This window comes from Triticum urartu, chromosome 1A (assembly GCF_056163025.1).
Source record: "Triticum urartu cultivar PI428250 chromosome 1A, HENAU_Tu73, whole genome shotgun sequence".
Lineage (NCBI taxonomy): Eukaryota > Viridiplantae > Streptophyta > Magnoliopsida > Poales > Poaceae > Triticum > Triticum urartu.
Genome location: NC_141873.1, coordinates 330,670,059 through 330,741,052, shown reverse-complemented (window position 1 = coordinate 330,741,052; position 70,994 = coordinate 330,670,059). Strand labels below are relative to the sequence as shown.

The 70,994-nt window shown below is 46.8% G+C and overlaps 5 protein-coding genes across 5 annotated transcripts; 2 read left to right on the top strand and 3 right to left on the bottom strand.

The window, feature by feature from the left end:
* The first annotated feature begins 36,549 nt into the window (after positions 1-36,549).
* Positions 36,550-41,299, top strand: MAP1A (methionine aminopeptidase 1A). The gene is made up of 17 exons (XM_048674817.2): positions 36,550-36,699; positions 36,775-36,853; positions 37,210-37,260; positions 37,743-37,898; positions 38,280-38,355; positions 38,534-38,581; positions 38,675-38,719; positions 38,817-38,916; positions 39,131-39,182; positions 39,418-39,459; positions 39,588-39,649; positions 39,749-39,847; positions 40,039-40,112; positions 40,216-40,285; positions 40,419-40,484; positions 40,591-40,679; positions 40,944-41,299. Exons 2-17 carry the CDS (start codon positions 36,786-36,788, stop codon positions 41,037-41,039), a joined length of 1,194 nt encoding a protein of 397 aa, XP_048530774.1. The 5' UTR covers positions 36,550-36,699; positions 36,775-36,785; the 3' UTR covers positions 41,040-41,299.
* A 492-nt stretch (positions 41,300-41,791) lies between these two features.
* Positions 41,792-51,229, bottom strand: TTN1 (ARM repeat superfamily protein). Its single transcript, XM_048674808.2, has 17 exons — positions 50,865-51,229; positions 49,800-50,347; positions 49,469-49,571; positions 49,171-49,347; positions 47,736-47,912; positions 46,977-47,093; positions 46,729-46,833; positions 46,219-46,389; positions 45,917-46,132; positions 45,379-45,577; positions 45,085-45,290; positions 44,564-44,788; positions 43,895-44,446; positions 43,225-43,494; positions 42,934-42,978; positions 42,356-42,538; positions 41,792-42,275 (listed from the first exon to the last, which is right to left on the bottom strand). The coding sequence occupies exons 1-17, from the start codon at positions 51,081-51,083 to the stop codon at positions 41,982-41,984; spliced, it is 3,807 nt and encodes a 1,268-aa protein (XP_048530765.1). The 5' UTR covers positions 51,084-51,229; the 3' UTR covers positions 41,792-41,981.
* Positions 51,230-51,246: 17 nt separating this feature from the next.
* LOC125509792 (jagunal-like protein) lies at positions 51,247-54,230 on the top strand. Its single transcript, XM_048674825.2, has 6 exons — positions 51,247-51,458; positions 51,572-51,627; positions 51,714-51,837; positions 52,713-52,819; positions 53,775-53,841; positions 53,931-54,230. The coding sequence occupies exons 1-6, from the start codon at positions 51,386-51,388 to the stop codon at positions 54,008-54,010; spliced, it is 507 nt and encodes a 168-aa protein (XP_048530782.1). The 5' UTR covers positions 51,247-51,385; the 3' UTR covers positions 54,011-54,230.
* Positions 54,231-56,530: 2,300 nt separating this feature from the next.
* On the bottom strand, positions 56,531-57,453 carry LOC125509763 (21 kDa protein-like). Its single transcript, XM_048674798.2, has one exon. It carries the CDS (start codon positions 57,367-57,369, stop codon positions 56,725-56,727), a length of 645 nt encoding a protein of 214 aa, XP_048530755.2. The 5' UTR covers positions 57,370-57,453; the 3' UTR covers positions 56,531-56,724.
* A 1,034-nt stretch (positions 57,454-58,487) lies between these two features.
* Positions 58,488-58,853, bottom strand: LOC147991094 (ethylene-responsive transcription factor RAP2-12-like). Its single transcript, XM_087538525.1, has one exon. The coding sequence runs from the start codon at positions 58,851-58,853 to the stop codon at positions 58,488-58,490; it is 366 nt and encodes a 121-aa protein (XP_087394651.1).
* Positions 58,854-70,994: the final 12,141 nt, after the last annotated feature.

The following is a 70,994-nucleotide window of genomic DNA, read 5'->3' as shown; positions in this document are numbered from 1 at the left end:
AAAAAATAGCTTTTTTCAACATCAGCAATGCAACTGGGCCGACAGTTGTACACAATATCCGGGTCAACTTGTTATTCTCCACCCCGCTGGGCTGCAAACTTTCCTAGGAGGTATGCATTAGGCTTAACAAGAAAATGGACTTTAAGAAATAATAAATGGGATGTAATTATAATAACTGGACAGTTACTATGCACCAAACACGTAATTAGTTTGAAAAATATATTTTTTTTGGAATTTGAAAATTTTAATTTCATTACTTGTTGCGCGTGCAATATTTCGTTGGATTTTAACGTAATACAACTTTATTTTGAAATTATATTTAACCTGACTAGAAATTTCGGATACAAATATTTCGGATCGCATCAAAATGTGGGAATTTTTTTTAATTCTGTTTTGAGCGGTTGTTTGAAATTATTAATCGTTGTCCTAGCTAGAAGTTGGGTTGTACTTTTAACAAGTTGTAAATGGGCTGTAGTAAATTCCATTAGAATTAAAAAATGGGTTGTAGATTCTTACAAATCGCAAATGGGCTATATGTTCTCTGCCAAATCCGAGCTGTGGGCCTACTAAGTTAACGCGTACCAAGGGCTTTGTCAACTTAGTCAATATAAACGATTCTAGCTGCAGTGATCGTACGATGTCCATCCAACGGCCGTAGTGCTTCTTCAACCTCTGGTCTTCTTGCTCCAGCCGCCCAAAGCAGCGCCAGTCGTGTCGCGTGCTCCTGCCTCCCATGGCCGGCTGTGATGCCGCGGAGGCCTCACCGCCCCGTACTACTCCCACCGCTGGCCAGGCCATCCCTCTACTCACCCACACCCCCTGTTATTCTGCGGCAACGGCAGCCTCACACCGCAGCCAAACCAGTGAACCCTCGTACTCCTCTCCGCGCGGGCTTCCGCTGCTGCGTCTTCCCCGGCTCCGCGTCGTCCCCTTCCTAGGCCTCGCCGTCGTCCAGACCACCGCCCTGGTGCTCTCGGCACGGCGTGGTCAACGTGGTCAATGACCGACTTCCATCAGAAGAGTACTGTACGTGGAGAGGCTGGCAGCTGGGTCCACGGCAGCCGCAAGGAAGTGCCACCTTATTACGTGCAAAATAATTATTCCTCCACCTGACAGCGGGGACTCACCGGACAGGCCACCGTATTTCGCAAAAAAAATGATTCGCCCCCTGACTGCTGGGACCCACGAGCTACATCTTCGCACGCAAGGAAGTGCGTCCGAAAAAAAAAATGATTCGCCCGCCTGACTGCTGGGACCCACCAGGCCCCCGACTGCTGGGACCCACCAGCTACATCTTCGCATGCAAGGAAGTGCGTCCGGGCAAAAAAACGATTCGCCCCCTGACTACTGGGACCGACCAGCTACATCTTCGCAGGCAAGGAAGTGCCTGACAGTCGGGACCCACCTGGTCGAAGCGTATGTAGCGTTGTCATTCTGGTCGTGAACGTGTACGTACATACTGGTCGATGTAGAGGCGCGCATGTGTCGTAGTAGAGGCGCGCACGTAGCATGTACACGTACGTACAGCGGCCAGGGTGCAAGAAAGAAAATACGGCCACGTATGTGTACATACGGGCGGGGTCTCGAACGCCTACTCGCGCATACGTACGGTGAGGGCTCGTGTACATGGCTGGGTCGGAACGGAGAAACAGCATCGTCGTCGTGTTCATGGGGAGGCAACAGAATGCGTCGTGTTCATGGGGAGGCAATGGAATGAGTCGTGTTCATCGGGAGGGCTTGGACGGAACAGGCGATGGAAACGAGGCCTGGCATACCGCAGAACGGAGGAAACGGCCTTGTGTTTGACTGGCCACGTTCGAAACGGGATCCTGTTCATCGGGAGGGGTCTGGTGTACTGCAAAACGGAGGAAACGGACCTCCTACGATCGAAACAAGGGTCATGTTGATCGGGAGGGGTGTGGCGTACCGCAAAACAGAGGAAACGGACTTGTGTTGGAGCGCTACGGTCGAAACGGGGGTCCTGTTCATCGGGAGGGGTGTGGCATATCGCAAAACGGGACTCCACGGGATACTGTTCATCTCCACCGTCGACCCCCTCCAGCCTCCACGAGCTACTGTTCATCCACCGTCGACCTCCTCCAGCCTCCACCTGCGACTGTTCATCCACGGGCTCCTGTTCATCCAGCCTCCACCGCGCGCTACTCCACCGGCTACTGTTCAACCACCCCTCCACCGTCTACTGTTCATCCAGCCCTCCACACCACGGGGTCCTGTTCAACCACCCCTCCACGGGCACCCCTCCACCATCTACTGTTCATCCAGCCCTCCACACCACGGGGTCATGTTCAACCACCCCTCCACCGTCTACTGTTCATCTAGCCCTCCACACCACGGGGTCCTGTTCATCCACCCCTCCACGGGCACCCCTCCACCGTCTACTGTTCATCCAGCCCTCCACCACACCACGGGGGCATGTTCATCCAAAGGCAACGCCACCGCTCACTGTTCATCCAACCCCCCCCCCCCCCCGCAACGCTCACTGTTCATCCCATCGATCGGCTTCAGTTAGCAGCAATAGCGAAGGAATCGCTTGATCGGGTTCAGTTAACAGCCATCGATCGATCGCTCAGGTTCAGTAACGCATAGCCTGCAGTGCAATCACTCGGGTTCAGTTAGAGCCCAACGCCTCGCTCGGGTTCAGTTAGAGCCAACGCCTCGCACACACGCGCGTACGTGTACGACAGAAACGCGCATCGCTCGGCCCCCGACCTCCCACCGTAACCGGGAACTCCCCGAAATTTTCCTCCCCCTCGCTTCTACCATGGTTTTTTTCCGTCATGGACGGCCCAAAGAATGTCATGCAGCTGCGTCTCCGGCCCGCCCAGGACGAAAAGCCCATTTTCTATCATGATTTTTTGTCATAGAAGTAGGAGCCCACCACATCTATGATGATACCGGGTTTTGTCACAATTATCGTCATAGAAGTGTCATATGTATGACAGAAAAAATTTCGTTCGGCCCAAAGTGTCACAGATGTGTCTTTTTTTGTAGTGTTTCATACATTTATAGCTCTAGTGCATCCGTTGCATGACAACCCCTATTTGTATTGGTTGCGAGGATTTATTTGTTTTGTGCAGGTACGAGGGACTCGCACGTAGCCTCCTACTGGATTGATACCTTGGTTCTCAAAAACTGAGGGAAATACTTACGCTACTTTGTTGCATCATCCCTTCCTCTTCGGGGAAAACCAACACAGTGCTAAAAGAGGTAGCATCATCGGACACGGTCCCTTATTCAGAACTGGCATGATGTGGACTGTAGCCGACGCACCTTCTCTCGCAAGCCATGGGCGTACTATACACCGACAGTGCTCCAAGATATTTTGAGCTGCATCTCACACGGTTGGTGATAATAAACTGTGTGCAATCTACTTGATTTATCGTCTTGATCATTTGAATTATGTAATGGGGTCACAGCTACAAAGGATGGTGTTTGAATTGTTAGAACTTATATCTGCAGTGAACATGCAACTATAGGTGTGTCGTCAAAAAAATTAGAATGATTCAGGGTTCGTTTGTACATTTTTATACATTAACTGGGTTTTCCAGGCATTTTATGCACATAATTCAAATTTGATCTACATGCATGTGCTCCAGTGATTATAAACTTATTGAAACATCAAATATGTGTCCTTGGTTGCATGCTTAGGTCCCATGTAAGAAATGGGAATGAATTTTAAACACCCTGCCACCGTCACTCGGCCGCAAACATTGACATGTCTGGTTTTTAAATTCTAGTAAATTCAAAACTCGTCTGAAATTCATGAAACTTGGCATGCTATCATGTAGCGGCATCAACATGCCGTGGTACAAATTTTGTCCCATTTTGGGGCAGGTTTGGGTATAAGCTTCTCACAAATCAGAGCTTCTCACAACAAGCGTGATGGTTTCGGTAGGGAACGTGCCACCTTTGGGGACGAAACGATATCTGTTGCCTCTTATTGCTTTCAAAAAATTTTGAGTGTCAACATAGAACAACAGGAGTGTTGTGCGAATTTTTGTGATTTTTCGGGGTTCGTTTGGACATTTTTATGCATTAACTGAGTTTTCAATGCATTTATGTGAACAATTCAAATTTGAACTACATGCACATGCTCTAGTGCATATAAACTGGTTGAAAAATTAAATATGTGTCCTTGTGTGCATGCTTAGGTCCCATGCAAGAAATCAGAATGAATTTGAAACACCAGGGCACCGTTGATTGCCGGCAAAACATTGAGATGCCTGGTTTTAAATTCTAGCAAATACAAAACTCGTCTGAAATTCATGAAACTTGGCATGCTATCATGTAGCGGCATCAACATGCCATGGTACAAATTTTGTCCCATTTGGGGCAGGTTTGGGTATATGCTTCTCACAAACCGGAGCTTCTCACAACAAGCATGATAGTTTTCGATAGGGAATGTCCCACCTTTGGGGACGAAACGATATCCATTACCTCTTATTGCTTTCAATTTTTTTCTCGTGTCAACATAGAACAACAGGAGTGTTGTGTGAATTTTTGTGATTTTTCAGGGTTCGTTTGGACATTTTTATGCATTAACTGAGTTTTCAATGCATTTTATGTGCATAATTCAAATTTGAACTACATGTGCATGCTTCAGTGCATATAAATTGGTTGAAAAATCAAATATGTGTCCTTGGGTGCATGCTTAGGTTCCATGCAAGAAATGGGCATAAATTTCAAACACCGGGGCACCGTTGATTGCCGGTAAAACATTGAGATGCCTGGTTTTTAAATTCTATTAAATTAAAAATTCTATTAACCATTCATGTGACGCCACATGTCTTGGTTTTAATGGTTGTAGGAGGTGTCGTGCGGACAGCTGCTTGACCTTGACTGAATGGGAGGCGTGCGAGCGTCGTCCGGTGCGTAGGCTGACCGAGAGGCGTGCAAGCTATCCTCGAGTGCGTAGGCTCACCGGGAAGCATGCGAGCTGTACGCTGTGAGGCTCACTGGGAAGCGACCCCTTTGATTTCCATGGCCGCCCGCCTTGCTCGCGCCCTCTCCATTAATGGCGCTCAAGCCGCAGTTTAATTTGCTTTTTAAATATAAAACACTCATCACAAACGTTTTAGTTAGAACATCCGTATGCAAACCGACAGCTTCCCCAGGAAGCCAAGAGAAAATGTGCCGAGCAGGATTTCTGCAGCTCTTGATCACAAATGATTTAGATAGAACACCCATATGCAAAGTGAGAGCAGCGCAGGATTTGTGCATCCCTTCAACGCAAACGGTTGTTCTGGATGACCCGTGTGCAACCACGTACAAACAATTTGGTAAGATTTGCATCTGTCATATTGGGTATGTTGCCATTTGTCAAACTGGAAAGATTTACATTTGTTGATATAGTAACATTGCCATTTGTCAATCCTTGTAACACTGTGATTTGTCAAAATATGCAGCTAGAAATCATTAGCACTATGTAATTTTTGCAACTAAAATTCAGTAATTAAGCATAGATTTCGTTCATACATTAAGCAGACGTTCTTAATTTATACAAACAGTTCAACTCAATAGCTGAACCGACCAAACTTCTCCCCAATTGTTGCCAACCACGTACTGAAATAGCTAGTTCAACTATATGTACTGGCTAACTTTAAGTACGTTGTATAGTTCGACCACACATTCTATAGTCAGATGAACTGAACAAAATAGCCCCTAAATACTACTACTAACACAGAGGGGCTTTGTGCTACTTCCAGTAGCCTCTCCTCTGCCAAGCACGCTCAGTAAGAGGCAGAGGAGGAGGAGGAGCCTACCGACGAGCTGGACAAATGCAATATGGTGCCTGCCGCACGTTCAGCGACGCTCGCCAGCTCAACCACCCACTGTCGCTCCAGACGATCCCTCTTGAAGCGGCCAAACTGCTCGTAGATCTCCTGATTCCTCGCCTCTGTGTCGGCATGTGTTGCGGCCATAGCTGTGGTAAGGCTCTTTGCGTGCTCGATGAGGCGCTCCTCCTCTTCCCGCAGGAACTCGATGTAGCGCGCAAGGTCGCTGACGCAAGTGCGGGCCTCCACCTCCACCCCCCTCCTTCGGGCGGTGGTGGCGGAGCGGGTGATGATCCCGGCGGTCGATGGTGGGCTGGCGGCCACGGAGGCCGATGATGGGGTGGCGGCCACAACCACCACCTCCCGCCTTCGGGCCGCGGTGGCAGAGCGGCTGATAGCCACGGTGGTCAGCAGTGGGGTGGCGGCCACGACGGCCACCTCCTGCCTTCGGGCCGTGGCAGCGGAGCGGGAGATGGCCCTGGCTTTCGACGGTGGTGTGGCAGCAACGGCGGCCGACAACAGCTGCCGACGGGCAGAGGCGGCGGAGCGTGCGGTGGGTGTTCCGCGCACACCCAACAGGAACGCCATGTGCACTACACTATGTCGGGGACTGTGCCGCTGCCGCGGTGTAGCCTCCCAGCTAGAGCTGTCCTCTGATGATGGCGGAGTGGCTGAGCAACGATGACAGACCAGTGCCTGCTACCTCTTGAGCACTTGTGTTGGTTTTCCCTTGAAGAGGAAAGGGTGATGCAGCAGATTAGCGTAAGTATTTCCCTCAGTTTTTGAGAACCAAGGTATCAATCCAGTAGGAGGCTACACACAAGTCCCTCGCACCTACACAAAACAAATAAATCCTTGCAACCAACGCGATAAGGGGTTGTCAATCCCTACACGGTCACTTACGAGAGTGAGATCTGATAGATATGATAAGATAATATTTTTGGTATTTTTATGATAAAGATGAAAGTAAAATAAAAGGCAATGAAAATAACTAAGTATTGGAAGATTAATATGATGAAGATAGACCCGGGGGCCATAGGTTTCACTAGTGGCTTCTCTCAAGAGCATACGTATTTTACGGTGGGTGAACAAATTACTGTTGAGCAATTGACAGAATTGAGCATAGTTATGAGAATATCTAGGTATGATCATGTATATAGGCATCACGTCCAAGACAAGTAGACTGACTCCTGCCTGCATCCACTACTATTACTCCACACATCGACCGCTATCCAGCATGCATCTAGAGTATTAAGTTCATAAGAACAGAGTAACGCCTTAAGCAAGATGACATGATGTAGAGGGATAAATTCATGCAATATGATAAAAAAACCATCTTGTTATCCTCGATGGCAACAATACGATACGTGCCTTGCTGCCCCTACTGTCACTGGGAAAGGACGCCGCAAGATTGAACCCAAAGCTAAGCACTTCTCCCATTGCAAGAAAGATCAATCTAGTAGGCCAAACCAAACTGATAATTCGAAGAGACTTGCAAAGATAACCAATCATACATAAAAGAATTCAAAGAAGATTCAAATATTGTTCATACATAAACTTGATCATAAACCCACAATTCATCGGTCTCAACAAACACACCGCAAAAGAAGATTACATCGAATAGATCTCCACAAGAGAGGGGGAGAACTTTGTATTGAGATCCAAAAAGAGAGAAGAAGCCATCTAGCTAATAACTATGGACCCATAGGTCTGAGGTAAACTACTCACACTTCATCGGAGAGGCTATGGTGTTGATGTAGAAGCCCTCCGTGATCGATGCCCCCTCCGGCGGAGCTCTGGAACAGGCCCCAAGATGGGATCTCATGGATACAGAAAGTTACGGCGGTGGAATTAGGGTTTTGGCTTCGTATTTGATCGTTTGGGGTACGTAGGTATATATAGGAGGAAGAAGTACGTCGGTGGAGCAACAGGGGTCCCACGAGGGTGGAGCGCGCGCCGGGGGGGGGGGGGGTAGGCGCGCCCCCTACCTCGTGGCTTCCCTGTTGGTTGCTTGACGTAGGGCTCAAGTCTCCTGGATCATGTTCGGTGAGAAAATCACGTTCCCGAAGGTTTCATTCCGTTTGGGCTCCGTTTGATATTTCTTTTCTTCGGAACCCTAAAATAGGCAAAAAAAACAACAATTCTAGGCTGGGCCTCCGGTTAGTAGGTTAGTCCCAAAAATAATATAAAAGTGGATAATAAAGCCCAAATGTCCAAAACAGTAGATAATATAGCATGGAGCAATCAAAAATTATAGATACGTTGGAGACGTATCAATGCCATTGGCAATTGTGGAAGAAGCAGACGAGATAAGCTACAGGGAGGGAGGGGAGAATGCGATGCAGGACTCGCCAGCCGTGAGGGTTTTTATAGCAGGCCGGTAAGCATTGGGATTTTGGGGGATTTCACCGAGTCGGGCGGGAAGCTTGCGCGGGAACCTGCGAGGTTGCGTGGGAACGGGCTCACCGACGATTCATTGGCGCCACCGTTTGGCCAAAAGAATGCCCCCGCGTGCTGCGCAAGCTTGCGCTGTAAGCCGTCTGCGGCAGCGGGGTGACAAGACGTGCGTGAGGAGGATGAGAGGACACATACACATACAGTTAATAAAAAACGTTTGCGATTTAATTACCTACTATACCCCCATTCTGGTTTATAAGTAGGATTTATTAACTAATAAAATACGAATGCATGTCGCCATAGATTATATCGTTGGAGTCGTATTTGAACATAGTTTCCAGCTATACAATTTTTGTAACATGCGTTAACACTTTTTTGGTTAAATTTAAGGTTATACACCAGCAAGCGTTTTCCCGCAACACACATGGCTTATTCCATCACAAACAACTCTGATGGATCAACTGTCTGCCACGTATCGCACACACAACTCTAATTTGATTCGTGCTTGATGTCTCCGACATCGCTCGCACAGTTCGTCTTATTTGCCACGTATCACTATGCCGTCCTCTGCCCGCGTCCCTCGGCAAGCTCTGCTCGCCGTTAGGCGCCGTAGCACGTTGTGCTCGCTGTTAGGCGCCGCGGCGCGCTCAGTCGCGTCCGTTGGCGCACTCCGCTCGCGTCCATCGGCGCGCTCGGCTTGTGGAAAGCTTTTCCTTGAGGCGACCGCGGAGCACTCGGCTCGCGTCCCTCCGCGCGCGCTCTGCCAGCGGTTGGGCATGCGCACGATCACGTCGGGGGGCCCATATGCATGCGGTTGCGCCGAGCGCGTTGCCACGTGATGCAGTTACGTGCGGCACGATGGAGTTACACGCTGCAAATTAGAATTGCCATCAGGGCCTGCCGATATTTCTGGCCGTCCGGCTTCCCCTTTAATTCCCGCGGCCATTATAACCTTAGTCTCTTCAACCTTTCGATCGCGCCCCACAACATAACAAGCACACCCACGACGACACATAGAGAGGGGATGTCCGGCGGCGCTCCAATGGAGTTCGGCGAGCGTAGAGTGGAGACCCACGTGAGGGAGACGGATCTCTCGGTGGTGTACACCATCGACCCGGCCGTGGTGTACGACTACATCAACAGCATTGAGCAGTTGCTTGCTGGAGACAAGTACAAGGTGGCCGGCATCGACCTCCAGTACACCGCCAGTCGTCCCGTCATAGATCAGAAGGTTGTCGTTGCCTAGTTGTGCGTGCGCCATCATGTCCTCATCTACCACTACTGCATGGCCACAGGGCCTTGCGACCGTTTCAACAGGTTTGTCAACAGCACCGACTACAAGTTCACCATGGTGGATACCAAAGACAATGTAAAAGCACTCAGTGTTACGGGCTTGGCCTGCAAGAACCTTGTCGAAATCCATGACCACTACAGGGTCTGGGGTAGCACGAAGCAGGACTCCCTGGTCGAACTCGCCTCGGCCATCATCGACCCCTACTACGAAAAGATGAAGCAGGATGCCCAGAGAACAAGTCCCGTATCCTGCCACAAGGCCTGGATGCGACAACTGGATGAACCTCACCTCAGGTTCACGGCCAAGAGCGTGTACACACGATATGAGATGCACAGGCGGATCGTTGACATGAGGAAGTGCCTCGTTACCCAAATCGACGAGCCCGGATCGAGCCACAAGAAGAGCAAGCATCACAAGAAGTAGATGATGATCAGATGATCATTTATGCTAGTTAATCATGCATGTAATATATAGTTTACTTTATTGGTGTGTGTGTAAATGGCATGTGTGTAGTAGCCACCTATGTAATTATGCATGTAACAGTTTACTTTGGTGTGTGCAAATGCCATGGCTGTAGTAGCCACCTATGTAAGTGGATTTTTAATTTGGTTATGCAAGCATGTCCTTATAAGTGTGTGTGTATATATGTTGTTGTTCTATATGCAATCCCATCGCACAACACACACGTCTTATTAGCAGCAACCATCTGTGTTCTTATCGGTCTCCAGACACATTTCTGATTACAGACCTGTTTGCCGCGTATCACACACATCTTGTTAAGTTGAACCATTTCTGTTCTCATGTCTCAACGCAAATAGTTCATCCGAGTGAACCGCATGCCGTATATCGCACACACCTTTGATCTGACTGACCGTTTCTTTTGTGTTGCCTAATCATAAACAGTTCATTCGAGTGAACCGTATGTTGTGTATCGCACACGCCTCCATCTGGCTGCCCATTTCTTTTGTTCCTCCTCATCGCAAACAGTTCATTGAACTGAAGCGTATGCCCTTCATCGCACACGCAACTAAAACCTGAACCATGTTGATGCATCCATCATCGCAAATGTTTTACACATTTATGACGGTTTCCATACAGCACTGTTTGTGATTATGGCATCGCACACGGTTTCTCGAAGGGTCTCTGATCGTAGTGTCGCGATAGCAGCATCCTGCAGTAGTGACCCCCCCCACTCACACACACATTGCAAAGGACGTTGCCCATTAGAGACGGGCACCCAACAAAGGCAGACTCCACCGACTAGCAAGCCCAAATAGTGTACAACAATTGGATGGACCGACAGGCTAAACATCCAACCGCAACATTCGTGTTGCTTACCCGGCAAAGTTGCCCAGAGATGCAAGGTAGCCAAGTCCTGCGATAGCATGTTTCTAGCCAGGCAACCCCCAGTCAAAATAAATCATGATGATGCTAGATTTTCTGATTGTTTTGCTCAACTCTCTTGTGTGCTTGTCATGTCGGTTGGGTGTCAGGTTGTGGCATGGCCTCTCGCCATCGTGCCCCCTTGTTAAACGATGTGTTGTGGAATTGTCGCTCGGCCTCTTGGTGCTGCGGTCGAAAATATTTTGGAATGTCCGCCTGGCATATCGATGTTGTGTTTTGGCTGATTGTCGTGTGCATTGCACGTGCTCACTCATCGCACTCTTTTCCTACACGGGAATCATCTCGTTTGTTCACTTGGTTTCCTTATACTCATGTGGTTCCGGGTGGGAGCAGCCAATTGGGAGGGCTCGGGATTTCTATCAAACAAAACACAAGGCAGGTGAACCCAAAGCAAAACGAGAGGGAGGACAGTGTGTGCGGTGCCCAACATGCAACATAAAACAACAAACTTATGGAAAAACATAGCCGTCTTAAGGAAATAAGTGAAACACCCATGAAGAAGTCAACTCTGAACTCCATGGTCCTCGGGTATCCCCTCATGGGGGAGCCTCAGTGGCCTAGGTCTATTAAATAGAGCATGCAACACGCTGACCCAGGCGACCAAGCATACACAAACAAAGCCGGCCAGGCAAGGCCCTGCCAATCCTGGCTGGATGTTGTTGGTCATTCACACACATCATTCTTTGTTGCTGTCCAGACTTTGAATAGGGCAAGCCAAGGCCACCCGGGCAAGAAGTACACAATAAAGCCGGCCAGGCACGGTCGTGACAATCCTGGTTGTATGTTGGCCATCCACACACATCATTCTCGTTCACTGCCCGGACTTCAAATAGGGCAAGTCAAGGCCACCCGAACTGGAAGGGCACTGATGTTGTGGAACAAACGAATAAGGAGTAGGACTGGAGTGACGGCTCGTATGGGCGCCTTCATGAATTTGCTCGACCGCGTGTAGTTAATTGCTCGACCACTTATAGATTCATTGTTATTCATAAACAACTCGCTGTCGGTGCTCACGAAGGTTGGTAAACACTAACCCTAATACACTTGCATATACAAACACACTCTACGACATACAAGCTCAAACGATAAAGAAGCATATAAGCTCGAACGAGAAAGGTTTATCCCATGGCAGCTTCTAAACTAATGCTTTATACAAACCAAAAGACGCACATCTATAAGCACGGTGCGACAAACAATAAAGAATAAACACAGAAATGGAAAGCGAAAATGACCATGTAAGATTATTATTGCTTACAACTTAGAATACTTATTATTTTTTACGAGCGGCTCAGCGGTGAAATAACCTGCGTCAGATGGAAATGACAAATGTGAACAAAACCTCGGTAGAGCTAACCCACTACAACAATAGCTGTTGAACCAAGCAAAAAAATGACTCACCTTTCAAATACAATGACCCTTGTAAACATAGAACAAAGGCCGCACCCACAGGCGGAGCACCGGTTGGTGAACGAGGTGGCTACGGATGCACCCACCGATCACGCTTCATCAGCCCCGTGGCGGTAGGCATGGTGACGAATGTCTGAGACCAACCAAACGGTGGTGACACGTCCAACAACCACCGATGGGTGGCACTTGGAAACCGAATGGCCCACGAGGCACTCACTCACGAGGATCCTCGGTTAGGAAGAAGCAATATCCGCAGGCAGCTCCATCCTACCAAGGCTAGCAAAGGCCCCTGTCAGATTCGGGGCTCCGCAGACCCTTGAGAGGTTCGAACACTGTGGTGCGTACGAAGGACTCTCTCTTCCCTGCCGGCCCAACGATTCCACAGCCTAGCTCGACAAACCTGAGGAACAAGGGACACATCAGTTTATCCTGGTTCGGGCCACCTTGCAGTGTAATACCCTACTCCATCTTTGAGGTGGATTGCCTCGAGGGGCTGAGGATGAACTAGTACAATGGATGAACAACCTCAAGAGGTGAGGTGTTCTTGAGCTCGATGAGCTAGTGGGTGTGAGGATGGTCTGAATGATCCATCCTTGTCTATGGTGGTGGCTAGGTCCTATTTATAGTGGCCTTGGTCCTCTTCCCAAATGTAGGCGGAAAGGGATCCCACAACGGCCAAATTCAAAGGGAGACAACTAGTACAAGTTATCCTGACAAAAGTAGTCTTCGCCTGCAAAGGCTCTGGTGGTGACGCTGCAGTGGGCTCCGCGATGACCTCTGTCCTCTCCTCCTGGCAGTCCTGGTCTTGTTACACCAATATGGAAACCTTTGCTTGATTCCTTGGGACTCCGCGCCTGCATTTTCCTCCTTGCACCAAAGGGAAAAACTGGTACACTGCGCCTGCTGGCGCCCGCCTAGCCTTGGTCATCATGGCTCACGTCATGTGAACCTCATGAGGTGCACCTTGCATTGATATCTCCGCTCCTCGGGAGCTGGCCTAGTGAGGCCGCCCCCAGGGAGGTCTTGGTGTCGTCCGCCTCGCGAGGGTCTTGGGTCATTGTTGCTGAAATTGGGTCGTACCGGGTCGTCGATGGAGCCACGCCGTGGGCCGCAGGCAGGCAGGTCTGGGTACCCCCGTTCCCAGGACGCCGACAGTAGCCCCCGGGCCCAAGGCGCGCTCGAACTTGGCTTCGAGGAGAAGCCAAAGGGCAAGTGCGGAGCGACACGGGCCCCAACCGCCTGTGGCCTCGGTCGACGTGTGGCGATTGATGGGACGTGGGCGCCTCCGCTTCCCCATGCTGCCTTGGCAACCGTTTGATTTGATGAGACTCTGCTGCATGCAAAGGAAAACCATCATTACATGCAATCATGGAGGCCGGCGGTTGGCCTCCTCCTGGCTATAAATGAGGGGAGGGGCAGAGCCCCCTTGCTCATCTCTGTCTTCTCACAGTCCGCTTCACATTCTTCTTTCTCACCTCTCCATCTTGATGCAGCTCCCATGGCGCCGACAAGGAAGTTCTCTGCTGCCGAGAAGGGGAAGGCCCCCAAGGAGGGACCTAACTCGCCACCTCCCAAGAGAAGGCGAGGCCGCCCGCGCAAGCATGCCGCGACCCCTGCGGTGGCTCCTCGAGGGCGCGGGCGCGCCTTGGCCGGCCGTGGCGGTGCTTCTTCTCGTGGCAGGTGCCGCCGGGGGCGAGGCAGCCCTTGCAAGGAGGGGAGAAATGCCATGGTCGTGCGTCCTCCCAGGCCGCACTTCCACTCGGCCGGCGTGCTCCCTGAGTTTGTCGTGTGGTCGGAGAAGCCGGCCGGCACCTGGCTCCAGCTTTCACGCTCCTTTGCCGGTGATCTACCGGCCATGGGTCTCGATGGCCTCTGGCTGCTGCAAGCCTCTGGCCTCATGGGTTGCGGTCGAGGTCTCCGCCATGGGCAGCGTGGCCCTGACCCGCGGCTGGCAGACGTTCGCCGGGACGCGCAGCCCGAGCAGGAGGTGCACCCTCCACTTCAAATATGACGGCGCCGTGACCCTCTTCGTGAGGGTGTTCGGGGAAGACGGTCGCCGCGCAGGGTGCTGCCCCGAAGACAGTAGCAGCGACGATGAACTCGGCCTTGACAACGGTCGTGACGATGCGAAGGGCGAGCTCGCCCTTGGCGACGGCCGCGGTTCGTCCAGCGGGGGCGGCTTCTTCTCCAACGAGAGAACCAGCAGTGGTGGCTATGACCAGCCTCCACGCCACCGGGCTCGCTTCGAGGACGGTGGTGGGTCATCTCGTCACCATGCTTTGGTGAAGCATGAGGAAGGCTCAGACTGAGCTGAGTCCGGGAGGCCCTTGGAATCAGGCCTCGTGAGTTGCTACGGTCGCTCGAGCTGCTTTTGTTTAATCTTTCCTTTCTTCCTATATTTGAAAAAGAAAGCAGATGGCCCTGCAGGGGCATGTCACGAACCATGGCATTTATGTTGCTATGCTATGTTTATTGTTTCGATGTTATGCTGTGGTGTTCATGCTTCAAATGGGTAGGGTAGGATAACCTTAGCTTGATATACTCGTGGTATTCTTATGTCTTGCGATGGCACGTCCTCCATCATCTCATGAGGTCCCCTTACCATTGACTTAGGGGTTGCTGGCCTCGGGAGGCATCGTGAAGCTGCAGAATTGTTAAAAAAATTTGTCGGGTGTCATGTTCTCCCTTGTGTGAGTCCTCAGGCGCGAGCTAGTCGAGGCTTGGTGCATCGCGTCACGGTGCCCGGGGGGCACGGACTTGAGGAGATGCGCCAACCACAGGCTAGGCCGAGACCGTATCGCGAGGATAGAAAAGGCCAAGGCCCTGGGGGACAGGGCTGTGGCGAAGTATGCTTGTGGTGCGGGGCGGGCCCGATGCGCACGCACATACCTGCCCAGCCCTCGCGCGCGAGATGCACGAGGAAAGGTGGCGGGCAACTGTCGCCCCTCCTGGGCCGAGACCGACGGCCAAGAGAAAAGACAAGAGAGAAACCAACTTGGCCATCCAAAATGCAAGAACTCCAAATTCCATTAAGAAGGATTGCAAACCAACTATAGAAAGCAAGCAAATGAACAGCCGCGTCCGGCACCTAGTCTAGTCTTCTCACCAGCGCGGAGCTAAGTGCTGCCACTAGGACGTGGGAGGGAGCCCCCGAGGCCCGAGGGCGGCTCTCCGGAGACTCCGGCGCGTGTACAGCCCCACTCATTATTACGTGAGAGTGTCACGAGCGGAGACCTTCACAGGCATTGGGCCTTTCTTCATGGGTAGAACTTCCAGAGGTACTGGATGTTCCAAGCGTTCTGGATGGAGATCCCGTCCTGCGTCTCCAGGCGCACGGCGCCAGGCCTGGAGACGCGGGCGACCCTAAACGGGCCCTCCCACATGGGTGAAATCTTATGCAGTCCTTCCCTAGAGAGCACCCATCGTAGGACGAGATCACACACCTCGAGCGTCATGGAGCGGACGCTGTGGCAGTGATACCACCGCAGCGCCTGCTGGTACCTTGCCGCTCGGAGCGAGGCTTGATGGCAGCATTCCTCCCCTAGCACAAGGTCCATCCCCCGCGTGGCATCCTGGCGTGCCTCGTGAAACGCCAAGACCCGCGGAGCGATGCCTGAACTCATGTGAGAGAACCGCTTCAGCTCCATAGACAAGGAAGAATGGAGTTTCGCCGGTCGGCTTGGTCGCGGTGGTGCGGACGGACCACAGCATGGACTGGAGCTCATAGAGCCAGCCCCTGCCGTAGGCCTCGAGCTTCTTCTTGAAGGTTCTTGTCTTGAGGCCTCTCAGGACCTTCCGTTGGCGCGCTCAGCTTGGCTGTTGCTCCTCGGGTGTGCCACTGAGGCGTAGCATATCTGTGTTCCAAGGTTAGCACAATATGGTTTGAAGAGATTGCTAGTGAACTGCAAGCCATTGTCAGTGATGATGCGATTAGGGACTCCGAACCGGCTCACGAGGCCCTTGGTGAACTTGACCATCGAGCCAGCCGGATGGTGCGGACTGCTTCCACCTCAGCGCATTTGGTAAACTTGTCGATAGCGATGTAGAGGTAGCAGTAGCCCCTGAGCACTCGAGGGAACGGACCCAAGATGTCCAGCCCCCAGACCGCAAACGGCCACGAGAGCGGGATGGTCTAGAGGCCCTGGGCAGGCTGGTGGATTTGCTTGGCATGGAACTAGCAGGCTTCACAGGATCTCACCAGCTCGGTCGCATTGCTGAGCACCATGGGCCAGTAGAACCCGTTGCGGAACGCCTTGCCCATGAGGGTGCGCGGTGATTGCTCGTCCTCGAGTAGGTAAATGATAAAAAAGATAATTTTTGATGTGGAATGCTACCTAGCATAATCTTGATCATATGTATAATCATGGCATGAATATTAAGACACGAGTGATTCAAAGCGATAATCTATCTTTTGACATAAAAACAATAATACTTCAAGCCTACTAATAAAGCAATCATGTCTTTTCAAAATAACATGGCCAAAGAAAGTTATCCCTACAAAATCATATAGTCTGGCTATGCTCCATCTTCACCACACAAAATATTGACATCATGCACAACCCCGATGACAAGCCAAGCAATTGTTTCATACTTTTGACGTTCTCAAACCTTTTCAACTTTCACGCAATACATGAGCGTGAGCCATGGACATAGCACTATAGGTGGAATAGAATATGATGGTGGAGAAGACAAAAAGGAGAAGATAGTCTCACATCAACTAGGCGTATCAACGGGCTATGGAGATGCCCATCAATAGATATCAATGTGAGTGAGTAGGGATTGCCATGCAACGGATGCATTAGAGCTATAAATGTATGAAAGCTCAACAAAAGAAACTAAGTGGGTGTGCATCCAACTTGCTTGCTCACGAAGACCTAGGGCACTTGAGGAGGCCCATTGTTGGAATATACAAGCCAAGTTCTATAATGAAAATTCCCACTAGTATATGAAAGTGATAACTCAAGAGACTCTCTATATGAAGAACATGGTGCTATTTTGAAGCACAAGTGTGGAAAAAAGGAATAGTAGCATTGCCCCTTTTTATTTATTTTCTCTTTTTTTTATTTGGCCTTTCTCTTTTTTTGGCCTTTCTTTTTTTATTATACTAGCATGACTCTAATATCACCATCTTTATATCGCAAAACTATTGCAAGGAATCAAACATATCATATTCAGCGATCTACAAGTTTATGTAGGATTTTATAACTAACCATGTGAATGACCAGTTCCTGTCATCTCTCTAAATAGATATAAGTGAAGCAAGAGAGTTTAATTCTTTCTACAAAAGATATGCCCACGCTCTAACAAATATAAGTGAAGCAAAAGAGCATTCTACAAATGGCGGTTGTCTAAGTGAAGAGAAACAGACAATCAAAACTTCAAATGATATAAGTGAAGCACATGAAGCATTCTATAAAGCCATACTCAAAGAATATAAGTGAAGTGCAAAGAGCATTCTATAAATCAACCAAGGACGATCTCATACCAGCATGGTGCAAAAAAGAAACATGAAAACTAAAGCAAAGACGCTCCAAGATTGCACATATCACATGAACGAAACGAATCCGAAAACATACCGATACTTGTTGAAGAAAGAGGGGATGCCTTCCCAGCATCCCCAAGATTAGATGCTTGAGTCTCCTTGAATATTTACTTGGGGTGCCTCGGGAATCCCCAAGCTTGAGCTCTTTCCTCTCTTCCTTATTCTCACATCGAAACCTTCTCCATCATCGAACACTTCATCCACACAAAACTTCAACAGAAAACTCGGTAAGATCCGTTAGTATAATAAAGCAAATCACTACTCTAAGTACTGTTGCAAACCAATTCATATTTTGTTTTTGCATTTTGTCTACTGTAGTATAACTTTTCCATGGCTTAATCCACTAATATAAGTTGATAGTTTCATCAAAACAAGCAAACTATGCATCAAAAACAGAATCTATCTAAAACAGAACAGTCTGTAGCAATCTGAACATTCACCATACTTCTGATACTTGAAAAATTCTGCCAAAATTAGGAAAAATAAAAATTTGTATAGGAAGACAGTGCAAAAAGATAGAACCATTTGACGTTCCAGCTAAAAATGTAAAATCGCACACTACAGCCAAAGTTTCTGTCCTGCACCGTACAAACCATCAAGCAAATGTAAACATCCTAAAGGCAAATCTTGGCACATTATTTTTATTATACAAAGGAATTGTACAAGGGGATAATTATTTTTACTGAAAAGTTTCTGTAATCAAGATTCACAAAGTTTCCGTGAGCATGAATAAAGTTCAAGGCTAGCTCCGACTTCAACAATGCTTGTCTCTATCACTTTCGCTTTCCTTTTTGAAAAAGTTTTGGGTTCCCCTCTTTATTTTTGTTGTTTTAAAACTATATAAAAGCACTCAACAGAAACAAATGACTCTCTAAAACTTCCAGATTGTCTCCCTGGCAGCGCTTTCTTTAAAGCCATTAAGCTAGGCATGTAGTGCTCAAGTAGCGAATCCACCCGGATCCCAAGGTATATCAAAGCCAATTTTAATTAACAATGATTTGGCATTTAGTAGTGAGCACAGAGTAACATGTATCATGCTACAACGAAGTCTAACTCTCTTCCTATGCATCGGCATGTCATAAAAGAACAATTCATGCACACATAGTAAAGGCCAATGCATAGTATAAACAGTTTCTTGCAATTTTATCATATTGGAAACATAGAGAGGTGGAGATATGGTTCCTCTCTCATAATAATTGCAAGTAGGAGCATCAAGCACATGCATATTATATTCATCAAAATCATCATATGCAACGGTAAAAGGCAACCCATCAATATAATCCTTAATAAAAGCAAACTTCTCCGATATAGTGTAATTGGGAAAATTCAAAAAGATAATAGGACTATCATGCGTGGGTGCAATAGAAACAATTTCATGTTTAACATAAGGAACTATAGCAAGTTCATCTCCATAAGCATAAATCATATTGGCATCTTGGCCACAAGCATAGCAAGCATCATCAAAAAGGGATATTTCAAGATAATCAACGGGATCATAACAGTCATCATAGCAATCATCCTTCGGTGAGTGCGAAGGGAAATTAAACAATGTATGAGTTGGAGGGTTACTCTCATTAGAAGGTGGGCACGAGTAGCTAATCCGCTCTTCCTCCTTTTGTTCTTCGCTCTCCTCATCATCTTTTTCATCCAATGAGCTCACAGTTTCATCAATTTCTTCTTCCATAGACTCCTGCAAAATATTAGTCTCTTCTTGGACAGCGGAGTAGTACTCAATATATGGTTCAACATAGGCATTAGAAGCATAATTATCATAGCAATATTTAAATATGGAAAAAAATTCAGATTTGTAAAGAGTAGCATCATACTTTTCAATCAAAGAAGCAATTTCGTAAGCACCCTTAAAAGCAACAAATTCTTCAATTTGTTGAACATCATAGTAACTATAAACACCCTTAGCATAAGAGGATACGATTCCCTTATCACTAAACAAACATTGGTAGGGAAGGTGTTTCTTAGGGTCTTCAGAACAACAAGTATAATCATATATTTCACATAAATTCCCAGCATGGCATTGCAAACGATGAATTTGATCCAGTAAAGTTTTCCCTTTTTCAGATATTCGGTGTCGCACATAACAAGCATGCTCATCTAAAGATTTGCCCTCAACTAAGCTAGTTGGGGTTTCAGCACGAGCACATAGGGATCGAAGATGATCCAAGTAATAAGCTTCAGCAGTGTGATAGATTTTGAGTGGTTCTTCAACCATTGGTTTAGTAGGTACAACTAATTTTTTTGGTATTTTGCGTTTCCTACCCATAACTAAAGATAGAAAACAACTAAGAACAGCAAATAAAAATTACTTAGTGATAAAGCAAACAAGCACACACGAGAATATTCACCCCACGCTATTGCTCCCCGGCAACGGCGCCAGAAAAAGGTCTTGATAACCCACAAGTATAGGGGATCGCAACAGTTTTCGATAAGTAAGAGTGTCGAACCCAACGAGGAGCTGAAGGTAGAACAAATATTCCCTCAAGTTCTATCGACCACCGATACAACTCTACGCACGCTTGACGTTCGCTTTACCTAGAACAAGTATGAAACTAGAAGTACTTTGTAGGTGTTGTTGGATAGGTTTGCAAGATAATAAAGATTACGTAAATGAAAAGTAGGGGCTGTTTAGATAAAAGAAACAATAAAGTAAATATAGCGAGTGTGGAAAAGTGGTGGTAGGAGTTGTGAAATTGCCCCTTAAGCAATTGACTACTTTACTAGACCGATAGCAAGTATTATGTGGGAGAGGCCACTGCTAGCATGTCATCCCTGACTTGGAATTCTATGCACTTATGATTGGAACTATTAGCAAGCATCCGCAACTACTAATGTTCATTAAGGTAAAACCCAACCATAGCATTAAGATATATTGGTCCCCCTTCAATCCCGTATGCATCAATTTCTATGCTAGGTTGAAGCTTCTGTCACTCTTGCCCTCCAATACATAGTCCTATCAACATACAAACTAACCCTATGGTGTGATCCACGCGAGCAATCATATGATGGGCACCAAAGGACAGCAACATAACCACAAGCAAATTAAATCAATCATAGCAATTCATCAACCACCGATAGGACAACAAAAATCTACTCAGACATCATAGGATGGCAACACATCATTGGATAATAATATGAAGCATAAAGCACCATGTTCAAGTAGAGGGTACAGCGGGTTGCGGGAGAGTGGACCACTGTAGATAGAGGGGGGGAAGGTGATGGAGATGTTGGTGAAGATGGCGGAGGTGTTGGTGTAGATCGCGGTGATGATGATGGCCCCCGGTGGCACCGGAGTGCCACCGGAAGCGAGGGGGAGAGAGCCCCCCTCCTTCTTCTTCTTCCTTGACCTCCTCCCTAGATGGGAGAAGGGTTTCCCCTCTGGTCCATGGCCTCCATGGCATGGGAGGGGCGAGAGCCCCTCCGAGATTGGATCTGTCTCTCTGTCTCTCTCTGTTTCTACGTTCTGTTCTGGCTCCGTTTCACCGTTTCGTATATATATGGAGATTCGTAACTCCGATTGGCCTGAAACCTTCGCCGTGATTTTTTTTCCGAATATTAGCTTTCTTGCGGCAAAAGAAGAGCGTCAACCGCCTTATGGTGGGCTCACGAGGGTAGGGGGCGCGCCCTAGGGGGGCGCCGCCCTGCCTCGTGACCACCTCGGGCACTGGTTTGCGTTGATTTTCCTTCCGAGTTTTCCATATTTTCCAAAAATAAGCTCTGTCCGTTTTTATCCCGTTTGAACTCCGTTTGATATGGATATTCTGCGAAACCAAAAACATGCAACAGACAGGAACTGGCACTGGGCACTGGATCAATATGTTAGTCCCAAAAATAGTATAAAAAGTTACCAAAAAGTATATGAAAGTTGAATAATATTGGCATGGAACAATCAAAAATTATAGATACGACGGAGACGTATCAGCGATGAGTGATGCCCACAGTCTCCGCCATGTATGTCGGCTAACAGCTCGCACCCCTGTTCCTTGGAGATGCATCGCAAGGAAACATCGTTTGGTCGTTTTCGGTAAAGCTCACCATCCTAAATGCAGTTGACTGTGGCCTGCTGAGCCACGTGCTCAGTGTCTTGTTCCTTCTATGGCAGGGTCCCCTGAAGCAGGTACGCCTTGAATTCTTCGGTCCAGCACCCCTCCTGAGGCTCGAGCGCTAGGAGCAAGCGTCCTCCTGAGGTCGGGCCGCAGGCGAGGGCTCCAGAGGTTGGTGCTGGCGGGAGCTCCTCCTGAGGCAGTGTTGGATCCGCAACCAGAGGGGCTGCTGAAGGCTTGAAGAGCTGCTCCTCGAAGACACCAGGCTCCTAAGGCTGGCTCTTGGATGCTCTCTTGGCGATGTCGTGGGCTTCCTTGTTCGTGTCGCGGGGCACGTGCTGCAACTCCAGGCCCAAGAATTGTTTCTTCATCTTGCGTACCTCCGCCAGGTATGCCTCCATGTGTTCATCCTTCGGCTCGTACACTTTGTTGGAGAAGTTGATGAGGAGCTGGGAGTCGCCCTTGATGGTGAGGCGCTTTACGCCCAAAGCGGCTGCAGCCTTGAGGCCGGCGATCAAGCCTTCGTACTCTGCGATGTTGTTGGAGACCTTTTCGCCGTGTTGGAAGCAGAGCTGCACGATGTAGTAGAGCTTGTCCTGAGTAGGCGAAACGAGCACAGCTCCAGCCCCTGCACCCTGCCGTGCGAAGGCGCCATCGAAGTACATGACCCAGCCATCTGGTGCTTCGCTCCCTAGCGAGAGTGGTCGGTCCTCGCCTGCCCCTGACCCGGGGGCGTCAGTCCATTCTGCCATGAAGTCGGCGAGCGCAGCTCCCTTGATGACCCCGGTGGTGCTGAACTCCAGCTGAATTTCCTGCAGTTCGATGTTCCATTCGGTGACCCTACCTGCAGCATTGGGGCTCTAGAGCACCCTCTCTAGTGGGTAAGTCGAAATAACCTTGATGGGGTGGCCCTGGAACTAGTGACGCATCTGGCGCAAGGCAACGAGAAGTGCAAGCAAGAGCTTCTGCGACATGGGGTAGTGTGCTCGCGTGTCTCGCAGTACCGTGCTGACGAAGGGGCTGAGGATGAACTAGTACAGTGGATGAACAGCCTCAGGAGGTGAGGTGTTCTTGAGCTCGATGAGCTAGTGGATGTGAGGATGGTCTGAATGACCCGTCTGTTGGAAATATGCCCTAGAGGCAATAATAAATTAGTTATTATTATATTTCCTTGTTCATGATAATCGTTTATTATCCATGCTAGAATTGTATTGATAGGAAACTCAGATACATGTGTGGATACATAGACAACACCATGTCCCTAGTAAGCCTCTAGTTGACTAGCTCGTTGATCAATAGATGGTTTCGGTTTCCTGACCATGGACATTGGATGTCGTTGATGACGGGATCACATCATTAGGAGAATGATGTGATGGACAAGACCCAATCCTAAGCCTAGCACAAGATCGTGTAGTTCGTATGCTAAAGCTTTTCTAATGTCAAGTATCATTTCCTTAGACCATGAGATTGTGCAACTCCCGGATGCCGTAGGAATGCTTTGGGTGTACCAAACGTCACAACATAACTGGGTGGCTATAAAGGTGCACTGCGAGTATCTCCGAAAGTGTCTGTTGGGTTGGCACGAATCGAGACTGGGATTTGTCACTCCGTGTAACGGAGAGGTATCTCTGGGCCCACTCGGTAGGACATCATCATAATATGCGCAATGTGACCAAGGAGTTGATCACGGGATGATGTGTTACGGAACGAGTAAAGAGACTTGCCGGTAACGAGATTGAACGAGGTATCGGGATACCGATGATCGAATCTCGGGCAAGTATCGTACCGATAGACAAAGGGAATTGAATACGGGATTGATTGAATCCTCGACATCGTGGTTCATCCGATGAGATCATCGTGGAACATGTGGGAGCCAACATGGGTATCTAGATCCCGCTGTTGGTTATTGACCGGAGAGTCGTCTCGGTCATGTCTGCGTGTCTCCCGAACCCGTAGGGTCTACACACTTAAGGTTCGGTGACGCTAGGATTGTAGAGATATTAGTATGCGGTAACCCGAAAGTTGTTCGGAGTCCCGGATGAGATCCCAGATGTCACGAGGAGTTCCGGAATGGTCCGGAGGTGAAGATTTATATATGGGAAGTCCAGTTTCGGCCATCGGGAAAGTTTCGGGGGTAATCGATATTGTACCGGGACCACCAGAAGGGTCCCGGGGGTCCACCGGGTGGGGCCACCTATCCCGGAGGGCCCCATGGGCTGAAGTGGGAGGGGAACCAGCCCCTGATGGGCTGGTGCGCCCCCCATGGGCCTCCCCCTGCGCCTAGGGTTGGAAACCCTAGGGGTGGGGGCGCCCCACCTGACTTGGGGGGCAAGTCCCCCCTTGGCCGCCGCCCCCCTTGGAGATGGGATCTCCTAGGGTCGGTGCCCCCCTAGGGGCCCTATACATAGTAGGGGGGAGGGAGGGCAGCCATACCCAAGTCCCTGGCGCCTCCCTCTCCCCCGTGACACCTCTCCCTCTCGTTGGTGCTTGGCGAAGCCCTGTCGAGATCCCGCTGCTTCCACCACCACGCCGTCATGCTGCTGGATCTCCATCAACCTCTCCTCTCCCCTTGCTGGATCAAGAAGGAGGAGACGTCTTCCCAACCGTACATGTGTTGAACGCGGAGGTGCCGTCCGTTCGGCGCTGGGTCATCGGTGATTTGGATCACGACGAGTACGACTCCATCAACCCCGTTCACTTGAACGCTTCCGCTAGCGATCTTCAAGGGTATGAAGATGCACTCCCTCTCTCTCGTTGCTAGTATCTCCTAGATTGATCTTGGTGACACGTAGGAAAATTTTGAATTATTGCTACGATCCCCAACACCGTCCCCATCTATGGTGGTGGCTAGGTCCTATTTATAGTGGCCTTGGTCCTCTTCCCAAATGTAGGCGGGAAGGGATCCCACAACGGCCAAATTCAAAGGGAGACAACTAGTACAAGTTATCCTGACAAAAGTAGTCTTCGCCTGCAGAGGCTCTGGTGGTGACGCTGCAGTGGGCTACATGATGACCTCCATCCTGTCATCCTCGCGGTCTTGGTCTCGTTGCATCAATATGGAAACCTTTGCTTGATTCCTCGGGACTCCGCGCCTGCACTTTCCTCCTTGGCATAAAAGGGGAAACTGGTACACTGCGCCTGCTGGTGCCCGCCTGGCCTTGGTCATCATGGCTCACGTCATGTGAACCTCATGAGGTGCACCTTGCATTGATATCTCTGCTCCTTGGGAGCCAGCCTAGTGAGGTCGCCCCCCCAAGGAGGTCTTGGTGTCATCCGCCTCGCAAGGCTTGGCCCCTCGCAAGGGGCTTGGGTCGTTGTTGCTGAAACTGGGCCATACCGGGCCGTCGATGGAGCCACGTCGTGGGCCACAGGTAGGTAGGTCTGGGTACCCCCGTTCCCAAAACGCCAACAGCCCCCCTTCGGCAGTCTCTCCAAAACACGGATTGCAAAGGCGACAACAGAACGCATTCTACACGCTGCAACAAGGAACTACAACCAAAAACCACAAAGAAGGATAATCAAGAACGTGACAAGCACAGACAAACTTATGAGACAAACCACGTCCAACAATAAAAAGTCCAAGAACAATTGCATCATAGCAACGACAAGAATATGGCAGCACCTGCAAAGGTGAGGGAAAAGAAAACAGACAATAAGCATGTAAAAAATATCGCGCACAAGAAAGAAAATAAAGGGCATATGAACCTATTGGGGAACGCAGTATTTCAAAAATTTCCTACGATCATGCAAGATCTATCTAGGAGATGCATAGCAATGAGAGGGGAGAGTGTGCCCACGTACCCTCGTAGACCGAAAGCGGGAGCGTTTAGTAACGCGGTTGATGTAGTCGAACATCTTCGCGATCCAACCGATCCAAGCACCGAACGTACGACACCTCCGCGTTAAGCACACGTTCAGCTCGATGACGTCCCTCGATCTCTTGATCCAGTTGAGGACAAGGGAGAGTTCCGTCAGCACGACGGCGTGATGATGGTGATGATGAAGTTACCGGCGCAGGGCTTCGCCTAAGCACTATGACGATATGACTGAGGTGTGTAACTGTGGGGGGGGGGCACCGCACACGGATAAGAGAAGACTTGGTGTGCCTTTGGGGTGCCCCCTCCCACGTATATATAGGGGGAGGAGAGGTGGCCAGACCTAGGGGGCGCGCCATGGGGGGAGTCCTACTTGGACTCCCGGTCAAAGTAGGATTCGGTCCCCCCTTTCCTATTCCAAGTAGGAGAAGAAGGGAAGGAGGAATAGGAGAGAACGAAGGAGGGGGGCGCCACCCTCTCCCCTTGTCCAATTCGAACTGGGCAAGGGGGGGCTCCACCTCTGGTCATCCCTCTCTCTTCTCCGCTAAGGCCCATGGTGGCCCATTAACCTCCGGGGGGGTCCGGTAACCCCTGGTACTCCGAAACTTATCCGAAATGACCCGCACCATTCTGGTGTCCCAATGTAGACTTACAATATATGAATCTTTATGTCTCAACCATTTCGAGACTCCTCGTCATGTCCGTTATCTCATCTCGGACTCCGAACAAACTTCGGTTCATCAAAACACGAAACTCATAATACAAATTGTCATCGAACGTTAAGCGTGTGGACCCTACGGGTTCGAGAACTATGTAGACATGACTGAGACATATCTCCTGTCAATAACCAATAGCGGAACCTGGATGCTCATATTGGCTCCTACCTATTCTACGAAGATCTTTATCGGTCAAACCGCATAACAACATACGTTGTTCCCTTTGTCATCGGTATGTTACTTGCCCGAGATTCGATTGTCGGTATCATCATACCTAGTTCAATCTCGTCACCGGCAAGTCTCTTTACTCATTCCATAATGCATCATCCCATGACTAACTCATTAGTCACATTGCTTGCAAGGCTCATAGTGATGTGCATTACCGAGAGGGCCTAGAGATACCTCTCCCATACATGGAGTGACAAATCCTAATCTCGATCTATGCCAACTCAACAAACACCATCGGAGACACCTGTAGAGCATCTTTATAATCACCCAGTTACGTTGTGACGTTTGATAGCACACAAGGTGTTCATCCAGTATTTGGGAGTTGCATAATCTCATAGTCTGAGGAACATGTATAAGTCATGAAGAAAGCAATAGCAGAAAAACTAAATGATCATTATGCTAAGCTAATGGATGGGTCTTGTCCATCACATCATTCTCTAATGATGTGATCCCGTTCATCAAATGACAACACATGTCTATGGTCAGGAAACATAACCATCTTTGATTAACGAGCTAGTCAAGTAGAGGCATAGGGACACTCTGTTTGTCTATGTATCCACACATGTACTAAGTTTCCGGTTAATACAATTCTAGCATGAATAATAAACATTTATCATGATATAAGGAAATATAAATAACAACTTTATTATTGCCTCTAGGCCATATTTCCTTCAGTCTCCCACTTGCACTAGAGTCGATAATCTAGATTACATAGTAATGATTCTAACACCCATGGAGTCTTGGTGCTGATCATGTTTTGCTCGTGAGAGAGGCTTAGTCAACGGGTCTGCAACATTCAGATCCGTATGTATCTTGCAAATCTCTATGTCTCCCTCCTTGACTTAACCGCGGATGGAATTGAAGCATCTCTTGATGTGCTTGGTTCTCTTGTGAAATCTGGATTCCTTTGCCAAGGCAATTGCACCAGTATTGTCACAAAAGATTTTTATTGGACCCGATGCACCAGGTATTACACCTAGATCGGATATGAACTCCTTCATCCAGACTCCTTCATTTGCTGCTTCCGAAGCAGCTATGTACTCCGCTTGACACGTAGATCCCACCACGACGCTCTGCTTGGAACTGCACCAACAGACAGCTCCACCATTCAATATAAATACGTATCCGATTTGCGCCTTAGAATCGTCCTGATCAGTGTCAAAGCTTGCATCGACGTAACCATTTACGACGAGCTCTTTGTTACCTCCATAAATGAGAAACATATCCTTAGTCCTTTTCAGGTATTTCAGAATGTTCTTGGCCGTTGTCCAGTGATCCACTCCTGGATTACTTTGGTACATCCCTACTAAACTAATAGCAAGGCACACGTCAAGTCTGGTACACAACATTGCATACATGATAGAACCTATGGCTGAGGCATAGGGAATGGCTTTCATTTTCTCTCTATCTTCTATAGTGGTCGGGCATTGAGTCTAACTCAACTTCACACCTTGTAACACAGGAAAGAACCCTTTCTTTGACTGATCCATTTTGAACTTCTTCAAAACTTTATCAAGGTATGTGCTTTGTGAAAGTCCAATTAAGCGTCTTGATCTATCTCTATAGATCTTGATGCCCAATATATAAGCAGCTTCACCGAGGTCTTTCATTAAAAAATTCTTATTCAAGTATCCTTTTATGCCATTCAAAAAATTAGTATCATTTCCGATCAACAATATGTCATCCACATATGATATCAGAAATGCTACGGAGCTCCCACTCACTTTCTTGTAAATACATGCTTCTCCAAAAGTCTGTATAAAACCATATGCTTTGATCACACTATCAAATCGTATATTCCAACTCTGAGAGGCTTGCACCAGTCCATAAATGGATCGCTGGAGCTTGCACACTTTGTTAGCACCTTTTGGATCGACAAAACCTTTTGGTTGCATCATATACAACTCTTCTTTAAGATATCCATTAATGAATGCATTTTTGACATCCATTTGCCAGATTTCATAATCATAAAATGCGGCAATTGCTAACATGATTCGGACAGACTTAAGCATCGCTACGGGTGAGAAGGTCTCATCGTAGTCAACTCCTTGAACTTGTTGAAAACCTTTCACAACAAGTCGAGCTTTGTAGACAGTAACATTACCGTCAGCATCAGTCTTCTTCTTGAAGATCCATTTATTCTCTATTGCTTGCCGATCATCGGGCAAGTCAGCCAAAGTCCATACTTTGTTCTCATACATGGATCCCATCTTAGATTTCATGGCCTCAAGCCATTTTGCGGAATCTGGGCTCATCATTGCTTCCTCATAGTTCGTAGGTTTGTCATGGTCAAGAAACATGACCTCTAGAATAGGATTACCGTACCACTCTAGTGCGAATCTTACTCTGGTTGACCTACGAGGTTCGGTAGTAACTTGATCAGAAGTTTCATGATCATCATCATTAGCTTCCTCACTAATTGGTGTAGGAATCACTGGAACTGATTTCTGTGATGAACTACTTTCCAATAAGGGAGAAGGTACAATTACCTCATCAAGTTCTACTTTCCTCCAATTCACTTCTTTCGAGAGAAACTCCTTCTCTAGAAAGGATCCATTCTTAGAAATGAATATCTCGCCTTCGGATATGTGATAGAAGGTGTACCCGATAGTCTCCTTTGGGTATCCTATGAAGACACATTTCTCTGATTTGGGTTCAAGCTTATCAGGTTGAAGCTTTTTCACATAAGCATCGCAGCCCCAAACTTTAAGAAACGACAACTTGGGTTTCTTGCCAAACAACACTTCATATAGTGTTGTCTCAATGGATTTCGATGGTGCCCTATTTAACGTGAATGCAACCATCTCTAAAGAATAACCCCAAAACGATAGTGGTAAATCAGTAAGAGACATCATAGATCACACCATATCCAATAAGGTGCGGTTACGACGTTCGGACACACCATTACGTTGTGGTATTCCGGGTGGCGTGAGTTGCGAAACTATTCCACATTGTTTCAAATGAAGACCAAACTCATAACTCAAATATTCACCTCCATGATCAGATCGTAGAAACTTTATTTTCTTGTTACGATGATTTCCACTTCACTCTGGAATTCTTTGAACTTTTCAAATGTTTCAGACGTATGTTTCATTAAGTAGATATGCCCATATCTACTCAAATCATCTGTGAAGGGCGGAAAATAACGATACCCGCCACGAGCATCAACACTCATCGGACCGCATACATCAGTATGTATTATTTCCAATAAGTCTATTGCTCGCTCCATTGTTCCGGAGAATGGAGTCTTAGTCATCTTGCCCATGAGGCATGGTTCGCAAGCATCAAGTGATCCATAATGAAGTGATTCCAAAAGCCCATCAGCATGGAGTTTCTTCATGTGCTTTACACCAATATGACCTAAGCGGTAGTGCCATAAATAAGTTGCACTATCACTATTAAACTTGTACCTTTTGGCTTCAATACTATGAATATGTGTATCACTACTATCGAGATTCAATAAAAATAGACCACTCATCAAGGGTGCATGACTATAAAAGATATTACTCATGTAAATAGAACAACCATGATTCTTTGATTTAAATGAATAACCGTCTCGCATCAAACAAGATCCAGATATAATGTTCATGCTTAACGCTGGCACCAAATAACAATTATTCAGGTCTAAAACTAATCCGGAAGGTAGATGTAGAGGTAGCGTGCCGACTGCGATCACATCGACTTTGGAACCATTTCCCACGCGCATTGTCACCTCGTCCTTAGCCAATCCTCGTTTAATCCATAGCCCCTATTTCGAGTTGCAAATATGAGCAACACAACCAGTGTCAAATACCCAGGCGCTACTACGAGCATTAGTAAGGTACACATCAATAACATGTATATCAAATATACCTTTCACTTTGCCATCCTTCTTATCCGCCTCACTTCTGATATCTCCAGGTCTTGTCACCAAAAACCTTCCCCGATTGACAGAACGTCCCGCTACTGACACTTGAAAAAGCTGCTTTCAAGGTCTCGTCGCTTCGGTGAATCACTTGAGCCCTGAGACATTTTCGGTGCCATGGAGCTAGACCAGTGAGCTATTACGCTTTCTTCAAAGGATGGCTGCTTCCAAGCCCACCTCCTGGTTGTCATCGCTCGATCACTTCCTTTTCCACTAAGTGATTGCTTAGGGACCTTAGCGTACGATCTGGGCTGTTTCCCTCTCGACTTTGGATCTTAGCACCCAATCAGTCTGGGCAGTTTCGCTTCCAGTGACCAGTCCCTTTGCAGTAGAAGCACTCAGTCTCAGACTTAGGTCCAGACTTGGGCTTCTTCACTTGAGCGGCAACTTCCTCGTCGTTCTTCTTGAAGTTCCCCATCTTCCCTTTGCCCTTCTTCTTGAAACTAGTGGTCTTGTTGACCATCAACACTTGATGCTCCTTCTTGATTTCTACCTCCGCAGCCTTTAGCATTGCGAAGAGCTCGGGAATTGTCTCATCCATCCCTTGCATATTATAGTTCATCACGGAGCTTTTGTAGCTTGGTGGAAGTGATTGAAGAACTCTGTCAATGACACTATCATCAGGAAGATTAACTCCCAGTTGAGTCAAGTGGTTGTGGTAGCCAGACATTCTAAGTATATGTTCACTGATAGAACTATTCTCCTCCATTTTGCAGCTGTACAACTTATTGGAGACTTCATATCTCTCAATACGGGCATTTGATTGAAATATTAACTTCAACTCCAGGAACATCTCATATGCTCCATGACGTTCAAAACGTCATTGAAGTCTCGATTCTAAGTCGTAAAGCATGGCACACTAAACTATCGAGTAGTCACCAGCTTTGCTCTGCCAGACATTCATAACATCTGGAGTTGCTCCTGCAGCGGGCTTTGCACCTAGCGGTGCTTCCAGAACGTAATTCTTGTGTGTAGCAATGAGGATAATCCTCAAGTTACGGACCCAGTCCGTGTAGTTGCTACCATCATCTTTCAACCTAGCTTTCTCTAGGAACGCATTAAAATTCAAAGGAACAGTAGCACGGGCAATTTATCTACAACAACATAGACATGCAAAATACTATCAGGTACTAAGTTCAAGATAAATTAAAGTTCAATTAATCATATTACTTAAGAACTCCCACTTAGATAGACATCCCTCTAGTCATCTAAATGATCACGTGATCCATATAAACTAAACCATGTCCAATCATCACGTGAGATGAAGAAGTTTTCAATGGTGAACATCACTATGTTGATCATATCTACTATATGATTCACGCTCGACCTTTCGGTCTCAGTGTTCTGAGGCCATATCTGCATATGCTAGTCTCGTCAAGTTTAACCTGAGTATTCTGCTTGTGCAAAACTGGCTTGCACCCGTTGTATGTGAATGTAGAGCTTATCACACCCGATCATCACGTGGTGTCTCGACACGACGAAGTATAGCAACGGTGCATACTCAGGGAGAACACTTGTACCTTGAAATTTAGTGAGAGATCATCTTATAATGCTACTGACGTACTAAGCAAAATAAGATGCATAAAAGTTAAACATCACATGCAATCAAAATAAGTGATATGATATGGCCACCATCATCTTGTGCCTTTGATCTCCATCTTTAAAGCACTGACATGATCACCATCGTCACCGGCTTGACACCTTGATCTCCATTGTAACATCGTTGTCGTCTCGCCAACTATTGCTTCTACGACTATCGCTACCGCTTAGTGATAAAGTAAAGCAATTACATGGCGATTGCATTTCATACAATAAAGCGACAACCATATTGCTCCTGCCAGTTGCCGACAACTGTTACAAAACATGATCATCTCATACAACAATTTATATCATCACGTCTTGACCATATCACATCACAACATGCCCTGCAAAAACAAGTTAGACGTCCTCTACTTTGTTGTTGCAAGTTTTACGTGGCTGCTACGGGCTTTTAGCAAGAATCGCTCTTACCTACGCATCAAAACCATAACAATTTTTCGTAAAGTGTGTTGTTTTAACCTTCAACAAGGACCGTGCGTAGTCAAACTCGATTCAACTAAAGCTGGAGAAACAGGCACCCGCTAGCCACCTGTGTGCGAAGCACGCCGGTAGAACCAGTCTCATGAATGAGGTCATGTAATGTCGGTCCGGGCTGCTTCATCCAACAATATCGCTGAATCAAAGTAAGACGTTGCTGGTAAGCAGTATGACTATTATCACCCACAACTCATTGTGTTCTACTCGTGCATATAACATCTACTCATAAACCTGGCTCGGATGCCATTGTTGGGGAACGCAGTATTCAAAATTTCCTACGATCACGCAAGATCTATCTAGGAGATGCATAGCAACGAGAGGGGAGAGTGTGTCCACGTACCCTCGTAGACCGAGAGCAGAAGCGTTTAGTAACGCGGTTGATGTAGTCGAACGTCTTCGCGATCCAACCGATCCAAGCACCGAACGTACGACACCTCCGTGTTCAGCACACGTTCAGCTCGATGACGTCCCTCGATATCTTGAACCAGTTGAGGACGAGGGAGAGTTCCGTCAGCACGACGGCGTGATGACGGTGATGATGAAGTTACCGGCGCAGGGCTTCGCCTAAGCACTATGACAAATATGTTCGAGGTGTGTAACTGTGGGGGGGGGGGCACCGCACACGGCTAAGAGAAGACTTGTTGTGCCTTTGGGGTGCCCCCTCCCACGTATATAAAGGGGGAAGGAAAGGTGGCCGGCCCTAGGGGCGCGCCATGGGGGGAGTCCTACTTGGACTCCCGGTCCAAGTAGGATTCAGTCCCCACCTTTCCTATTCCAAGTAGGAGAAGAATGGAAGGAGGAAGAGGAGAAAAGGAAGGAGGGGGGCGCCGCCCCCTCCCCTTGTCCAATTCGGACTGGGCAAGGGGGGCACCACCTATGGCCGGCCCCTCTCTCTTCTCCACTAAGGCCCATGGTGGCCCATTAACCTCCCGGGGGGGTCCGGTAACCCCCGGTACTCCAAAATTTATTCGAAACGACCCGAACCTTTTCGGTGTCCGAATGTAGCCTTCCAATATATGAATCTTTATGTCTCGACCATTTCGAGACTCCTTGTCGTGTCCGTGATCTCATTCGGGACTCCGTACAAACTTCGGTTCATCAAAACACAAAACTCATAACACAAATCGTCATCGAACGTTAAGCGTGCAGACCCTACGGGTTCGAGAACTATGTAGACATGACCGAGACATATCTCCGGTCAATAACCAATAGTGGAACCTGGATGCTCATATTGTATTCTACATATTCTACGAAGATCTTTATTGGTCAAACCACATAACAACATACGTTGTTCCCTTTGTCATCGGTATGTTACTTGCTCGAGATTCGATCGTTGGTATCATCATAACTAGCTCAATCTCGTCACCGGCAAGTCTCTTTACTCGTTTTGTAATGCATCATCCCATGACTAACTCATTAGTCACATTGCTTGCAAGGCTCATAGTGATGTGCACTACCGAGAGGGCCTAGAGATACCTCTCCGATACACGGACTGATAGATCCTAATCTCGATCTATGCCAACTCAACAAACACCTTTAGAGACACCTGTAGAGCATCTTTATAATCACCCAGTTACGTTGTGACGTTTGATAGCACACAAGGTGTTCCTCCGGTACTCGGGAGTTGCATAATCTCATAGTCTGAGGAACATGTATAAGTCATGAAGAAAGCAATAGCAGAAAAACTAAACGATCATTATGCTAAGCTAACGGATGGGTCTTGTCCATCACATCATTCTCTAATGATGTGATCCTGTTCATCAAATGACAACACATGTCTATGGTCAGGAATCTTAACCATCTTTGATTAACGAGCTAGTCAAGTAGAGGCATACTAGGGACACTCTGTTTGTCTATGTAGCCACACATGTACTAAGTTTTCGGTTAATACAATTCTAGCATGAATAATAAACATTTATCATGATATAAGGAAATATAAATAACAACTTTATTATTTCCTTTAGGGCATATTCCCTTCAGAACCTCGACTTAGCTAGCCAATAGGAGGACCGATGGAAATGCTCAACGAACCCCTTCCATTCCAGGGGAGCGAAGCTGGAGGAACCTACATTCAAGGGGAACGTTGTCATGATGATGATGAAGAAGGTTACATGACCCCTCCATTCAAGGGGAGCGAAAAAGGAAGAGGTGACAAGCTTTGTTAGACGCGACATGGTGAACGTGAACGAGGTGCCGCGACGGGGAGAAAAGAAAATCCAGAAGCAAGAAGATGTGACCATGGAGAAAGGCAGTGCTGAAGGACGCACTTTAACCCGATGTGCCAAATGGCAACACCCCGGCCAATGGCCTCACTTAAGCGAGCCGTCGACCCAACACATTGACACACGGACCGACGTGTTGGGCCAATGCCAACAAACATATGTCGGGTGATGGATCTTTTACGCAAGCCACCGGATCCAACATGAGATGGCCTTCAGGTTCGTCTGCCAGTTTTGCAACAAGGATGATGTTACGCCCGGACATTTGCAACCGAGTTCATGTTCTATAACTTTTGCAGTGGAGGTATTGTTGTCAGCGAGGTTGCAGCCGGGGTCACGCGCGGTGGCTGCCGTTGCCTCGCCTCCACCACGAGCGTCGACCGCGCGTGGTGCGCACCCCTCTCCGGAGAGGATGATGGCAGGACGGGCAGCACTGCTCCTCCATCACCACCATTCAATGGGAGTTCACTCCTACCTCTGCTGCAAAAGTTCTACGACATGAATTCAGTTGCAAACATCCGAGCGCAACATCATCCCTATTGCAAAAGCTGACAGCTAGATTTGACGGTCATCTCGCATTGAATCAATAGCTCGCAAAGCGGTGACAGCCGGCGCGTATTGCCCATAGAAATTCTTAGGATTTTTTTAGGATTTATTTGTACTCTATTTTACAGGAACATTTCATCCACTCAGGCCTTTTTGTGTATTCCACTCTTTTTAATGTTATAATGTGCTATATCAAACTTCTTTACTTATAGTTTTCAAATATTTCACGTCAATAAAGTCCATCCTTTATTGGAAAAAAATATAATTCAAGAGTTTAGTTCTACTTTCTTTTTACTTCTCCATTTTTTAAGAATCATGGGAATAAAAAAAGTAATTCCTAAATATAAGCCCTATTAGAGTTTCCAATATGGACTACATATCAAGTAAAATGAGTGAATCCGTACTCTAAAATTTATATACTCCCTTCGTTCTTAAATATACATTTTTCTAGAGATTCCAGTAGGGACTACATACAGAGCAAAATGAGTGAATTTACACTCTAAAATATGTCTATGTACATCTGTATATAGTTCATATTGAAATTTTTAAGAAGACTTATATTTAAGAACAGAGGGAATACATCAGTATGTAGTCCTAGTGAAATCTCAAAAAAAAATTATATTTAGAAGAGGTAATAAAAGTTAAAGTTTAAGATAGACTTTTCTTAGAGCATTATTAGTAGAACCCTTAAACCCTCAAACCCTCACTAGCGTTTTAAGGGTCCAAAAATGATTTTTTATGCACTTTTACGGGTTGAAAAACAGGGGCAAAGATTAGAGCCCTCAAACCCAACCCTTATAACGGAATATTCCCCATGAACGACGTTGTCGTTGCGCGCGAGAGGTCGACGGGGCGGCCGCCGGCGACGGGGGGCGACTAGCAGCGGCGGTCGCGGGCGTTGACGCGGGAGTTGGGAGGATTTTTCCCTCTCGCGCGAGTATAACCGCTAAATAAGGGTTGGGGTAGGTTTTGCTCCCCAACCCTTACTTTTAAGGATTGGGAGAGGGTTTGAGGGTTGGACCTTTACAAAAATTTGAGGATTTAAAAGTTAAAGGTTCTAATTTACTGTTTTTTCCGACGAAAACTATAAAAAATCAGTTATTTTTAGAAATTTGAGGATTTAAGGCCTCTACTGGTAATTACCCGACGCCGCCCCGGCCCGGCTCAAGTTCACCTCACTTGTCTGTCCGCAATAAAACCCTCCTCCCCTCTGCTCCATCCTCTGACTCTCCTTCCCTAGGGTCAACCGCCGGCGCCGCCTGAACCCTAGCCCCGCCGCGCCGCACCCCGCCCCGCTGCAGGTGAGTTGATCTTTTCGCGCCCTTCGCTTTCATTTCACCCCTCTTATTGGCCATCTTACCACCCGTGCGGCGCAGGCAGCTGAGAGATGGAGAAGGGGGCGTCGGAGTCGTCGCCGCTCGACTGCGCTCGCTGCGGCAAGCCCGCGTCTCTCCAGTACGTTTTTTTGCCCATCTTCCTCCCGCCGCCACCAGTTAGTCGCAAAATAGCTGAAAGACGGCGCCGTCTCGGTTCCGGCTGCTACCAATTATACGAGTTCTCAGCACCCGACAGATTAAACGCTCTAGGATCCTCAATCTAGCGCAAGTAGTCATTGTCCTGGGCAACTTTGCAGGGCGCTATAAATAGGGAAGCTATGTCGTTGGATCTTTAGTTGTGGGATCCTTGCTTTAGTTTGTTATGAGGGGCATTTATTCCATCCCCTGCCCATTTGATTCATGGTGTGGAGTGCGCACGAAGGAACCTGACGAGCTATTATGTTCAAGTTTTTGCTAACAGTTTGATATTTTCAGATGCCCCAAGTGCGCTCAACTGAAGCTCCCCCGTGAAGCTGCTGCTTTCTGGTGAGTTGCAACCTCCTATTTCTTCCCACAGTTTTGTACTGCGATAGCGGCGGTGAAGATTTTCAGCTGTTCTATAGGTGCTGCTCATTTCACAGCTAGATTGTCCTTGATAGTCAGCTGATATGAATTATAGTTTGTCCTGGAGCCCTTGATACCGATACTTCTAAGTAGAGTTCTGAATGGACTTGTAAGAATTGCTCCTGTTAGATTGCCAGTTAATCTTAGTAAAGCCTTCTAGATGTTTATTCTATGCTGTATTACCAATTTCATCACCAATAAGTATGGCCTTGGTCCAGTCTACCATTCTGTCCAATACGTCTTTCGATGACCTTCAGTAGTGAGGACAATCGAGTTACCTGCTGAAGAAAATGGATCCTTTGATATTTAAGCATCTCTTGAAGGCGTTAGCATACATACCAGTACAGGGTAGAATTCTGCCTCTGAGTGGAAACATTTTATGCTAATGCGCAAACCATCCACAGTTCGCAGGATTGTTTCAAGGCAGCATGGGCCTCTCACAAGTCTGTTCACACAAAGGTAGATGCACTGACATCTCAGCTGTCTCAAGAAGGCTGGAAATATTGTTTGAAAAAAGGGCGGACCCGGACACTGGAGCTTCCTCGTTTTGATTGGACAGGGTATTTTTTTTACCACATATTTATATCTACGTTGTTGTGTTTATGCCGATGCTTCTGTTTCTTATAACCAACAAGATAAAGTATCTTGCTAGTGCATTTTGGTTTTGTATTGTACCTCTAGGGCAAACTACTTAAAAATGCATTTCTTACTTTATAGTTTATATTAACTGATCATGTATTACAGTTTATTGAGATCATGCCTGGCATATGGGTACTTTATTTTTAGTTTCTGTTATGTCTATATATTAGCAACTCCCTTGACAATATTAGTCTGGGTAAACCAAAAGAAGCAGTTCTCTCATATAATTGGATTTTATTGTATTTGGAGCTAATTCTCTAGCATAGCACTATTTTTTTACTTTGTATTTATTGTGGTTTTAGTCCATTGAGACCATTTCCTATATCAAAGATGCGTTTGGTGCCAGATGGAATCGAGAAACCTGATTGGGCGCTTGATGTAAGTATCAACAGTCCCTAAGTTTATTTCATTTCATCCTCTGTGTGTCTTTTTAGCATTACCATTTGGACTGATATAGATCTCTGTACCAAAAGAGAGGATCATTAAGTTGGCAGTATTTTGTTATCATGTAATCTGCTCTAGTACATATCCCCTGACGTTTGATAAACTTTTTTAGGGAATCCCCAAGATCGAGCCGGACAGTGATTTGCAGAAAAGAGTAGAGGTAGAGCTTTCCACTGATACGCAAGTATCATATATGTTCCAAAAATAGATATCTGATGTTATTTTGCTGGATCTGTTTCTGCTATTTCTGTAGATCAAGACCCCTGAGCAAATTGAAAGGATGAGGGAAACATGCCGAGTAAGTTCCCAGCACATCCAGTTTTGTACTTAAATAATGAAATGTTATGGTGGCATTGTACTGACTATTCCACTTTGTTCCCAACTGTTACTGTTAGATTGCAAGAGAAGTTTTAGATGCAGGCGCTCGTATAATCAAGCCAGGAATTACAACAGATGAAATTGATAGAGTGATTCATGAGGAGACAATTGCCAGAGGTCTGATTAACCTTCTTGAAAATTTTGAAATGCAGCAAATTGATCACCAGCTGAATACCTTTTAAATCACTATCATGTCTCATGAAATGTTTCAGAGAATCTTGTACTTGTTTTCTATGTCTAACATTTGTTGTACATCAGAGAATTAAATGTATTCCCAAGATATTTATTATGCATCTCGATCTGTTTCGTAATTTCCATTCTTGATCTACAGGTGGATACCCGTCCCCGTTGAATTACCATTTCTTCCCGAAGTCATGCTGCACGTAGGTTATTGTATTATTTGTTGCTTATTACTCCCTCCGTTCCTAAATATAAGTCTTTTTAAAGATTCCACTATGGACTACATACGGATGTATATAGACATATTTTAGAGTATAGATTCACTCATTTTGTTCCGTATGTAGTCACTTATTGAAATCTCTAAAAAGACTTGCATTTAGGAACGGAGGGAGTATTTAGCATCAAGTGATGTTTCTCATTGTTGTCATTTGTATTCAGGTCAGTTAATGAAGTCATTTGCCATGGAATTCCAGATGCCAGGTCCCTTGATATTTACACATAGAGCTAATCATTCATCTCATTCTTGCTTGAACCTGATGTTGCTTTGTCTAATTTTGATTTACATCTGTAAGGTTAACCATTGGTTTCTATCTAAATGTTTCTAACAGAAAACTTGAAGATGGTGACATTGTAAACATTGACGTTACTGTATACTATAAAGGTGTTCATGGTAAAGTCTCAGGCGCCTGATGCTGTATTTAACCACTTAAAATTGTTATTTGGTGTTCGACTGGACATATAACCTGTAAGATGCAACTATTAACTGCAGGTGATTTGAATGATACATATTTTGTTGGAAATGTTGATGAAGCTTCGAAACAGCTTGTCCGTTGTACCTATGAGTGCTTGGAGAAAGCTATCGCAATAGGTGATGCTTCGGTTTAATTCTTGTAATTTAGTAAATTCACCTTTCTTTGTTTCTTGTCATTTTCTCTTCCGGTTATTATATCTTACCGGAAGATATGTAATTTTCTTCTGTTTGAAACTCCTGCAAGATTTTGGAAAACAGCATCTCTGCAAACGAGACATGCCATTTAAATTTACCATTTTGATGCACAGTTAAACCTGGAGTTAGGTTTCGGGAAGTTGGAGAAGTCATAAGTAGACATGCATCGATGTCAGGTTTATCTGTGGTCAGTATTGCATTGGCACCGACTTGATCCTGAAATAGCTTAGCTCTTTTGTTATCTTTGCGTTATATAATTGCACCTTTACTCCCGTATCTTGTTATTCCAGGTGAAATCTTATTGTGGTCATGGCATAGGAGAATTGTTCCACTGTGCCCCGAACATCCCTCATTATTCAAGTATGGTTCTTGCAGCTTGTATTTCTTATTTGCATTCCTTCTATTAAAGATGTATAAGCTTTACCTTAGTATATTTATATCCAAATGCTACAAAATACCATTGAATATGAGATATGGTTGCTTCATAATGTAGGAAACAAGGCTGTTGGTATCATGAAAGCTGGTCAGACATTTACAATTGAGCCAATGATTAACACAGGCAAGTTGTGACAGTGGCAAAAACAATGTGCAGTTGAACGTCTCGATGCTACTTTTGGCCTAGGTCTGCTGCATTGTTTTATAATGAAAGCTTTCATATTTTGCAGGACTTTGGCGTGACCGTCTATGGCCTGACGAGTGGACTGCAGTGACTGCAGATGGTAAACGGAGTGCTCAATTTGAGCACACCCTTTTGGTGAGTATGTTGTTTTGTTTAGATGAATTGATCCAATTTGCTCATGTAGTGTGTGGATGTGGCATTGTGGCCACGTGGGTATCCTTTCCAAAGTTTTTGCCGCCTCAAAATATGCGCCGTAGGTTAATCTTGTCAAAATTGGACATTTAGACCAAACAGGGTTCACTTTTTCGGCCTGCCTCCAGTTTCTCTAAGAAAACTCTATTCTCACTGCTGTTTGATGGTATACACAAACTCATTCTCTCTGTTCTCCTATGCCCTTAGGTGACGGAAACCGGAGTTGAAGTTTTGACAGCAAGGCTGCCCTCATCACCGGACGTCTACCCATGGTTGAAGCCGGCGTCAGCAAATAGCAAGTGATACGAGCACATCTTTTTGATCAACTTGCCATTGAGACGGTGTGGTAGAGTCCAAACCATGTGGATTTTCCTCGGGTCACAACTTGCTGTAACCATTGTTCTTTTTACCGAATGTCGATCATTTGTGCCTATTTGAACTGATTTATATAGTTGAATGTGGTGTTGGGCACATGAGGCGTCCTCCCATTATGCTATGTCGTGAGAGTCAACATATGATGATTCATACAATTTTGAGCAGATTCATGCCGAGTTATATTGTTACATGAGGTCCTCCCATTATGCTATGTCATGAGAGTCAACGGACGAGTGGTGATAATAAGATTAAAAATACGAGTGCAGTGAAAACTCTGTCCGTTCTGAGAACAGAATGGAAACGAAGCGCAAAAATGGGAATCCACAAAATGGAAGTGGCAACTTGAGCTTCTGGTGGGAAACAGAACAGTGTTTTCAGCAGATTTTTTGTGCAAACAGAATTTCTGTATTGCATTCTTGGAGTGTAACTAAACAATTTTGTTGGTTTTGTCTATGTCCCAAAGGAGATTTTTAGCTCTGGTAAAAACACGCTTTTCACACCAGTTTCTGCACTAGAACTTCTCTTTCCGTTTCCCCTAAAAGATACCGCCCACTTCGCTCTGTTTTCATTTTTCATCTCTAATTGGTATGACTGTTGGTTCATATTGAGTGGAAGGCAAGCCTCAGGTGCAACTTGTGACATTTTACACCCCAGGTTACACCATTTTAAGGCACATAGCAGAAAAGCTTCTTGCAAACCTTGTTGATCATGAACCAAGCTGCTGCTGTTGCGTGTAATGTGTTTCTTCCAACAAAAAATGTCTCAAATGCCTAATATACAAAATTGAGATAACACTGAAACGAACTATTGTACAAGTGTAGTGCACAACGGTGTACATTATAGAAGGGGAGAACGACGGCCCCCTGCTTCCTAGTACCCACTGAATTCAACCAGTGAGGAATACGACGTGTTCTCATCAGTTGAAGCAGCATTTCGAACATCGGGAGCTCTTGCTCCCTGTCTATTCTCGGACTTCTGCGAGGTGGCGACGCCAAAACCAGCCATCGCATTCAATTCCGACCTCTTGTGCCTCGCTTCCTCGACGTCTCCTTCCCAGCATGTCTCCGCGAGCACTTCCTGGGCTTTATACATATCTTCCGCCGAGATCAGACTGTCATTTTGCAGCAGCACAAGGTACACCTGATCAGCCGCAGCCTTCCGGATCTGCAAGTTGGCAGAGAGTATCTGAGTTCGGTCCACCACTGGCGTTCTGCACTTCAGGCAAGAAATATATCAAATGTTACCTTGGGGTATCTATGGCCTAGGAACACTAGAAGTTGAGAGAATGCCCTGGTGCCAGTTCCGTCCAATTGTGAAGAAATATATCCCAGGATTGAGAGGCCTGCACATAACTTCGTGAAGTCCTTTGATCCCTTCAGTTCAGGGCCTAGCAAATTTACCAATTCACTGTAGAAGTCGCCATGCCCCTGTTGGACGTTACAAGGCCAGAAGATATACAGCTTTGTAAACATAGCTAAGATGTGAAAACAACGTAATCAACATCAGATAACCAAGTATCATGCATCGTATTGCCCTTATACTATGAATTGTGGACTTTGTAAGTTATATCCTATTTTATGAGTTTTTACGTTGTCAACTAATAAAAAATGTGCAGTATAATAGTAATAGTTTTGGTTTCTCTGATCATCAAGTTCAACTTCTTTGCCTGACAGTATTAATGCTTAACAAAATGAGCTTTGTTCATCTGCCACTACAAATGAAGGTCAAAAGAATGGAATTTAGCATTCCAGATCAGCCTCGCAATGCTAAGCACAAAAGTGTCTTACTAAAAATCCTTCTTACATAGCTAAAATTAACTCACCTCCATGTTCAAGAAAACCTGTTTACTGAGCAGAGTCTCGATGGTCTGCAATACAGGGACCTCGTTAGATTTACCAAAAAGAGTAAAGAAAAATGCATGGCACAAATGTCAGAACAATAATGTAGAAACATGTGAATTTTCAGACTAAACTAGTCAAATTGAAACTAAATTACTAGAACTGGTGTTAATCACATCAGTCTAAACATGAACAGGCATGAGTTTAAATATACGACATATCTTAGAAACAAAAAATATGCATCCAGCTTCAGATATATGTATACACTATTTTACCTTCAATGTGGGTGTAATTACACGGTCACACTTCTGGTAACGCTGGAGAACCCACAAAATGTCATGACTCAATAGATACTCTCTACTTTTCCCTTCATCATCTATATTAATACTTGAATCTTGCAAGTATCCTACTAAAGCTGATGTTGAAGCTTTCCTCAAAGACTCCTGCAACCCACCGGTAGAAATCACAAGCCCTGAAAGCACAGGCTTGCTGTAACAGCTAGCCTGAAGAATCTTCACCAATCGTGGATATGATACTGTAGGAACCTAATCAAGGCAAAGGGCTATCAGTTGAATCTTGAGTGATAGTACGACCATACTTAATATAATGCACATAATGGTGCAAAATGAATCAGCGTGCAATTTATTATTGAGGCAATATTGTCAACATCAACAAAATGGCAATATATGTGTTCTATTAATTATTCACAAAACAGATGTACTTATGGGCCAGTCACTACAAAACTAAACACCTACGAACTTATTTCCGAGATGACTACAATTTCGGAATAAAGAAAGTAAGTTGGTGAGCAACTGAGCATTAAAAAGATAAGAGCTGAGGGCAGCACAGCTAGTTGTACAACATACCACAATACAAGTATTAGATATGATAGATCCTAGTGAGTTTGACAATAATTAGAAGTGAAATTGGTGAAAAATTACTTACTGCCCACTCCAAATCAGAATTGTTAGGAATAATTTCTTCCAACAGCTTCCTGTAAGGTATAGACGGGACAAACTGTTCTTGGTTGTACAGAATCCTGTGCAGAGTCCTGACTGCTATTTCTCTTATCTTATCTATTTTCTCAACTGCCTGCTTTGCAATGCCAGCGACCAGACCCTGTGCAATAGAAGAATCAAATAGTTGGCATGTGGTACTAATTGCATTTGCATCCATGTCGCTTGGCTCAGACTTATCCTCAGCAGCTGGCGCTGTTCTCACTGCAACAGCATCTCTCTTGCAGAGGATGAACGTGCATCTTTCTAGTGCATCCATTGCTGCTTCACGTACCCAAGAACCCACATCTCCTCTGTTATCTACAGCATAATCATCAAGTGCTCTGAATAAAGCTGGCATGACCTCAACTTTTATGTATGCATATACAGATTCTCCAATATCTGAGCTCTGATCAACATTAGATGTTAATGTTTCGCAAACCAGAATTAGCCCCCTAACAGAATTCACACGTGCTTCAGCGTCAGGATCATCAGCCTTATCCTGCATATTATACGAAATAAGAGTTTCAGTTAGAGATTTCAAGAAATACATCAACATCACGAGTTATTGTTCCGTATATATGTTTTGCTGTGAAATGTCAATAGGAAATTTCACTACCTCTATTGTGCATGAGCTACAGAGCTTACTCATGACAGGCATCCATTTTAGTAACAAGAACTCGTACGGTAATATTCCAAGGGCCAGCGCCCCGCCTCGTCTTGCAGCTACATTCGGGTCATCTAGAAGCGTCACATACTTCGAAATGACATCATTAGCAATCTTTTCACCAGCAGAAACCAGATATGTTGGAATAAAATGCTTCAAAGCGTCAACAGCGGCACACTGGAAAAGATTGTGAATAGCACCCAGTCAAACAATGCGGGACAACAGTGTCATGCTTGTACAGTATTATCTCCGCCCCAAATTACTTGTCTTAGATTTGTCTAGATACGGACGTATCTAACACTGAAGCATGTCTAGATACGTCCATATCTTAAGACAAATCTAAGACAAGTAATTCAGGACGGAGGGAGTATGAAACAACAGCAGCAACAACAAATGACACTAAATGGACATCAACAAGCCTTTACTGCTATCTAAACTATTGCATTGCTAGTACAAGAGAAAGGAATGCTCGCCTGTATTTGAGAATTGGGATGCTTCAAATTCTCGTTAAGGGTTTCAACTAAACTTCTCTTCGTCTTCTCATTCAAGGATATGGCAGCCATGGAAATACATGCAATGAATCGAGAAACAGCAGAGCGCAAAATCTCTCCTCCTTTACCTCGATAAAGGCGTGCCTTTTCAATTGCAGGGACAATGCCTGACAAACCTCTCTGCATGTCTACAGATATAGACAGATGCAAGGCCCCCTTTAGGGTAAGAAATTCACTGAAGAGTACTGCATAGATAATCCAGATATGGACATTTACCTGTGGAAAAAATGAAACCAAGCTGATGCAACTTCAAAGCAATTTCGCCAGCAGCTAAAGTGGCCCCATGTCGAGTGCACAGATCTGATGATAGAGTGCAGGGAATTAACTTTTTAAGGGCATGCCCAGAGAAGTAATCCATATCATATTGCACAAGCAAAGCAAGGGCCTGCGCCGCCAACTCTCTCAAGCTTTTCTCCTAGGAAGAAAGAAAGTTCAGCCAAATCATGTGGTCTATGGATAGACAAAACAAGAGAAAAAAATGGCAATAAAAGGATATAAAAGTGACTGATGAAAAGCCATGGATGCTTAACAGGGATCATAATCAAACTAACATTATGTTAAACAATGGGTGTTGCTGTTACAATAATTTCAGAAGCAAATAACAAATCTGTATTTACTATGTAAATAATTCAAGCAGAAGTTGACAGGATTGAAGCACAGGAAATAAGCAAATAAGCAAATGTTGCCGGAGTAGGGAACAGTTAAATAGCAATTTCACCCAAACTAAAAAAAGAATTGCGCAGTAGTACAGTACCCAGTGAGTTATTTTATTGCACAGCAGCTCTTCTGCAAAGGGATAAACATACTCCTTATACTGAGCAACAGAAACAGCGACACTCAGATAAGAGTTTGATCGTGAAGCTAGTGCAAAGTAGTCTGTTGTATTCACAATATCAATGCCATGCGGATAAGTTCCCTGTCTTCCAACATTCTCTTGAAAGGCAGCAGAAGCAGCTCTTCTACAATTAACCTGAAATCAGATACGGCAAAAGACACATTAGAAACAGTTATCAAAATATCATTCCACCAATGAAAGCAGCACAAAATGAACCTTGCCTCTCGATCATAACAAGCAACCGTTAGAAGGTGGGGAGCAAGTTGTTCCAAGACCGCCTTCATATCTAAGTTAGTATAGGCACGACCAAACGCCCAACAAACGTATGCTGCGGCATCTCTTACGTGTGAACCAATGCTATGTGGACCTCTACGCACATCATAGTGTAAAGCCTGCAAAGAAAAATATGCCATTTAGTCAATTGGGACAGTAGGCTGCTGTGTTATAAGTTATAACTATACAAGGGTGCCGACACTTAAGTATCTTAAATATTTTATCAGAATATAGGTAAGACCATGTGGGGCATGCAACAGCACACCCACATTGCAATTGATGCAGAAAAATGAAGCATGCACAAATAATTCAGAAAAGTTCTCGTTATCAGATAGAGATACATAAGTATCTTGCAGAAAAGAGAGTTAAAAAAAATAATAAGCATCTTTGCTGCCAGCAGTCAAGAGATAACTTCATTGGTACATAGAGGTGGTATCCCGTATTATTCTATTACGTACCTTCGTTATAACGGGAATAACATCAGGAAAGCTAGAAGGCAGCAACAGCCCCCTCCGAGCAAGTTCAGCCAAAGCCAAGCAGCCTCCATGCCAGGAACCATCACCCTTCAGTATTCAAAATGCATGAGTTATCTACTAAAGTAATTCACTAAATAAGAAAAAATGCAATTTTGAAAGCTGGAAGATGAATCTGAGAATATCTTCAAACGAACAAAGGATACTATAAAGTTCGTATGTCATAAACGGACCTCACCAGGAGAAAAAAGCTGCAAGATTGATGATAGAACTTCTTCAGACAGTGCAGGTGTTAAACGTGCAGTTATTCTACCGACACCTTTGGCAGCAGACCATCTCACAATAGTATCCTGGACAGAGAAGAATAAAAGCTTTTAAGATGAATAGTTCACAAAGTATCCTTCAGTATAGAAATTTCATCAGAGGCTACAGTGCTCATTGCAACACCTATCCGAACGAAACATCAATATTTTGTATGAAAACATTTACTTTTTGCATGTAGAGAAGCATAGTGGCAAGGAGACATTATAACAATCACTGCTGCAGAGAATTATGTGGCAGGAAGGCAAATTGACTGTTTGAAGCATGTTCACACTCCATATGATAATGAAACTTTAATGTACATTAATGCCCACGAAACGGTTTCATCACCTCTATTCTAGCCCATCCAAACAAGCTGCACTGAATCAAATTATATTTCACTTATATGTAAATGATTAAAAAGATCAGCAAGATTGGGTAGCATTGATGGTCAGTCTCTCCAAAATACTAAATAATCTGGAGTACAGTTGCATATTCAGTGGCAGCAGATTTGCAGCAAAGATACTGGTGTAATAATGATATTAATCAGCATGCATGCACGTGGGAAGAAAGAAACACAGTAGAGATGATGGACCTACCTAAAGCAAAGAAGACAGTATTCGTAAATTTATTAAACATGACACAGAGAGCAAACTAAATGTTTTACAGTATAATATTAGATGAGAACATACCGAATCCCTCAAGCCAGTCAATAGTAAGTCGATTATCTCTTCCACAATTTCTGGAACATCCATATCTTCTTCCAACCCACATGTGTCTGTTTGATCAATGTTCACTTGTCGGGTTGATCCACTTGAAGACGCAGCAGTAGAACTTAAAAGGTTTGCACCCAGTGAACTACTTATTGACTGCATAACAGAAAACCAGTAAGCACTATGGTAGAACAATGAAGAACAAACTGATGAACAGATACAAAATAATAGCAAACATTTCTCACAGAATGAATCCGATAAAAGATAGATGTAAAGCATGATATCAATTATTAAATGATTCTTCTGCATTAGCCATCTCAGAAACTAAAAGCTAAATCACTGCCAGCACTCAGCAATTTTGAAAAGAAGGGATGTGGTGTAGTTTGGTACATGTTGCAGCTAACTAGCTTATATGTCCTTAGTTAATCCCCACATTAGTTTTGACAGGCTTTGTCCCAGAAAGAACTTCCAGTAACCCCAAGAAATATACAGTATTTTGAATAAAAAATGTTAAATCAACACACCTTCCTGTAAACTGTTTACTACCCAGAGTTAGCAGAACCCCACAAAAGTTGGATGCTAAGTTAGTAGCAAGCTATGTCTTAACTGAGCAGATGTTGGATCTCCAGTATGTTAGACAAGCTCTTACCCAACTGCTACCATATGGACGCTTCACACATCCAGAATTCCAGATTTAGCAAACGAATTCCATGAGTAGGATGCGATCACTGCAAAGATGTTAGGTACATCATGTAGGATGTAGGTTGATAGTTTTTGGCCCTTCATGCAATTTTTGTATCATGTACATCTTGTGGAATACCGATTCCTTTTTTTGAAATATATTTTCAGTAGCTCTGCACCCTACTGCTCTAAAAAAATGTGATTTGGAGTTCTGGATTGTGCATATAGTTTATGAGCTTGCACACCCATATCGGACACATGTTTTGTTTAAACCAGGTAATGGAAGATTGAACGTAAGAATACCAGGTACACCAGCAGTAAACAATTTTTACAGTGTGCCTAGAACTTTACTCAAGAAAGAACCTGCACACACACAAAACAATCTATATATTCTAAATGTACTCCACCCGTTTCTTCTGATTCCGCATATAATTTTCTTTTGAAGTCAAACTATGCAAAGTTTGATCAAATTTATATTCAAAAATATCAATATCTACAATACTTAAGTTATATATTATGAAAATTATTTTCATGATGCATCTAATAATATTGATTTCATATTGTGAATGTTGATATTTTTCCCTATAAAGTTGGTCAAACTTTACAAAGTTTGACTTCAGACTAACTTTATATGCAAACTAAAAAGAAAAGGAGGGAATATCTAAGCAAGTAAGCATTAATAAAACCTGTACAATATTGATTAAGCAAAGGTTAACAATTAAAGATTTCAAACCTGATAGCGCCATGATGGCGTACGGGGAGCCAAGCTAATGAGAGCAACTCGCTGTGCCAGTTTGACCAGAAATTTCCTAAGGAGGGGACTTCTGATGGCAATATTAGTCTTCATCACAAATGAACAGTCGTTCCAAATACCAGAATTGGCATCATGTAGCACTCTCCTGTTACCAATCTGCAACAGGAGGAACCAAAAGAAACATATGGTGTTTATAGAATTGTTAAGTTGGGAACAGATATCTCTACAACATATGCAGTATGATGTTAGAAAGAAACAAAAAACGGCAACATCAAACCTTAAATATTGATGCTAAAGCTTCCACTATGCCAATGGACCTAAATTGATCCACAAAGTCATCTGTGACAGACAACAAGATTTTGTGTGCCCATTCCATAAAACTGAAGACAAAATAGAGGCAATCCATTACATTTTCCTCTACTATATATGTCATAAGTTACAAAGACATGGTTAGGTAAATATATTAACATTTTTGCATTCAATTCAGACAATAAAAAGTTCCTAGTAGTGACAGAAACTTGACAGTACTCCGGTGACAGGACACTTTTGAAGGTAATTTAGCAATTTGAAATGTCTATGCATGATGGCTATAAGCTGTAAAGGATAACCTGCTGAAAGCCTTCAGCATGTCTGGGCGAGTCAACAGCCTTGCAAGCAGCAACCCAGACATCCTTCTCATTGGACCAGAGTTGGAGAGATAATCCTTACAGATGTCCAATATCCTTGTCACAAGCGGAACAACCTCGGACCCGGACACGTGATCAGTGGCAGCAATGCTCGTGTCAACGGAGGAGATATCAAATGGAATTAAGATCAGTATATAAAGCCACAACAGAACGACACACTTGGTCTCCATTTCTCCTGTGCTCTCTTGCCTAAGAGCGGTCGCTGAGCTCATTGTATGGCACTTCTCAAGGAGAGCAACCGCAAGCTCTAGATCTGAAACCTGATGAGGGAAGAACTTGATGACGCTCTTATACCCACAGACTGTAACCAGGGTGTAGATGATAATACACAGAGGCTTGATGATTTCAAGGAGCTCATCTGTGGCAGCACCAAGTTCCATTATCTTTGATCGAACCAACGACATAAGTGGTGAGATGATGTCTTCTAGGTATGGCTCGAGAAGTTGACCTTCTTCTTGATATTTGTCCATCTGACCATGTCATTAATTTGTATCAAGCTTTTAAATATGAAGGTTCCCAACAAAAACCATGGCATTAATTTGTATCAAGCTTTTAAACATAAAGGTTCCCAACAAAAACCATGGCATTAATTTGTAACAAGCTTTTAAACATGAAGGGTTTGGCATAAATTGTAGTTAACAGATTGACAAACCCAACCAATTTCCAGTGCAAATTCGCTAGCTAGTCCACTAAACAGCTTAAACTGCATCCTATACTATCCAGCACTCATCGAGTGTTCATTGAAACAAAGGCATCCAAACGAGGGTTTGCCATTTCACCAAGACCACGAGGCTTGAAAATTTACATAATCTCTTCGGATTTTGTGTATGCAATTAATAATCAACGTTGAAACAGATTAAGCTCTTCCGCGACCCGTATCAGACAAGCAGAATCTAGCATTGCTTACAGGGCTAGACATTATTCTCGTTGGGATCTGTGGTTCAGCGACAGGCAACATCCGGAGAAGGGGTGGGGGAGAGAGCTTACGATGGAGCGGATCCTGTGGACGTCGGCGGGCTCCGCGACGCCGCCAGCGGCGACGATGCGGCGGAGGATGGCGGAGACCAGCTCCCATTCCTGGAGGAAGTACCGCCGCAGGACGACCTCCTTGGAGTCGTGCACGTCGTCGCAAACAGCGGCGGCAGTAGGATCAGTCGAGGCATCCCCAGCGCCAGTGGCTGCGGGCTGGTCGGGCGGGGCAGGCATGGAGACAGTCTCTGTGGGAATGGCGGCGGCTTCCTCCGTCGCCGGAGCTCAGGCGGCGGCGGAGTGGACAGGTGGTTGCGACTTGCGAGTGTGGCGGAGACTGCGCCGTCGTGTTTTGTGCGCGTCTCTGATCGTGTGACGCTTAATAGCACTGCAGGCGCATTCCCCTTTTTTACGAGTCTGTTGGTAGGAGGCGTATTTTCCGTCTACAAGACTCGCAGGCAAGGAGGCGCCTCCTGCCTGGACAGTCCTCTCCTTCTTCCCCGCGAGCACCGCCGTCGCCGTCGTCGTCGTCCATCCCGATGCAGCAGCGGCGCGGCCGGCCGTCCGGCACGGATGGCTCCGACTTCTCCTACCGCATGGTCGTCGACTCCCGTAAGCGTCCAGCGCCCCAAAACCCCAAACCCGCACTATATTTCTTGTTCTTGTCCGCTTCGGGAGGCCTAATCCAGCCCAAAAACATCCGCGATCCTCGCGCGCCATTGCAGGGTACCAGAGGGTCGCCGACGGCAGATCCCGCCTCGCCCGGCTCATGCTCGTGCAGGTACGGACCGGCGCGCTGGCTCATAATCCTTGTCATCGTTGCGGTTCTTGATCTGACAAGTGCTCGTCGTGGCTTGCTTTCTGTAGACACTGCACCAGGTCGCTGGGGGCGCGTTGCTGTTGCTGTCGCTGTCGAAGGGGACGGAGATAAACAAGTTCGCCGTGCTGTCCTTGGCCGCCGGGCTGCTGGCCATTCTGCTGGGGGAATTTGGTGATGAGTCAATTATAACTGTTTTCAGCTTGTGTTTGCAGATTTCCTTGTCTTTTGCCCAAAACATTAGATCTGAATCTGGTTTTAGTGACAAAATTGCCATGAGATCCTACAAAGCCTTTACTAGTTTCAGTTAAAGAAAGGACTTCATAGTTCAGTGGAAGTCTAAAAAATTGTGTAATTGGTATCACTGAGCTAAAAAGGGGAGCTTAAAACTATGAGTTAAAATTATATAATTGGTGTCACTGTACTAAAAAGTCTATAGACAATCCAGAGAAAGCATTGCCAAGTCGCCGACGATGGTCACAGGTCACTCCTTGTGTAGGACTAGGGAAACTAGGAGACTTCAGTACTTCGATTGTTCTCGTGGTTGTTTTAACTCATGAGCTTCGTTTAGAGCCTTCAAGTTGTATATTGATTGGCATCCATCGCATGAAACCCTTCCTAGTAATTTTTTAGATAGTACTATCCCCACAGTTCCACTTGAACGCTTCAAAGACAATCATGTTAGGCTAAACAAGTATGACTGTATACAGCACACGTTATTATAGGCCTTCCATACCGACAAGCAAATTGCAGCACTGTATGAGCTTCTGATCCTTTTTCTTGACCAGCCCCTACCGTCTCTCGACATATATTGAATAAATGATTAAGGGGTTGTAGGTATCCTAAGTTTACTCCCGCCAAATTGCAAATGTACTTTGTCAGTGGACATCTGAAGAAATAATCTTCAATACTCCATTCGGTTCTCCGCAGTGGGGCATCCTTTTATGCCATTGTTTGATCCAACTACCCTTGTCAGATTGTTGATTGCATTCTAGCTGATCTTGTTGATGATGGTGTTTGAGCTGATCATGTTGTTTGGTGTGTCACAGGGCGGAGGCGGACTGTGGCAGTGTTTCTTCGGTTGTACACAAGCTTGTCATCGATTGCTATTGCATTCTCTGTGACGTGCATTATTCGTTCAGACTTGTTCGTGAAGGTTTGAACTTTGGACTATGTAATTTAGTACCTAAATATTTTTGCAAGTAATATGTGTGAAGTTGTTTCATGTAAGGTTCTGCTTTTTTGCATACTTGAGTACCTCTAAACCCATGAATTCAATCTTCTTCAGCTTCATTGAGATAGGAACCTGCTTTGTCTAGACTGTTACTCGTAGTTTGTAGGCCCTGCATATGCTGTCTAGTCCCACATAATTGACAATTTATGCGCTAGACTTGAATCCAATATATGTGGCAGAAACGTCAATCACCTGCTAGAAGCTGAACAGTTGAGGGGAATTTAAGTCTTTTGTGATGATTCAGCTACAAAGATGTACTATCCTCAATATGGAATGAGAATGACTATATAAAGCATATAAATAACATCAGCAGATTTGAGAAGTTTGATAATCAGGTGAGGAGATAATTAAGCTTATCTGGCAGAAGAAAAAATACATTTAAGTAGTTCCCTTTTCTGTTGAAAAAAGATGTTATGTAGGATTGCCCATTTGCCCTCATCCCATGTGAAAGGTGACTGCCACTATCCACATGGCTGAGCTAGCTTAAAGGGATATCATTTTACATATATAGCTTAATCCTTATAAGTCCAATCAACAATAACACTCGGGTTCACGTATATCCATTTGGCATTTCCTTTCTTTTTCATCCGTTAACTGGCTTTTCTTGTGAGCTAAATCTGAGTTTGCATTGGAATTTGAATTTTTGTAAAATTTTGGATGGCAATTTAAGACATTCATTTGCTAACTCCAAATCATCAAGGCCAGTATTATGCTTTCACTTCACTTCTTTGCAGCAATACAGCCAATGCATTCTCTGTGCACTTTGCAGTTCCATGTTGGCAATTTGCTGCATGTGTTTGTCTTTGTTTAGCAAGTTAGTCAAATTCTTCCTCCAGAATATGAATACATTCATTAACTAGCATCCGGTTCTTTCTAGATCACGAAGCAAAACACAGCAGCCATTACAAGCTATGAGATGTTCGATGTGGTCCGTGTTGCACTTGGTAAGTTATAGATTGCTCCTTTCATCTGTTGACGACAATATATGTGATGCTAACTTCAGGTTTCCATCACCCTTCATTGCTTTGGTTAGGTGTCCTGCTCCAATTGGTGGTCATCGCGACAACCACCAGACTCCTGCAAAACATGTCTCCTCCCAAGAGAACTTCATGAAGGCCATGACATCGTAGCTGTGCTCTATCAGTACAAAGGAATACCGACCGAGTTTTCATACCCGTGGGATGGAATGCTGTAGACCTCTAAAGAAACGGCAATTGGCGCAAAATTTCCATGACGATCATGTGTTTACTTGTTTTTAGCCCCTCTTCTGTTCTCTGACTTGTCAGGAATTTTTTGTGGTGGCTGAAAGGCTAATTGAAGAACTTTTATGTCTCGTTTTCTGTGTGCTGTGTGTTTCTATAAATGTTTGTGATGCCGATGGTTGCCACTGCTCTCTCGGATGCTGACGGCAATAGCAACTGAAGGCGCAAGTTAACCGTTGTCTGGATGATTCTGAATGCGACATGGAACTAACTTGCCCATTCATTGCGTTGCGTTTTCATGCCCTGTGGATTAGAAGTTGACTGGAAAGTGGAATTATTGCTTGGAGGAAATGCGCAGAGGAGCACTTGCTTGCACGGAAGCAAGTTCTTTCTTTCGGCAGCTAGCCCTCGTATTCGTCGTAAAACGGCAAGAGAAGCACTGCAACTGAAGTGGACGAGGTGAGTTTCGTCAGTCATATCACAGGCTCACATGCTGCATGAGGAATCTGCGAGAGGCAAGAGGAGCACTTGTTTGCCGAAGAAGAATCACGGATCAACGTCTGGCGTGTAGGTTCTCTTCCCTCTTTGTAGGCCGATAGGGCATGCTTTGGTTGGTTACCAAAAATTGGACAAAGTAAGTTGGCAGCCAACCAAATTTTTGGCTTGCCTGTATATTGGCAAGCCAATGTTTGGTACCAAACCAAGTAGCCACATAGTATTTATTGCACGGACGTGCCTTTGGTGTTGTCGTCGCAATCTACTATGGTTCTCATGGTTTGTACTTTTGAGTTTTTGACCATCGGTTATCGACCTGCCTTGTAAGGGATGTCACAAGGCGTTTTCACCTTTTCCGGGTGAGTGAATCATGGGCCTCTTCAAAAACTATGAGATTGACCCATCTTATTTAGGTTGGTCTTCTGCAGTTTTATCATAAGAGATATCAAGATACGAAAAATGAAGCTTAGAGATGTTGGCTTTGATTTTTTTTTTACATATAATGCCAAGTTTATTGTAGATCTTTGTTGTCGGTATTATCATTCGACGTACTCATTTTCCAAAACTTGGCAAAAGACATACTCCCCCTTTAGGAAATAACTTTTGAACTAAAATCACGCCAATTATTTCTTAACCGATGCAATATATTTTAGTATTATTAATTCTTGTTGAAAAGAATAATGCACATCAGTATTGAGTCAAAACTTACACATGTAAATTTTCACAAAATGATATGATGATTGCGAGCTGTATGAATTTACTTTTTTTAATGCAAAATGATATCATTCTCTACCTCGTTTAAATTTTTATAGCAAAAACAATGTTTTTTAAGTCTTCACTTAAAACTATCCCATGTAAGTTTTCACAAAATAGTATGTATGATCATTTGCAACATGTATGAAAATGACTTGACCCATATCATTCTCTTTTTTACCTAGGTCGCAAACAGTCATATTATCTTACGAAAACTTACACGGGCACGTTTCAAACCAATACATATGTACTCCCTCCGTTTCTTTTTACTCCGCATATAAGATTTGGTCAAAGTCAAACTGCACAAAGTTTGACCAAATTTATATAAAAAATATGAACATCTACAATCTAAAACTATATAGAATGAACATATGTTTCATGGTGCATCTGATAATATTGATTTTATATTATGAATGTTTATATTTTTTAATATAAAATTAGTCAAACTCTACAAAGCTTGACTTTGACCAAACCTTATATGCAGACTAAAAAAAACGAAGGGAGTACATGATCTTTTTGGAAATGTTCAATACATAGAACATGTTTTCAGTTTTATCTATATACCAATATAAAAAGACCCAAAAGGACAGATCCAATTAATCTCGGCCATCAACTCATGTCAATCCGACGACATAGACTGTTTCAATGTCGAGCACTCAACACGTTTAGCGTGCAGTTAATTTCATGCAAAAAATAATACTAATCACATAATAACACGCAAATAATATCATACTTAATATCCGCATGCACTTAATATACTCCCTCCGTCAGGGTTTAGAAGGCACAGTTAAATTTGCGTGCGTTTCCACAATAGACAAGGTTTAGGGCGCATTGCATTTATTTCTAGTAGCTAATTAGTACTTCGTATACTATTTCTATATACATGCGTAGTGTGAATGCTATTTTTTAGCCCATCTCACAACCAATAGATAACCACCTAGGTCCCAAAAAATTTCCAAGCGTGTTTTCTAAACCGTGACGGAGGAAGTACTTCTAAATTAATGTGCATTGCACGTACACATTGACTAATATGAAGTAAGTTCCAGTGTACCCTGATTCCAAGAATCATCCCCCATGTTTTCTACATTCCTTATTATAATCTCTATACTTTCTTTGCTGGACCAACAAAGCTAGATCTTTCATTTTTGTTCAAGTAAAACGCAGGACGAGCACGCAGATGATGTCGGAGGCCTTGTGTGCCGTGGCCGTGGCCGTACGATCATACCATGAGTCCATGACGACAGGTCACACGTACACGAGATATTTGCACGTACTGTGTACAAGGGAAAACATGTCACACTTCGAGCTTCTAACACGTGGCAATGGCAAAAAAAAAAGGAGATGAAGCACACACAAGGCATGTATATTTCCCGGCGGCTATGGCGGCGCCGTTTGGTTGGCCATGGCGCCGACGATGCAAAGCGCGTTGGCCGTGAGGTGCAGGAGGCCCGCGACGTGGCCGCGCACGGCCTCCCTGACGCCGCCGCCGCCGGCGGCCTCGCCCCGGAACCCTTCCATGCACATGTCGCCGTCGGTGAGGGCCGCGCTGGCCCACGTCCGCACGCTGTCCACCTGGAACCTCACCGTCCTCTCCTGCGGGTGGCCCTGCTCCGCCTCCGCCCCGACCTGCGCCATGGCCTCCACCGACTGCCTCAGCATGCCGACGGCGTCCCCGAGCATGCTCACGCAGTCCCCCGCCGCCTCCGCCGCCACGGTCGGCAGGCGCCCGGCCGCCGCCATGCCCCTCATGGCCGCCGTCGCGTTCCTCGCGCCGGCGAGCGTCACGTTCAGCGCGGCGCACGCCAGCCGCGCCGGGCTGTCCCCCACCGCGGCCGCGTACGGCGAGAGCGTCGCGTCGCACAGCGCCGGGTACTCCGTCCCCGCGCACCACGCCTTGACGAAGCTCGCGTTGTTGCCGCCGCCCACGCCCGCGGCGGCCGACGGCGCCGCCGGCCGCGCCGCGGCGGCGAGGCCGCACCAGCACGAGAGGAGCAGCCACAGGCAGCCAACGGTGCGCGTCATGGCTCCGGAACGAGCGCACGTACGTGGCTAAATGTGGCAACGTGTCGAACTGTGTGGCGCGGTGTGTACGAGTTTTTTCGTGGAGCGCGCGGGGTTGTGGGGTTATATAGTGCGGGCGCGCGGCCGAGGGGATAAGGGCACGGCTGGCACGTATGGGCGCGCGCTAGCTGAAAAGATCGCCGGCTCGAGCTCGCGGTTCACATGAGTGGCATCCCGTGAGCCAGAGCTTGGTTGGGACGACGTGGCTCATGGTCGGCATGCACGTAACCCAAGCTCGACGTCGCGATCCAAATGGTTACACAAATTTATACGATCTCTCTTTCTCTGCAACTTGCACTGTCGTTGGATGTGCGTGCATACGCGCGTCTCTTCAGGCGCAGACCGCCGCGGGGGACAGGGCTCGCTGTTGCCGGGGCCAGGCAGATCGACCGGTGTATCGGTACCGGATCTGTTTACGTCGATGCCGCCTCGTGTCGGGTTCGACGGGAACGAAATGTCTTTGGCGGCTTGCCTCCTACTACATGATGGCTTAGCTGCATGTGCCTGTCTAGCGAGTCCGGACACTTCTTGCGCCGGTGACCGTGAGCAGCGACCTGGTTGACGACAGCTTCGTCCTTTCTTGCACTGTTGCCACGGTGGCGCGGCCACGGCCCGGGGAGAACCGTGGTTAGAGCATCTCCAACAGCCGCGCAACGCGTCGCGCGTTAAAAGTCGCGATACAGCGCCGGGTTAGCCAGCTTTTGCGCGCAGCGGTGCGCTGGCTTCAGCGGCCGCTGCAAATTAAGCGCGCCCACGCCGTTCCAGCAAGCGCGTTATATTTCAGTTTTTTCTACTACATATTTGATTTCGTAGATAGTTCTCCTACTACATATTTGGTTTCGTAGATAGTTCTTCTACTACTATTCGTCCGACTCGGACTCTGTCTCAGTGATGTCCTTCTCCGACGTCGGAGCGTAGGCGTCAAGGAATCGCTCGTCGCCGGAGTTCCAGGAGGACGCATCTCCTAGCGCTTGGTTGTATTTAGCGACCGCCTTCCACGTTCGCTTGTCCTCGCGATAGTCGGCTCGCTCCTCTCTCTTCTTCGCCCTCCTCGCCCTCCTGTGGGCGAAGAACTGTTCCTAGTTGGTGTCTTCCGGGAAGCGATGACTCCACAGCGCCATGGCTTGCTCATCCATCTCGGCCAGCCTCAGACGATGCTCCCGCCTCCGGTGCTTGCGATGATCCTCGTCAGTGAGAAGCCGCGGGAAAGGCGCCAACTCCTGTGCGCGCTCCCGCATCGCCATGTCGGCGAAGTTCATGTCCTGACGGGACTGCAGGAGGCGCCACGCCGCAGCGTCGTACACGCGGGCGCCCTCCTGGGCGGTGTCGAAAGTTCCGAGACGGAGCCGCATGCCGCCGCCCGACCGAATCTCGGCGGAGTAGGTGCCGGACGGATGCACGCGGACGCCGCGGTAGCCCGTACCTCCCCGGCGCCGAGGCGGCATCGTGGCGCGGTGGTGGCGTGTCGGCGGGAGAGCGCGGCAGGGGGCGATGGAGAGACGGAGAGAGCAGCAAAGGGCGATGGAGAGAGCGGCGGAGGCGCTGCAATTTATAGGCGCGCCGGACGCGGCGCGCCAAATGTAGCGCGCGAGCGGCCGCCTTTTCCCCCGCGCGCACAATCGTTTCCTGCGCGCGCTAGTTTCGCGCCATCGCTGGAGCGCGCGAAAACATCCCGCGCGCGCTATAAAGCCAATTTACCACGCGCACGCGTCTTTTGGCGCGGCTGTTGGAGATGCTCTTAAGCTGGTAATAGTGGGAAGTAATTTAAACTAGTGTCATGCATATGACACTTGTATAAGTTATAACCTTCATAGTGCAAAGTAATATAGAAGTAGTGTTATACTATGTGGCTTCATTTAATAGCTTGTAGACTCACCTGGTCTAGGAAAGCGCTATGTTACAGTAACATATTATGTTACTACTTTTCATTAACTACGTGTTACATAAGCGAAAATTTCTCGAAGTTCTTAGACTATATATATACGTAGACTCTTGTATACGTCTGTAATTGTGTTGTACCCTTTGATACCCCTATATAATTAGATAGCTTAACTTCGGGATGCTTTATAATATAAAGCGAGGGAAACCCTTTTTCGGTATAATGAGATAGTCACACCCCGTCTAGGGTGTTGAGTAGTTTCCCAAACTCTATGTTTTACATGGTATCAGATTAGGGTTTCGATGTCTTTCGCTGCCCTTGCCGCCGCCGCCTCGGCCTCTTCCAACGTTGCCGCCGCGTCGGCCCAAGCGCCGGCCTCCGCCGTTGCCCCTTCGTCGCCCTTCATGGCGTCCCGCCTGCTAGCTACGGCCTGGCGGCAGCCGCCCGCAAGCTCCCCGATTGGATCGACCAGGACGGGTGACCTGCCTCCGCCGATCGCATCTGGCGGGCCTTCCTCGACCATCGCTTCTGGGCCGCCGGAGTTTCACGGTCCTGCACCCACGCGTGGTGCGCCTCCCCCGTCGCTCTACGGCGCTCCCTAGTACGGTGCCCCTGCTCCAACCTTTGTCGCCCCGCCGCCATCTTCGTCTGCCTGGCCGGCCTACGCCGGGCCGTCGCACCCTCAGCCTTATGGGGTGCCGCCATCCTCGCTGGTCTACGGGGTTGCACCATCTGTGCCCCTCGGAGCCCCGGCTGGCTTGGGCGTCGGCTTCGCTGCTGCGGGTGCCTACCCCTCGTCGCCGTATGCTAGTGCACCCCTGGTGCTCGCCACCAGCCCGGAGACGGATCCTGTGATGGGCTGCTACGCGCCACCGGCACAGCCTCATGCGGATCATATGGCTGCGCCGTCGTCGTTCTACTTCTCGCACCTCCTTCCGGTGAAGCTTACGCCGGATAATTACTTGTCATGGCGGGCTCAGGTGCTACCTCTCTTCCGAAGCCGTTACCTGGAGGGGTACGTTGATGGCTCCATCCCGTGTCCGTCATCGTATCATCCGGCGTACCACGTGTGGGTGGCTCAGGATTAGGCGATTCTCTCTGCTATCCAGTCATCGCTCACTTCGAGCGTGTCGTCGCTGGTCATCTTCGCTGCGACATCTCGGGATGCTTGGTCGGCACTTCACAGCAGCTTCGCCTCCCAGTCTACGGCGCGTGCTCATGCTATACGCACCGAGTTGGGGGAGACTAAACTTGGCGGTCTCTCCATCACTGAGTACTTCACCAAGATGTCTAGTCTCGCCGACACCTTGGCCTCGATCGGTCAGCCGCTTGGAGATAAGGAATTCAGCACCCACGTGCTCAATGGTCTTGATGATGATTATGACAATCTCGTCGAGAATATTCATGGTCGTGAGGCGCCACTTCCGCCACGAGAGCTATATGCGCGTCTTCTTGGTCGTGAACAGCGCATCAAAGCGCGTCGTGCTTCTCCGAGCTTCATCTCTGCCAACGCCGTGACCCGCAGCAAGCCACAGAAGCCGCCGCCGCCTGGTGGGAAGCCGCCCGCCTCATCCTCGCAGGCCCGCGCCGCCCCGCCGTCCATCACTGGTGGTTCCAGGCCAATGGCTTGTTGTCCCTGCTGCGGTGCTCAGCAGGCCTGTCATTTGTGTGGCATTGAGCGCCACATCGCCTCCCGGTGTCATCGACGCTACAAGCAAGATTTCCTCGGCCTGGGCAATAATGGGCGCACTCCTTCCTACTCCATTGATCCTACATGGTATATAGACACGGGAGCCACGAACCACCTCACCAACGAGATGGCCAAGCTTTCCACTCAGGAACCATATCCCGGTCATGATCAGGTGCACACAACCAATGGAGAAGGTATACACATCTCCCATGTTGGTCAGGCCTCACTTCTTGCACACAACTTTCGCAAACTGCATCTTTCTAATGTTCTTCGAGTTCCCACTGCTACACGTAGTTTGTTATCTGTTCCTCAACTTACTCATGATAATAATATCCTTGCTGAGTTTCACCCTTTTCGTTTCTTTATCAAGGATCGGGACAAGAGGGCCGTTCTGCTTAGTGGCCGTCTTCGCCATGGTTTATATGCACTTGGCGCACCGACCACACCTCCTCTACAGTCTTCTCCTCAGGCGTTCAGCGGTGTTCGTGTGTCACCTACACATTTGGCATGCCCGCCTTGGTCACCCTGCTATTCCTATAGTTCGTCATGTGCTACATCGTCATGAACTACCAGTTGTGTCCGATAAAACTGCCGAAACAATTTGTGATGCCTGTGAGCAGGGCAAGAGTCACCAACTTCCGTTTTCAGAGTCTAGTCATGTTGTGAAACATCCTCTTGAGCTTGTGTTTTCTGATGTATGGGGTCATGCCCAAACGTCTGTTAGTGGCCATAATTATTATGTCAGTTTCATTGATGCTTACAGCTGGTTTACTTGGCTTTATCTTATTAAGCGAAAATCTGATGTGTTTGATGTTTTTATTCAGTTTCAAGCACAGGTTGAGCATCTCCTTAAGCAGAAAATTATTCATGTTCAATCCAACTGGGGGGGGGGGGGGGGTGAGTATCACAACCTCAACATGTTTTTCAACAAGCTTGGGATTTCGCACCATGTGTCTTGTCCTCATACACATCAGCAGAATGGAACCACTGAACGTAAGCATCGTCATCTTGTAGAAACTATCCTTACTTTGCTAGCTCATGCCTCCGTTCCGTTTCGGTTTTGGAGTGATGCTTTCTCCACCGCCTGTTTCTTGATAAACAGGCTACCCTCACGACTTCTAAACATGAAAACTCCTCTTGAAATCTTGCTCAATGAAATCCCAAATTACACTTTTCTCAAAGTATTTGGGTGTGCATGTTGGCCCCATTTGCGTCCATACAACAAACATAAATTAGAGTTTCGGTCTAAAAAGTGTGTTTTTCTTGGGTATAGTTCCCTTCACAAAGGGTACAAATGCCTGCACGTTCCCACCAATCAAGTCTACATCTCTCATGACGTTGTTTTTGATGAGAATGTGTTCCCTTTCCATGCACTTCCGAACAACTCTGAAACTTCTATGCCACCTGTCCACTCCACCATATCTTCGCCTGATCAATTTGTGGATGTTACAAATGCTCCTGTGTTGCTTCCTAATCATACTGCAGGTATTGGACGTGGTGCTCGTCTTGAACTACTTGATGAATAGGTGCCGGATGATGCTCCAGAGCGGGACGTGGATCTTTTGCATGGGGCATGCAAAATGGGTGCATCCGCCCCGCGTGCGCCGCCCCACGGGCGTCGCCCTCGCCCGACTCGGTGGACACCGCCCCACGGGCGTCGCTCTTGCCTGACCTGGTGGCTGGGCCGTCTGCCACCTCGTCCGGCCCAGTAGCTGGCTGTCCTGCGCCAGATGGGCTGGCCTCGCAGGGCCTGACACCTCCCGGTTTGCTGGCTCTGGATGGGCCGGCCACACCTGGCCCGACGCCGCGTGTCTCCCCGGTGCCAGGAGGCTCTGGCGCTGGCTCGCAGGCCCCTTCGGCCTTGCCTCTGATCCCGTCGCCTGTGCCAAGCCCGGCCTCGCCAGCACAGTCGGCTGCTGCTGTTCTTCGTCCCCGCACACGCAACCACAAAGGTGTTTTTCAGCCAAAGAAACACACTCACGGGACTATCGCGTGGCTCGCGGCTTGCATGGCTCATATTGCGGCAGATCCCACGGCTGAGCCTCACCATTTTCCGGCTGCACTGGGTATTCCTCATTGGCGTGCCGCAATGGAACAGGAGTTTCAGGCTCTGCTTCAGAATGACACTTGGCACCTTGTTCTGAAGGAAATATGCCCTAGAGGCAATAATAAAGTTATTATTTATTTCCTTATATCATGATAAATGTCTATTATTCATGCTAGAATTGTATTAATCGGAAACATAATACATGTGTGAATACATAGACAAACAAAGTGTCACTAGTATGCCTCTACTTGACTAGCTCGTTGGTCAAAGATGGTTATGTTTCCTAACCATAGACATGAGTTGTCATTTGATAAACGAGATCACATCATTAGGAGAATGATTTGATTGACTTGACCTATTCCATTAGCTTAGCACTTGATCGTTTTAGTTTACTGCTATTGCTTTCTTCATGACTTATACATGTTCCTATGACTATGAGATTATGCAACTCCCGATTACCGGAGGAACACTTTGTGTGCTACCAAACGTCACAACGTAACTGGGTGATTATAAAGGTGCTCTATAGGTGTCTCCGATGGTACTTGTTGAGTTGGCATAGATCGAGATTAGGATTTGTCACTCCGATTGTCGGAGAGGTATCTCTGGGCCCTCTCGGTAATGCACATCACTATAAGCCTTGCAAGCAATGTAACTAATGCGTTAGTTGCGGGATGATGCATTACAGATCGAGTAAAGAGACTTGCCGGTAACGAGATTGAACTAGGTATTGAGATACCGACGATTGAATCTTGGGCAAGTAACATACCGATGACAAAGGGAACAACGTATGTTGTTATGCGGTTTGACCGATAAAGATCTTCGTAGAATATGTAGGAACCAATATGAGCATCCAGGTTCCGCTATTGGTTATTGACCGGAGATGAGTCTCGGTCATGTCTACATAGTTCTCGAACCCGTAGGGTCCGCACGCTTAACGTTCGGTGATGATCGATATTATGAGTTTATGTGTTTTGATGTACCGAAGGTAGTTCGGAGTCCCGGATGAGATCAGGGACATGACGAGGAGTCTCGAAATGGTTGAGACGTAAAGATCGATATATTGGACGACTATATTCGGACATCGGAAAGGTTCCGAGTGATTCGGGTATTTTTCGGAGTACCGGAAAGTTACGGGAATTCGCCGGGGAGGCTGCCCCCCAAGGCCTAGTCCGAATTTAACTAGGGGGAAAGAGAGAGAAGGCTAGGATGCCACTATTTGGCTTTAGGGGAAAGAGAGAGAGGAGGCTGCCCCCCAAGGCCTAGTCCGAATTTGACTAGGGGGAGAGGCGGCGCCCCTCCTTCCTTCTCTTCTCTTTTCCCTTTCCTTCTCTCCTACTCCTACTACATGGAAGGGGGGAATCCTACTCCTGGTGGGAGTAGGACTCCCCAGGGCGCGCCGTAGGAGGGCCGGCCCTTCCCCCTCCTCCACTCCTTTATATATGTGGCCAGGGGCACCCCATAGACACACAAGTTGATCATTGATCCCTTAGCCGTGTGCGGTGCCCCCCTCCACCATAATCCACCTCGATCATATCGTAACGGTGCTTAGGCAAAGCCCTGCGTCGGTAGCAACGTCATCACCGTCATCACGCCATCGTGCTGACGGAACTCTCCCATGAAGCTCTGCTGGATCAGAGTTCGTGGGACATCATCAAGCTGAACGTGTGCTGAACTCAGAGGTGCCGTACATTCGGTACTTGGATCGGTCGGATCGTGAAGACGTACGACTACATCAACCGCGTTCTCATAACGCTTTCGCTTATAGTCTACGAGGGTACGTGGATGATACTCTCCTCTCTCGTTGCTATGCATCACCATGATCTTGCATGTGCGTAGGAAAATTTTGAAATTACTACGTTCACCAACAGTGGCATCCTAGCCAGGTTTATGCGTAGATGTTATATGCTCGAGTAGAACACAAGTGAGTTGTGGGCGATACAAGTCATACTGCTTACCAGCATGTCATAATTTGGTTCGGCGGTATTGTTGGATGAAGCGGCCCGGACCGACATTATGCGTACGCTTACGCGGGACTGGTTCTACCGACGTGCTTTGCACACAGGTGGCTGGCGGGTGTCAGGTTCTCCAACTTTAGTTGAACTGAGTGTGACTACGCCCGGTCCTTGTTGAAGGTTAAAACAAAACTAACTTGACGAAATATCGTTGTGGTTTTGATGCGTAGGTAAGAACGGTTCTTGCTCAGCCCGTAGCAGCCACGTAAAACTTGCAACAACAAAGTAGAGGACGTCTAACTTGTTTTTGCCGGGCATGTTGTGATGTGAGATGGTCAAGACGTGATGAGATATAAATTGTTGTATGAGATGATCATGTTTTTGTTAAAGTTATCGGCAACTGGCAGGAGCCTTATGGTTGTCTCTTTATTGAATAAGATGCAAGTGCCATGTAATTGCTTTATTTTATCGCTATGCGATAGCAATTGTTTCAAAAGCAATAGGTGGTGAGACGACCGTGTGACGACACGTTGATAAAAGATCAAGATGATGGAGATCATGGTGTCAAGCCAGTAACAATGGAGATCATGACAGTACTTTGTAGAGATCAAAGGCACAAGATGATGATGGCCATATCATGTCACATATTTTTGATTGCATGTGATGTTTATCTTTTATACATCTTATTTTGCTTAGTTCGGCGGTAGCTTTATAAGATGATCCCTTACTATAAATTTCAAGGTACAAGTGTTCTCCCTGAGTATGCACCGTTGCCAAAGTTCGTCGTGCCGAGACACCACATGATGATCGGGTGTGATAAGCTCTATGTTCACATATAATGGGTGTCGGTGTCAAAAACGGCGGATCTCGGGTAGGGGGTCCCGAACCGTGCGTCTAAGGTTGATGGTAACAGGAGACAGGGGACACGAAGTTTTACCTAGGTTCGGGCCCTCTTGATGGAGGTAATACCCTATGTCATGCTTGATTGATATTGATGAATACGAGTATTACAAGAGTTGATCTACCACGAGATCGTAATGGCTAAACCCTAAAAGTCTAGCCCGTATGACTAAGGTATTGAGTATATCCTTTCCGGACTACACCCTCCGGTTTATATACACCGGGGGGATCTAGGGTTACATAGAGTCGGTTACATAAGAGGGAATCTTCATAGTTGTTCACCAAGCTTGCCTTCCACGCCATGGAGAGTCTCATCCGGATACGGGTACAGTCTTCAGTCTTTCATATCTTCACAGCCCATCAGTCCGGCCCATAGATAACAGGCCGGACGCCCGAGGACCCCTTAGTTCAGGACTCCCTCAGTAGCCCCTGAACCTGGCTTCAATGACAAGGTATCCGACGTGTAGTGCTGTCTTCGACATTGCAAAGGCGGGTTCCTCCTTACGAACTCCCGAATAGTCTCCAGATGAATTGATCGTGTCCAGACCTGTAACACACACCGCACACAACCACAGAGAGAATATAATAACACATAAGTCCAATCTGCTGACAACTTTAGTAATGCGGCGTCAAGCCTGTCCGGTCATAATTTCGAACCATTTTTCGCCCCATGTTTCGAGATGTGGTTGTCATTGGCACATCTTGTCAAAGCAGAGATCGTGTCCCCTTATTACGGGATTCTCATCAATATGGGCATGGGTAACCCAACCGCGCCGTTTACATAGCCCTTGGGAGTAGGCGAATTTTAAGGCGAATGGGGGGGGGCGTTCGATATTCACCGCCCTTATAAGGAGATAAGATTCCCCTTTCTTCTCCCACGCTCTCTTCCTGCCTCTCCGTTCTTGAGCTCCAACGCCCAAGCTCTCATTTCCCTGTCTCGAGAAAGCACTCAACCATGTCCGGATCCGGAGGTCAAGGCAAATGGATGGCCTCCTCAGTTAAGGAGGAGGAAATCGCCGAGCTTTGGATGGCAGGGTACCTGGCGAAGGAAATCGCCCACCGTCTTCCAGCCCCGGGACAAATCATCCCCACACCAAAGCCCAATGAGAGGGTAGTGTTCATCCCTCATTTCCTCCGCGGGCTAGGGTTTCCACTCCACCCCTTCGTCCGCGGGATAATGTTCTACTATGGGATATACTTCCACGATCTATCCCCGAACTCCTTCCTCAATATCTCGGCGTTCATCGTCGTGTGCGAGGCCTTCCTCCGCATCCACCCCCACTTCGGACTGTGGCTCAAAACCTTCAACGTGAAGCCTAAGGTGGTGGACGGACAACACGCAGAGTGCGGGGGCGCCATCGTGAGCAAACTCACCAATGTCTCCTGGCCAAAAGGCACATTCGTGGAATCTGTCAAGGAATGGCAGAAGCGATGGTTCTACATCACCGAACCCCGCGATGCCACCTGGGCCGCGGCTGCCGAATTCAATTCTGGCGCCCTCGTGCGACTCACCTCCTGGGTTGAGAAGAGCCCAAACTGGTGTTCGTCGTACGAGTTGATTGCACTACAAACGCGTATCCAAAGTATGATCAATAAGGACATCAAGCTTGTCGACATAATCCAAGTGATGTTGGTGCGCCAAATCCTTCCCTGCCAGAGCCGAAGTTGCCCTCTATGGGATTTCAACCCTAAGAAACACCATACCCTGGTGAGGCTTTTCGAAATGACTCATGAAGATGCCTGGAAGTTGCTTTTCAAGGGCAACGAGATACCGCCGGCCACTGGCTCGGACCGAGGTCACGACATAAATCACCCTCCCAATGAGGTATGTTGTCTTCAACACATCCCTTACTTGCTTGTTTCAACGATGATATCTAAGCTTCCATTACTATTGCTTTTTCAGTACTGGTTGAAGAAGGTGAAGTAGATCCGGTGTCCGGCTCCCTTGCCCGAGGAGCCAGTCATCCCATGCTTAGCAAAGATGCTGGAGCCGGCACCTTATAAGGCACCAGAGAAGAAGGCCACAGGGAAGGCCAAGGGGGCCCGAAGCGGCCTCCGCCGCAAGGGTACCTCGGACGCGACGTCCGAAGACAAGGCCCATTCCCCTGCCGATGAAGACAACACGGAGGAGGAGGAGGAGAGCGACTCTCCCCCTGATGGGGGGAGGAAGAAGAGGGCAGCCTCCGCAACTCTGGAGGCGGAGGCGCCCAAAAGGGGGAAGGGCTCCCTCGCGGATAACTCCGCATGGGACGTCGAGGACAGTCTGGAGAGACGCCCCCGCGCTAAGTCTCGGGCCGCATCATAAGTACTAACACCTTATCTGCCCATGAATTTCCCCTCTTTATTGTGCTGAGACGATTGATTGTGTTATTGTAGTCCGGCCCACAACAGCCCTCCGCGATCCTCGTCAGGAGGCTTGCTGGATTCCAAGGCGATGGCCAGCGACTCCCCTCCAGCCGCACACTCCCCCAAGAACAGGGATGATGCGGAGGTGTTGTCCCGAAGGACTGTTCCCGGCGGGGGAGAGGCTCAGGAGGCGCCCGAAGGCGTAACCCCCGCCGCCGGACACCCAGGGGAACCAATCCCCCAGAGACTGGCGGGGAGGGCGGTATACAATTCGGCCCTCAATCAGACTCAATTCCGGAGACCGAGGCGGCTCTGGAATCCAGCACGCACCCTCCTTTGAAAGAAGGGGGATGCCTGTTCCGCCGGTGGCCCCTGTCCAACCAGGGGCATCGGACAATCTGCCGAGAGTGCTGCGAGGCGCTTCCATTATGGATGAGCACCCTGTCCTTATGGGCACGGTGATTGAAAAATTTCAGTCCACCAAGAGCGGACTAACCGAGGCCTGCGGCAACCTGCTAACAGGTTTTGAGGTAAGTGATGCCAACAGGAGAGAATCCCAATGTAGACAGTAGCCCCTGAGACACTGTCCGGTGTTCGGAAAGAAAAAACCGGACAGAGGATCAATCTCCGACGTCAGGGAACTAACTAAAATTTTCTTAACTATAGGCGTCATTGCTGGCTGCGACCTCACATACTGCCGAAGTCTCCGGACTGAAGCAGAAACCGGCGGAGGCCGAGGGAGATCTGAGCCAAGTGAAGTGGCAGCTCGAGAAGAAGCAAGGTAAGCAATAATCTGTTATATATTCGAAAAGAAGAAAATGATATGCGATGACCAAAATGCCATGATTTGTATAGAAGCGACGACCGAGGTCGAGGCCCTGAGAAAGGCCCTGGATGAAGCTGAGGGGAAGGCTGTCCAACAGCAAGCCGCCCATAAGAAGCTCAAGGACTGGGTCGGCGAGGTCCAGCAGGAGCTCCAGGACATGGTGAAGAAGTGTGAAGCCTTGGAGCACGAGGCGTCGGCTCGAGAGGCAGAACTTACCAAAGCTCGTCAGAGCGTGGAGGTCGCACGGAATGAGGCCTGATACGCTCTCCAGGAGATCTAGGAGGCGAAGAAGATCGCAGCGGGTAAGGCGTTTAACATGCAAAACAAGTATGCGGAGAGGAAGTACCTTTTACTAACCCGGATTCGGAGTAGCCCAGGGGCTTTTGTGGATCTGTCGCACAGTGTATCCGATGCTGTGGAGTTCTTCCGAGCCAGGGAAGGGGATTCTTCGGAGAAGCTATTCTGGTTGCAGTATGCTCTGCCAGAACATCCGGTGGCCTTTGCCGATCAACTGAAACAGTTGGTCGAGCTGCATAGGATGGCCGAACTGGCCATGAAGGATTTAATAATCCGACTATGGCCAGCCGAAGCTATACCTAGCAGTTATTTTGGCCTCGTGAAGCGGGTGGTGGAGGCTTGTCCGCGGCTAGACATCGTCAAGCGATCAGTCTGCATCGAGGGTGCCCGCATGGCCTTCGCTCGTTGCAAGATGTGGTGGGCGAAGATGGATGCCGTCGAGGTGGCCCGGGGGCCGCCGGAGGGCAAGGAGCACACCGCACACCCGAGCGTGCGGATGTCCTGGAGGGATCTTGACTTGTAGCAACGCAGTGCGAGAAGGATGTTATTCTCGAATAAATACATTCATATTTTGCCTTGTATGATGAAAACAAATCCGCTTTGTAATATAATTTTTTATTATGTTTTAATTGTATCCTCCTGTGCGGCCGTGTTGTATGAAATATGAGGGTTGGCCAGTTGTCGGCTTCTGCCCTCACGTAGGTAGTACGGAGGTGTTCGGGATGGTATCTAAACAATCTTGATCCAATTATATGGTCCTTGAAGGAGTTGTTTAGCGCAACGAACCAGGCAACTAGACTATACAGCTTGAACACCCTCACTTAGCCATAGGAGTTCTATAATAAAACATAGGCGCAGCCCCTGGTATACGAACCAGGGTGCTGTCAGCGTGTGATTGGGAAGTACCGATCCTTCGTGAAATGCGGAAAAACCTCCAACAATTTGAGACCTCCGAACAGCTGACCGGCTCTCACCGCATCATGACAGTCAGTTTTCGGCTTTCTCTACTGAGGTGCTCATCCGGTTTAGACCAGGGAACAACCGCAGTAGTTCTCCCTTTTACTACCCTAGTTGATGTCGTGGAATGTAGGATAGCAAGCTCAGGAGCCAGGCAACCCAAGTATTGACCAAAGACATGATTCGGAGCCAATGCATATAATGCTAAATTTGGGGTGCCGAACTATACTTACAAGAAGTGTTCGTACTTTTGTTGCCGTAATGTGGGGGTGCTATAAAGCCCCTGGCAAACATCAAAATGTACCCAAGTTACGGGTGCTACCTGATGGGGTTATCCACAGGGAAACTGAAAAAATAAAGAAAAGAGAGAAAGAAAACAGAAAAAGATGTGAAGGTAAAAAGCTGGGGTCCTACAACTCCAGCTACAAACTATTTTCATTATAATGTAATTAGTACGTTAAGGCGCATTGATACAAGTAGTGCAATAAGCAACAGGCTATTTAACATGCCGAAACCAGGGAAGAGCCGCATGTGGGTCCTGGAAGACAGGTAGAGTTATCGTTAATGGAATCACCTAAAAAGTCCCTGTATATTTGTGCTCCTCGCCATCTTTGTGTGTTTATCCTTCAAGAGGACCGATAACCAGACCACCCGATGGGGTCTGTGGGATTAAAACCTGAAATAAAACAAGC

What these genes read in the sequence shown, in the direction of transcription:
- LOC125509792 (XM_048674825.2), top strand. Translation starts at nt 51,386, where the DNA reads ATGCAGCAGCGGCGCGGCCGGCCGTCCGGCACGGATGGCTCCGACTTC. An exon ending in CATTCTGCTGGGGGAATTTG is followed by an intron (nt 51,838 to 52,712) that starts GTGATGAGTCAA and finishes GGTGTGTCACAG; the next exon opens with GGCGGAGGCGGACTGTGGCA. An exon ending in TGTGGTCCGTGTTGCACTTG is followed by an intron (nt 53,842 to 53,930) that starts GTAAGTTATAGA and finishes TGCTTTGGTTAG; the next exon opens with GTGTCCTGCTCCAATTGGTG.
- LOC147991094 (XM_087538525.1), bottom strand. Translation starts at nt 58,853, where the DNA reads ATGCCGCCTCGGCGCCGGGGAGGTACGGGCTACCGCGGCGTCCGCGTG.
- TTN1 (XM_048674808.2), bottom strand. Translation starts at nt 51,083, where the DNA reads ATGCCTGCCCCGCCCGACCAGCCCGCAGCCACTGGCGCTGGGGATGCC. An exon ending in CGCCATCATGGCGCTATCAG is followed by an intron (nt 47,913 to 49,170) that starts GTTTGAAATCTT and finishes TCTGTTATGCAG; the next exon opens with TCAATAAGTAGTTCACTGGG. An exon ending in TAATTACACCCACATTGAAG is followed by an intron (nt 42,979 to 43,224) that starts GTAAAATAGTGT and finishes CCTGTATTGCAG; the next exon opens with ACCATCGAGACTCTGCTCAG.
- LOC125509763 (XM_048674798.2), bottom strand. Translation starts at nt 57,369, where the DNA reads ATGACGCGCACCGTTGGCTGCCTGTGGCTGCTCCTCTCGTGCTGGTGC.
- MAP1A (XM_048674817.2), top strand. Translation starts at nt 36,786, where the DNA reads ATGGAGAAGGGGGCGTCGGAGTCGTCGCCGCTCGACTGCGCTCGCTGC. An exon ending in TTCCCGAAGTCATGCTGCAC is followed by an intron (nt 39,183 to 39,417) that starts GTAGGTTATTGT and finishes ATTTGTATTCAG; the next exon opens with GTCAGTTAATGAAGTCATTT. An exon ending in TGAGCCAATGATTAACACAG is followed by an intron (nt 40,485 to 40,590) that starts GCAAGTTGTGAC and finishes CATATTTTGCAG; the next exon opens with GACTTTGGCGTGACCGTCTA.